The sequence below is a fragment of the Zosterops lateralis genome (assembly GCF_965231275.1).
Source record: "Zosterops lateralis genome assembly, chromosome: 2".
In the NCBI taxonomy this organism is placed as follows: Eukaryota; Metazoa; Chordata; class Aves; order Passeriformes; family Zosteropidae; genus Zosterops; species Zosterops lateralis.
The window spans coordinates 112,532,702-112,604,790 of NC_139763.1; the positions used below are offsets into that span (position 1 = coordinate 112,532,702).

The following is a 72,089-nucleotide window of genomic DNA, read 5'->3' on the forward strand; positions in this document are numbered from 1 at the left end:
AGAACTCCACATGAAAATAGATATTTATTAATTCATGCTGAAGCCAGAGTAAAATGTGCAACAGAAATTCATAACTACTCAGAGAAACGGCACAGCATAACTACATATAAGAACTCTAGTAGATTGAACAGCACACAGATCACATGGCAGTCCTCTGCATACAGGAAAATGTCATTTAAGAGAGGAAAGACACACCCAATTTCTACATATTAAACTAAAGACTAACTAAAAAGAAATTATACATCTGGTGCTCTGAGTTTTCCACAATGGTACACGAGTTATTAATGTTAGCAAGACTGTCAACAGAATGTTCACTGTAACTGTAAACTACAGCAACAGCCTTGTGAACACCCTGTGCCCATATTCATCATTCTCATTCAATTAGTCATTCAATCATTTCTCTGATGACACTGCCTTGGATGGGAAGATGTAGGTAAACACCTCCTGCTTGCACCAGATTTGAGTTGCAGTAGAGAGCACCTATTTCACACTGCCCAGCAGGAGACATGAGGCAAGGGAATTAATTCTTATTTTGGTGTACACTTACAGAGGTGTAGCAACCTGAAGCAACCCCCTATGTACTTGCTATATTCAATGTACAAAACAAATGCCAGAGAAACAGTGAAATGTGTACAGGTATGAAGTGCCTGAAATGTAACGAGTAGCATGTAACTCCAAAATTAGTTTTCATCATTAATTTCTATACCATTAGGAATAAAATATGGGTGGTTTTCCATGAGTATTTTATTTTGTGAAGTACATTTTATTTAGGTTAAATCTGAAATAAGTAACCCCGTGTCAATAGCTTTAAACATCAGGGCATACCTTTGGCTAGAAGGATAATTACTTCCCTGGATTTACAGCTGGTACCCAGCCTATTCTTGACCCAAGATTTTAAACAATAAAGTTAGAGCCTATTTTTGCAATCCTATAGGCCTATGTTAGGGCCCATCTTGAGTATTACTATTCCTTCTTGACTATAAACTTTTTTATCTATACACAGTGGATGTATTTCCACTTTTCCACTTATCCAAACTTATAAGGAAAAAAAAAAAAAAAAAGAAAGAAAGAAAAAAAAAGAAACTTCCTTCTGAATTGGTTGCACAGAGCTTTAATTTATCAGGTTGGCTTTCCTTTGGTGCAATATGTCTGTACTTAAATGTCATCACACTCATTTGCATTTGTATTACTTCTCCCAAAGCTAATTGCAACTATCTTTCTTGCCTAACTTTTTTCTTACTATTAACTTCAGCTAAATGTAATGCATTATGCTAGTTCCAAATTAATAAAGAAAGCGTGCAATTTCCAATTTACATACTGCACTCTACTACCTTTTATGAGCTGAACTGCTTGGTATATTGTGATCCATAATTTGAAATAACTGGCATTTCGATGCATTAAATTGTAGATAAAAGAGGATGAACGAGCAAAACTCCGTCTGCCAGCATGCTGCTTGCTCCTCCCTTAGCTTTGGCATCAGGATTCCGAGGGATGCCCAGGACGAGCCCGGCTGGGAGCCCAGCGCAGCTCTGCACCAGGTGTTACCCCGCTGCCCTCGGGCTCGGCACCCCCGGAGCCCACCGACTCCTCCCGCTTTCCCACCTCCAGCCCCGGCCAAACTCGGGGAAGTTCCCTAGCGGGAGGCACCTGCCCAGGGATCGCCGCTCCCGGGGGATCCGCCGGAGGAGGAGGAGGAGGAGGAGGAGGAAGAGGATGCTCCGCCGCGCCCACTCCGCCCCCGGGGTGAGCCCCGGCCCGGCTCGGGCTGTGCTGGGGATAAACCCCAGCATTCCACCACCATCCCCTTTCTTTAATCTGTACCCTCCTGCCCTCTCCCTTCTTACCTGGGCGGCGGGAGCCCCGAAACGCGGTGCCGGGAGGTGCGGGAGGCGCCCGAAGTTTGCCGGGGGAGGGCGGGGGCAGATCCCGCAGGAATGGGAGCCCCCGGGATGCACACCCCCGGCGGAGCGCGCTCACTTGCCCTGCTAAAGGGGGTTAAAAAAAAAAAAAAAAAAAAAAAAAAAAAAGGGGGAGCGGATGGAGAGCGAGAAGAAGGCCCCCGTTCCTACGGGCTCCTGCAGCCGAAGGGAGGAGTTAGTTTAATTAGAGGCCGCGCTCCCGGGAAACGTGCCCGAGTGGGCGCACGGGCGGGCGAGGAGCGAAAGTTGCGGCGCTCCGGGAGCTCCAGCACCGCGGACAGCGGCAACCAGCCCGGCCCCGGGAGCAAAACCCCGCCTGCTCGGACCCGCGATGGAACCGGGCAAGCTGTCAAGCTGCTCCAATCGTTAATTTTTATCACCCTTTGAAGATGGCATGCTATCCCTCCTGGGAATATGCCAAGTGGTTTCTTCCAGCACTCTCTGAAAATAGAGATCAGGTCATGAATGCCTGAAGCATCACTGATAGCCTCCCCAATACGCTGAAATTATGCTTTACTGCATGCATTCTGACAGATTGGTGATCCACTACCACAGGCTCGTAAATATTATTTACCTTATTCTGCAGCTGGAGACATTGGGACAAAGAGGTTAAGAAATTGCTGAGGTTTCATACATAGAGACAGGTACCTGTAGAATTCCACATCTACATGTACTTAACCTGTGGGATGATTTTCCTCTTCATATCATTTCTTTCCCTCCTCCTTGCTTCGTGTGTTTAATGATGGAATCAAGAGAATCACAGAATGGTTTGGGTTGGAAGGGACCTTAAAGATCATCCAGTTCCTGCCCCCTGCCATGGGCAGAGATACCTTCCTGTAGATCAGGTTGCTCAGAGCTCATCCAACCTGGCCTTGGACACTTCCAGGGATGGGGAGACCACAGATTCTCTGGGCAGCTTTAAATGTAGTGCCTTAGTAACACTACCAGCTACAGCCTGGTTGTCAACAATTTAAGTGTCCCTAGAACTTCCCCAAGCACAGAAATATGACTTGAGGTCCTCCAAAAAAAAGGGTATTCTGAATGTTTTACCCCAAAATAAAGCAGCACAGTTTTGTGAGGAACAACCAATGATGAGCATGAGAATAGAACCAGACCTTTTATCTACACAGAGATGACCATAAAGCGAGTCATGTAAGAATTCACATTTTAGGCACTCTCAAGCAGAAAGAGGAGTATTCATCTTTTGTAGATCTCAGCAAACAAAAATTTCCAGAAATTAAATTCTTATTATCTCCAGAATACATGAAATATTAAGTAAACATTCCAGGACAACAAAAAAGCTGTGTCTCAGTATCATCAAAAAAAACACAGCTAAGTTATCTGGGGGGGAAAGAAAAAATATTTTACATTGAGAAAGGAAATTTTCATTTCCAACAATTCATAAAAAGTGTAAACAAAAAGAACCCACTACTTGCTGTTTGTTGGAAATAGTTTAGTGATTGAAAAAGAACTAAGGGAGACTTGCGGAAAGTGCAGTGATCAACAAAGAGGTAGGCGAGGTTATCTTAGAAACAATATCCATGACCCTTCAGTTCATCAACATTTATATTATCTACTTATATGCATTCTTTTTCTAAATAGCTGCATGGCATGAGAATATAAATTACAGCTGTGGAAATGGCAGAGAGTATGGAAGGCTGGGCAGAGGGAAGTAATTAAAGTAATTAAATAATTATTTAATACACATGCATTATATTTTGAATTATACGTGCAATTCCTGACAGCCTTCCCAAGATGTTTACTGTTTAATGTACATTTTAAAATGTCTCCTTTTTCTACTGAGCTTTCTTTTGCTAGCTAAGAAAAAATTTACATATGTGTATGTACATACAGACACACACATATGACAAAACCTAGTGCCAGGCATTTACAACATTTCGCAAAATGGAGCAAAACTAGAGCAAAGGCAGACTTTGAAATCTCAGGATCTGAAATGCAGACAATAATACAAGCTTAGAAAAAGGGTTTTAGAGCAGCAACACATCTAAAATTACATGGTGCAAGTTTCCCCAACAAGAGCCTGAAAGCAGGTGTGCCAATTAGGCCCCTCACAGATCGAACAGCAGAGACACAGGCTCTTCAGGGGGAGTGTCTTGGAGCAAATCCAGTACTGATCCATGACTATGGATATGGCTGTGTCAAAATTCAGCCTGCTATGGCTTCACCCTCAGAAGTCACCTTGCTGTACAGATGGCCTGAGGGATGAAGCATGGAAGAAGAGAGCTAAAATGCTGGTGGCAGAAGTCATGAACTGGGTGGGACCAGGTGCACAGAGCAATGACATGTCCTGCGGTGGCAGAGTAGACTTGCTTTGCTGCCCTGGGCTAGACACTTGTTCCCAGTCAGGAAGCTCATTTAGGGTAGTGTCCAGTTTGCTATGCTCATTTTACAGGCCAATCAAAACTATCCTCATGTTTAACACCTAGCAGAGCATTTTACTGCTCTGACATGGCACAAGTTCTTGGCATCCGTGGTCTCGGTGCAGTTTCCACCAGACAAAAATTTTCCTCAGACAGTGAAAAATCAAAATTAAGCAAGGGCCAGGCAGTTATGATCAGAAATTATCAAGGATTGAATAATGATCAGCTTGGAATGGAATTCAAATTACAAGATGCATGTACATATTCTTAAGAAAAGACATCTTCAGCCTCCTCCACTTTTGCTATAGAGCAGACAGGGTCTTCTTCTGTCAGTATGGGACAGTAACAGCAAAAATCTGCCTTCACTGAAGAGCTGATAGTCTATTAAGGTAAAAGTCTTGAGAAGAGTAATGTACTTACTGTGTGGGCAACATAAGTTTTATGTGTTCTTAATTATTCATCTCTTTGCTGCTAAGTGCTTTGATTTAAAAATGATGTGATATGTACATGCAGTGTTGATACTCAGATAACTTAATTGTTTTGGTATATAACAAGGCATATGATGTAATGTCAATAGACTGCACCTTGTGTGCATTACAGAGCTCTTCCATGTGGATGCTTATACTCTAGTGACAAAGCTAATGATTCCTAATACGTGCATGAGGTAACAAAGAGACTGCTGTGATAGACACTTAATAAACAGTTAAACAGATTGGAGGGAGACCCAAGAAAAAAGCCTCAAAATCTTGGCTTTGAACTGGTTTTGGGATGATATAAGCAGATGCAACAGATTTGGATATGAAGAATAGGAAAACCCTGCGGGAGAAAGATACTGAGCTACTGCAGATATTTGTTCATAATGACAAACTAAGCAAATTTACAGTTTACAATATTCTGAGGAGTAATTCAGGCTCAAAAATATTAGTTACTATAGGGTACAATGAATTTTCTTCTCCAGGTGTGTCAGTAAAGAAGTGCAAAGTATCTAATTAAATGTAAACACCCAAGTGGGTATTCACTCCTTTCAACTGATGACATCTATGAATTACTGCCTAGGACAAACTCACAGTTGACTATACAGAAAATCTACATTTCTAACAATGTCACCTAAGCAGCAATAGGTTGATGGCTTTCATTTTTTTATTTTTTTTCCATAACCATTTGTGCTAAAGGAAAATAGAAGTGGAAATCCACAAAAGAGAGAGAAAAGAAAAAATCTAGGCAATTTCTATCATTATGGTTCTGCCACTTGGGAGTAGTAGAATTTATTGCTCAGGTTTAGATGGGATAGGGATCAACAGGTCACTGTTCAGAGCAAAGAGGAAATGTTCACCTTTATGCAATATTTTTGAGCTATGTGGTCTTTTTAAACACATAAAAATGTCTATAAAATGTACTGTGAGGGTGGTGAGGCCCTGGCACAGGTTGCCCAGAGAAGTTGTGGCTGCCTCATCCCTGGAAGTGTTCAAGGCCAGGCTGGATGGAGCTCTGAGTACCCTGGTCTAATGGAAAATGTCCCCACCCATGGAAGGAGGTTGGATTAAGATGATCTTTACAATCCCTTCCAACCCAAAGCACTCAGCCATTCTATGATTCAATGCAAGAGCATCTATATAAGAGTCATCCTAGTTCTGATGTAAAGTGGATCTTTCTGTAAAGTGGATCAGCTTGTGGGGTTTTTCTTGGTTTGGGTGTTGTTGGTGGTGGTTTAGTTTATTGTTTGGGGCAAATTTTTTTGTGATTGGGATTTTGAAGATACTAATATTACTGATAGGTAGCAAAAAAAAAAAAGAGGAGGAAATCACCTCCTGTAATTGAGACAGGAAGATCAATTAGAGCAACAATCTTTCTTCTCTAGCTCTGTGAATATTTGTTCCAATTAAATTAGTTAGTATTTTGGCAGTGATTTCAGCAGAATCATGATTTTATTGAACAACTTTATGAGGTATGAATGTGTCAACAAAATGAGAGGAGGATGGAGAATAGGCTGTGAATGTAACATCTCTAATTAAACCTATAATGAAATATAATCAAATAACTACCATCACTATGGTGATTCACATTTTCTTTTTAGAACATCTACTAATGCTTTTCTTTCCCCCAGTCAGTCTCAACTTAAAAGTCATTCTACTTGCTCAAAGGTGTTTCCCAATTTGAAGGATATCAGAAAATCAGAAACACAGAAAACAGATGTGACAAATGAGAGCAAACCCATCACTGTGATATCAGACACGAGTAAAAAACAAAGTATTGGATTATCAGGCTAAACTGAGGTCATTCACCTTTTTCTAATTGCTCATCTTAAAAACTAAGATTTGATCTGAATTGTGTCAAAAATAGTTATACTGCTGTAACAGTCCTGCATAATTACAAGTATAATCATGCTTTCAAGTGAAAATTAGTCTCCTGTAGTGTAGAAGGTTAAGCACTTTGATTACTTCCTATCTAGAATCTGACTCAGAATCTCAGTTTCATAATGCCAGACCAATTTCTAATTGATTTTATATCACCATTGATTATTACAGCTAGGTAAGACTTCATCCAATTGAGTTATAGAGGAGGGGAGGGGGGAAAAAATCTATCACAAAGATACAGAAGCATCCATTAAAGATGCATTTAGAACAAATGGACAATGCACTTTTTTTTTTTTTTTTTTAAGTTGTAATTGTATTCAAGGGAATGACATTTAGCAGCCACCCACTGTAGGTTATTGAAATATTCTGTGACCTTGGCTCCACTTCCAAATGGAAAGCAAAACCAAAAATGAAACTGCAGGGAATAGAGAAAGATTTTAGTCTCAGTTACATTGTTTTGAAAATGTTCAATAGTATGATAATGATCTTAATTAGTCTCAGAGATACCAATTTTGGAATCAGTGCTCAGCCAAAAACCACATGTTGAATAAGCTCACAATCTGTAAGTGCACAGAGTTCAAATACATAAGTGAATCTGTAAATATTTACTAGAGTAGCCCAACTATTTTGGTGAGAGAAGGGGTTGTTTTCCCCAAATAGTTCTACCAGTAGTGTTGTATAAGCCCAACACACACAGAGAGCACATTATAGGTTAGTTCATTACTTTGTAGGATTAAACCACGGTGAACAGCTGCAGTCACACTGGATGGGCATTTTCCACCCTCCTATAGCCTGACAATTAAAGCAGAAAGCATATGTTTAGCAGTAATGTTCTTTTTTATTATTGTCGCTACTTTTTGGAATGCAAAATCAGCGTCAAAAATATTTTTTTTTATTATTTTATTTCAGAAGAGACAGGAAAGAGTAGAAGTTGAAGGTCATCCCCTCGAGTGCCAGTCTCTTTAAGAGTTATTTATTACAGCTTGAGTCTGTTCACTGAATATAGCTGTTAAGTAAAGGAGTAGGGAGGAGAGAGAGAACAGAAGCTCTTTGCCTGACAGCAGTTGTTAGAGCAGCACTCCTGATTATTGTAATGGGTTCACTTGCCAAATGCCTTTCATACCAAAAGCAAGGCTGTTAAACGTGAAGTTGAGATTGGTGGATGGTTTGTTTTTCCCAATGAAAAAGTAGTCTGCCCATCAACCCCCCATGGATGAGCATTAAAAACATTTTGATGTTTGTGGGAGTCTTATTTCCAGGGAGACATCACAGCATCTACCTGTCTTTTGTGGCTTCTGAACATTTTGTTCATAACAATGATTCAGTACATAGGAGTCCTTTTAGACTTTACTAATAACTAAGGTTTAGTTTTATCTCTTTTGATCACTGGCATTCATAAATAAGGTCTATTTCTCACTTTCTACACCCTGGAAACAATTAGAGTGACTGAACTGAAAGCCTTTGCTCATCTTGTCATCTCTTTAGCAGCAAAATTCCTTTTGGAAAAAAAATCAAAGATCAGTGTTTGTATGCTTGTATTTTATCAGACAGTAACCTGCCCCTCAAAACTACAGTTACTAAATTATTTGGATTTTTTAAAATGAACAAGCAGATAAAACTCCCACACTTCAAACCCTTCCTCTCCTGACTGAGAGGCAAAAAGAAAAAAAAAAAAAAAAAAAAAAAACACAACAAAAAAAAAAAAAAAACCCAAAAAAACTTTGGGCGGCAAAGAAGCAAGCAAAGCTTTGGCTCCTTTGGAAGGAACTCCTCTCCCATGCCTTCATCAGGGCACAGGTTGGGTGGCAGAACAGTGCTGGAGCAAATGCCAGAGGGAGGGAGACAACTCCAGGGCTTCCCCCAGCCTGGGAGGTCTGGTGCTGGGAAAACACATTGCAAGGAACATATGGATAGGTGGGGAAAAATCATAGCTGAGAAGAGTGATGATTGCTCCTATGAAAATTCCAATTGAGGCAAATACTATACTCTTCCTGTCATGGAAGTGGAGTGATTTTAGACATCACAGGAGAACTGAAAACATGAAGATGTATAAAGAAAAAGGAAGGAATTCATGCTCTTGCTGATGCTTTCCAGTAGCAGGACTCAATGAAGGCAATTACTCCCTGAGTGTGTGGTAACCCAATTGGAACAGGAAATGAAACAGGAAAAAAATAAATCACCTCAGTGACTGGGATTCTGACTCATAATTTTAATATAAAAACAACAAATTTTAAAAAATCTGCTTTTCAACTCTTTATTTTATAAGGGGCATTTTGAAACCTCAGCAATGTTGCTAGGACCAAATTCACACACACAAGGATATAAGGACAACCAGAAGGCTCGATAAGGGGAGTCAAAATAGACTTCCTTTCTTTTTTTAAAAGTTTTGTTTCAGACTATTACTGTTACTAGTATTACTGCTTACACTTCCAAATAGGTCAAACTGTGTTTCCAAGAGAAGGAGTGTTCTTTGGCTCTTGTGCTAGGCTTGGATAATTGAATTTCTTCCTTTGGTGCAAAGCAAATCAAAGTACCTGTGTACTGACTAATTTCTTTCAATCACAGGAAAGAAAAAGTTTTGTATATCCCATAGATGTTTTCTTAAAAATAAAAATAATTTTGTTTGCTATGTACGAAGGGAACAATTCCAATTGCATTTTAGAGTACATATGAGTATAGTGAGTATACAGATGAGTACCTCTGCATTGCTTGAGTTTTATGGGAAAATAAAAATTGTAATTATTGCTCCCAGCTTACCTAACTTATTAAAGAACCGATTTATGAGGCATTTCTGCTGGCTTTTAAACCACCAAAACACCTGCAACTCACTTGAGTCCCTACAGATCTTCAATTGTCTTTGCTGACACATTATGCACAGATTTTAAGTATGATATTCCATTACTGATTCCTCAAGCCACCAGCCTGCTTACTGAATTTAAAAGAAGTAGGAATAGGAATTTTAAAGGACAATTAAGAGGAGGAAGAGAACTCTGTGTGGAAATCACTCCCAAAATTGAAACAAGATTTTTCAATTATTTTTCTAAAGCACTTTTAGACAAGGCAACAAAGAGAATGTGCTACTATATTCAAAGAAACCTCAATTCCTTTTACTACTGTTCTGTAATGGATGTACTCAAAAATCATTAATATATGTCTGAAAGATAAGGAGTTGGAAATACAGCACCACAGTTATTGGTTGTGCTTTATTACAAAGTCAAAGGATTGCTCCAGGTTTTCTTACCATACATATTGAAAAAAAAAAAAAAAAAAAAAAAGCTGCAAAAAGGATTAATTCTGAAAAATAGCATACAAAAGTAGAAAAATAAATCATTAGCAACAGGAATCTAGGGAATAGATTTAAAAAAATATAACAGGGGCTGGAACGGTTACTTATAAATGACAGATGAAAAGGATAAATCAATAGAAAACTCTGAAGAAGATATCACAGGAATAAATGAATATATTCTCCAGAAAAATGAATGGTTTGTATATGGCAGACAAAACCAAGGGAACCAGTCATCATGAAACAGAGAAAGGCCATCACATCCCATAACATTTTGGAATGACTTTGGTAGGAAGAAACTGGCTGCTGAGAAGTTACATCTCACTTAATTAGGCAGGAATTTGTGCAGATTTGAAGGCCTTTTCCTGATCCTTGTTGTGGTTTATCACCAGTCAGTGTCCCTGGAGCTGCCAGCTACATTAACTACACCTTATCACCCACAAACCCTTTGTAAGTTGAAATCATGTCTTCCCCTAAAGGGGAAGGCAATTGCTTCAAGGCCATTCAGTGATAAATACTATAATTCCCATATTTGTTGACTACCTTTTTACTGCTTGAAGTGCATCAGTGAAAATAGCATGTTGAGACAAAAATGGGCAGAGAGCCACCGAGTCACACACTCTGATTTGGAAATGACAATTCAACATCGTTCCTAATATGCAGCTTCCCAGGAAGTTTTATGAATATATCTCCTTCGAATTCCAAAGGGAATTTCTACTGCCAAGTGTGAATATACTGGTTAGCAACTTAACTGGCTTAAGGAGGCCAGTTTATTTGCTCTTCTTAGATTTGACTAAGCAATGGAACTTTCCTTCCATAGCACAGGAGAAATCTCCCTAAGAACAAGTGATCATGATTTTTCAGAGTTTTCCTATTTTTGTTCCTATTCCTGATTACATTTGTGTTTTATAGGACATATAACTAATATGGAAGAGAAGATGCCGTGTGTTGGTAATAAAGTTTAAATAGATTCATCTAATTGGATTTATTGCAATAGATCTTGTTTAGTTTCTTAAGACCCTCTTCTATATATACTTTTTAGTTCATGTTTAAAGAAGACAACCATATGTATAGCAACACATTTTCTGAAAGTTTCCCTTTGCAGCACATTAAAGGACCCTAAAATGTGTGTAAAAAATCCCTTTAATGGCTTTGGTTTTGGTGCTGTGGTGTCTTGACTCTTGTCTTGATGTTAAAGAACAAAGGCAGCATGTTCTTCTTGCCTTGAGGTGGCCCAGTGTCAGGACAGCAGTGACTGGACTTCCAGACAGGCCACCTAAAAAAGGATGTCCTGAGCTGCATTTTGTCCCACAGCACATGTTCTTTGTCTCAATGTAAGGTATATAAACTAGACAGACAGAAATGTAAACAACTAACTGAGCATTCCCCGGGTACTGATGATGAATCTAGAAATTCTTAGTCTGGAATAAATTGCTCTCCAGCAGTCCTTACCTGGGAGAAGCCTTTCAGGGACTGTTAGAATGCACTGTAATTTGAGCAATTTAAATTAGACTGGACAGGGAAGCCTCCAGAAGGATAAATGAGAGTTCAGGCACCTTGAGAAGCACCTCAGGATCACATACTTGGTAATATTTGTAATTCCTGAAATCTTAAATGGCTTTTTGGAAATGCCAATGTGGCTGATGAATGTTTTACCTGCATGATCATTGTATTTTCCTCTTCCTGAATCCTCCCTTGCTTTGCTGGCCTCCTTTATCCTGCATCTGGCTGTTTTATCCTTGGAAAGAGCAGAATTGGAAGTTCACATTTTGCTCTGAAGGAAGGGCAGAACTCAACATTTTGTGAAAAATTCAGAAAATGAAGCAGAAAATTTTTGCCCATCCTCTGCTCTTAACTTGATGCTCACCTGCTAACCCTACCCTGCAGGCACTTATGTTTAAACCAGTTGGTACCTCACAATCCACTCGGCATATTTTTGAGAGGTTTGAGCTTATTCCATTCTCCTCCCATTAGGAAATGGTTCTGAACAAGCAAGGAGAGGAACCACAGGAATCTCAGACTTTAACCCTTACTTCTTGTGAGCATATACTTACAAAAGATTGAAGTCAGATTAATTTTTACGGAAACCTTGTGAAAATACATGCAGATTTCCAGTATGACAAGGAAAAATATAAATGCTACTTTCTCAGTTCTTTGATCCCTTCTTTATGCTGCTCTCACAGCTTTTTTTTTTTTTTTAATCCTTTGACATTCGTTCATACCTACATAATCTATCTATAGCTGGTATTCAGCTGTATTGCATAAGCCTACAATATTGCCTCTCCTTGTTTCAAAAAGAATTCTGTACTACTGCCTCAGGCAATCTCTCTAAACTTCCCTTTCACATCACAGTGCCTGAGAAAGCATTTTTCTCTCCTTTTCCCAACAACTTCTCAGCTGTACCCTTGACATATTTTAATCAGGGTTTCTCTCTGACCAAAGGACAGAAACCTCTCTCTTCCAATTAGTTAATGGTTTCCTCCTTTCTGCTGCTGCTGTTGTTGTTTCCATCTCACTCCCTGTCCTCCTTGACCTCACAGCAGCTGGAACTCTGAAATTAGATGAGACAAGTTCATACAACTCTCTCAGCTGCACAGAGGCTGCTGGAGTTGTTTCATTATTTGTGTCTAAAAATGTCACCAAATTATTTTTTTTTATACAAATTGAAGCAATTGCAGGTGTATATTGGTGGACATGACTATTTCAAATGAATGTAGGAAAAAAGCAGAAGTTGGAGGCAGGTGAACCTTCTATTGTAGTACACATATAAGACATATAAGCTTTCCCAAAGATTATATTCAAAGCACTTCTCATCCAACACTGCCCTAGACACAGCCTTACAAAAGGAGAACTACTAATGATAATATATTCCACTGATAAGGAATGGTTTATTATTTAAAATGCTGTACTGGTATTATGACTGGTAAAGAACTAATCTTTCAGTTTGAAGTATGCTGTATTTGTACTGCAAGGCTCATGGTAATATTAAAATCAAAGTATAAGGGAAAAGGATCTTACATAGACAGATAAACCTCTATTTTTCTAATTCCTGCCTCTTGTGAAGCAACATTAACTCAAGTTGACTCAAGTATGCTCTCTAATTCTCAGTGCTTATATTTTACAAAATGTTTAATGAGATATGGGCCTTATTAGCAAGTACTCACAAAGGGCCCTTTTCTGCAGGTCATTTGCCACTTTTGAAAAAGTGAAGGCCATGCAAAGAAAACATCACCTGAAATCTACAGCTAGCAAGAGAAACAGAAAAGAAAGCCGTTGGTTGAAAATGCAACTGAATGTGGTGGAACAAATTAATTTCTGTTCAGCCAGAACCTGGAACTACATAGAGTGGGTATGGCAGTGTCTATGCCACACACCACAGATTTGCAGAATGCTTTGGGTTGCTAAATGCTTAAAGAGCATTTAGTTCCGAATGGGACACCTTCCATTCCACCTTCCTCTGAACAACCTTCCAGATCAGGTTGTTCAGAGCCCCATCAAACCTGGCCCTGAACACTTCCAAGGATGGGACATCCACAACTTCTCTGGGCAATTTGTTCCAGGGCCTCGCCACCCTCATGTGCACATTAATCATTGATCTATTAATTTGAAAAAGAAAAATCAAGCCAGCAGAGGAAGAGGTAGCTATCATCTCTATTATTGCATCTATTTTTTTAATACAAGATGGAAAGAGGGAACCTGTTGCTATTCTTTATAGAGGAAATATGATGGTGTGCTAAAGCTTCTGTTGCTTTTCCTAAGGAGCAGTGCCATTTAAGTTTTACACTTCTAGTAACAGTTCCTTTTTCACCTTGATGCCTCTCTGCTGCTAAAGTAGGGCAGGATCGAAGAGAGATGTTTGTTAAACAACTTCCCTAACACCCTCATACTCAGTTTCAGTTCCTCTGACTGTGACATTTCAGTTTCATTTATACAAAGGGTCAAATACAGGCTGCCTGAGCTCTTTCTAAACACTCAGGAAACATCCCACCATCCACACCTCCTCTTTTTTCCCTTACATTTTGCCAAACAATGAGGAACCCGCACCTTAAATTGGGCAACTGAGCTCTGAAGGGTGCATATGGTTGAATACAGGAAAAGTAGTCAGATGTTTCAATTCAAAGAGCCTAACTGGTAGGCTAATTAACCTTTCTGAATCCTAATGAATAATTAGAGACTTTATTTCTATGATGTCAGTACTTTCATTATTACAGTAATGTAAAAGAATTTCCATTATTTTACCAATGCAACAAGATGCTCTGTGAATGTTAAGGATTTCATCAGTAAAGCAGCCGCAACAGATACATGTTACTGTGCAAGAAGGTGTATTTCAAAGCTGTTGAGTTACAGTGAAAGTTAAGAAGAAAAAACCCCAGAAAACCCAAACCAGACAAATGGAAAAAAAAACAACCCAAGTAATAATAGAAGAAGCTGCCATAGAGCATAGAATTCCTGATAGCTAATCTGCCCTTCAAGAAACAGCAACTGAGCTGGAAAAAATGGAGAAAACAGAAGGATTCTGTCCCATTGTAAGTTCTGTCACTCTCCCATGAAAGACATGAAAGATACTTATCGAAAAGGTAAAATTCCAGAAGTTTGTTTCAGTGTAAGCAAAGAGGTACAGAATTGATCCTGCTAATTGGTTTAATCATCCATTGCAATGAAGCTAGGAGAAATCTATCCACTCTGTGGGCTGCAGGACCAAACCATTAGTGTCAGGTCAAGGCTACCATGCATATCAAATGTTACTTGATAGAGTCCATAAACATCAATGTTATTTCATCACAAAAATGAATAATTGAATACATAAAGAGACCTCAACCAAGATTCAACTTCATGAAAAATAACTGCAAGGACATAACTTTGAGAGTATGTGTAGACAAACCACCCTTCCTCAGAAGTATCTATGTTTAGTAAATATAACATCATTTGGATTTATATTGCTCTCCTGAGGTACATGATTATGGCTGCAACAGAAAATCAGTATTCCATTCATTACAAATGTATTGCTGCTTGTTTAGGACCCTCCCTCCACTGCCACCTTACTGGTAATACGATGTATTTCACAGCATTTTGCTGAGTTCAGTGCATTTCAATACTTCCTTTAAGTGTTTTGCACTTTCTTTTCAATTCTCTCTTTGCAGTGCATCAAACTTTGTTTATTGTATTTCAAATACTGGGGCAGATAAATAGTGTCTTCCAAGATATACTTTCAATAGAGGATTGAAAGTGCCTGCTTGAAATTCCCTTTGAATAAATTGTTCTTTATAAAAAAAAAAGCTTTTTGGCAAGCCATTAATTATCACACAATTATTTGTGCCAGACAGTCATAAGAAGAGGATGTAGCACACACATTTTGTGATTAAATTGCAAAAAAGATACTGACCACCTTTCCCGGGGAAGAATTTGTGGCATAATCCTAAATAAATAACCTACAAGTCCTATAAAAAGGATTCTAGGCACATTTTCCTGGACATATACCCTACTGTAAGTTTGGCTGTTTCCTTTAAACAAAGAACCTCTACCCTTAGAGGCAGGATAAGTCATGTTTTTAACAGCTTGTACCTGTTTGAATGACCAATTCCCAGGAGAAATTGTGTGGAATCTACTGCTCCATTTGGATCCTTACAAATCTATGGGATCTGATGAGATTCATCCAAGAATCCTCAAAGAGCTGGCTAAGTAAAATCTCTGTTGATGATTTTAGAGTGGTCTTGAAAAACCAGAGGTCCCAGCTGACTGGAAGCTGATGAAGATTGTCCTGGTTTTCAAAAAGGGGGACTTTGGAAACTACAGGCTGTCAGTCTCACCCCAGTGCCTGGTAAAGTTATGGAGGAGATTATTCTGAGAGGTTTGAAAAACACCTGAAAGACAACACAGCCACTGGTCACAGCCAGCAGAGCTTCATGAGGGGAAAGTCCTGCTTATCAAACCTAGTTTCCTTTTGTGGCAAGGTAACACCCCCAGCTGATCAAGGGAAGACAGTTGATGTGATCTGTCTGGATTTCAGTAAAGATTTGATTCAGCCTCTCCCAGGATCCTTCTGGATAAAATGTCCATCCCACAGCTGGATGAACACCACATGGGATGGGTGAGTGACTGGCTCACAGGTCAGGCACAAAGGGTTACAGTGACTGAGGGCACACCAGACTGGTGACCTGTCACTAGTGTGGTTCCACAGGGCTCCATCCTCAGCCCTGTGCTCTTCAACATCTTCATAAACAATCTCTGCAGTTAAATCCTAAAAATATTAAGAGAGCTGTTGAAACTCTTGTCCAGAAGCCTCTTCAAGATGCTGTTCAATAGGTCATCTTCACTTCAATATTTGACAATTAAAATTCTGTCTGATTCATACACTTGAGGAATAAAACATCAGGAACTGGGCTTTGAACTTCTCTTATTCATACAGGACTCAATTAGGGATAAATAATGTTGAGTTTCTCCTACACAAGGGACATCAAAAACTCACCACAGATACTAATTTTTGCTTTTCACCCTGACTGTGTTTTTTTGCTGTACTTGGTTTGACTGAGATGGAGATAACTTTCTTCGGAGCAACCTGTATGTGGTGCTATGTTTTGGATTTGTGATGAAAGCAGTGTTGATAACACATCAGTATTTGGAATATTGCTGGGCAGTGCTTCCACAGAGTCAAGCCTTTCCTTTTTTGGATTTGTTTTCCCTGCAGGAAAAAAAATGGATAAGAAGAAGAGTGAGGGGGACACAGCTGGGACAGCTGACCCAAATTGGCTGAAGGGAGATTCTATGAACCAAAATATTATGGGATATAGAAAGAAAGGGCTGGGTGGTTTAAGGGGGTGGAGAGAGAGCAGGGAGAGTGAGCTTTCAAGGTGGCTGGTGCTCAAAGATTTTTGGGCATCACTTTGCTGGCAGCAGGCAGCTCATGGCTACTTTTCCTCAGCTTTGGTTTGTTTGTTTCCCCTGCCTCTCTCCCTCACCTATCTAACTGTCTCCATGTTGACACATGAGCTTTCTCATCACATGAAGAGGGAGTGAACAGCAGTGTGGCTGCTCAGTGGCCGGCTGGGATCAGCCCACCTTCAAAGTTATTCCATGTGTTTTGTCTTTTCCTGTCCTTTCTTGCCAACAACCTGTTTCCCAGTCTTGATCAAGGTCCTCGCTGAGGGACAGAACTGAAGGACACCATATGGAGAGCAATTCCCTCCTCTCTTAAGCTGTCTCATACTACACAGTCCAAATAAGTGAAATGTGCTACACAGAACACCGAGCTTCTAATGAAGCTGAACATTTTGCAGCTGGCAGTTTATGATGTAAACTGATCCTAGCGTCACCTTTTTAGTAAGGAGTTTTAAAACCAAGAGAATTGTTTCCGTGAGAAAGGCTGCCACACACTGCTCAATTCACACAATTAATTCCTCTTACATAAACTGATATTTTTAGTGCAGAAACCCATACCTGAATCCTTCTTCCAGTGTCTATCTGTTACACAATCCGAACAGTAATTGTACTGTAACTTTAATCTAGTTAATTTGGATATTTGAAACAACCCAATCATGGAAGGACAGATTTAACCTTTTGTATTAACTCACCTGGAACCTCATAGGAGGTGCTCAGCCTGGTAAACATGTATCTGTGCTCAGCATAGCCAGACAAACTCACCAAAAAGTGGCTGGGTTAAGGGAAATTTCACTTTTGAAATCTCAGTACAGCCATGACCTTTTTAGATGAGATGACTCTGTATATATGGACTTTCATAATATGAAATTATACAATTTATTCTACATGTTTGCTCTGTTTGCAAGAATATTTTTTTTTCCAGATCAAAAGCCAAGAGAGACTATTTGCCTTATTCACTTGCCTGTGAAGTTTCATTAAATTCCTGGAGGAATTATTAAGATATTTGGAGAAAGAATAGGATCATTGAAAATATTTCAGGAAAGACAGGTCTGTAACCACTTATTGGCACAACATGTTCTAAAAGGTCATTGATTATTACCAACCATGTCTATTAAAATCCAATTTTATGTGACATTTTAAGAAGTGCATTGGGCAATAAATTGTTGGATTGAAAGTGTTTTTCCAAATAAGAGAAGGTAGCCACAAGGGTAGATATACATTGCAGACCAGTAATATTGCAATGAACCAAAGTACACTATCAATCTCCTGAATTAAAGCTCCTGAATTAAAGCAGGGAGGCTGATCTATTTTATTTGCTGAAATAGAGAGAATTGTCACAGAAAAACTCCAGTGTGGCTTGATAACTATTACCATGACCAATGCTGAAGGACAAGGCAGTTCTTGAGATGCCCATGACAAAGTTGATATTTAACTTATTTCAGATGGGCCTGAAAAAAAAAGAAGGCTGAAGTTTCTCAGGATTTTTCCCCCACCACCCATCCTGGAACAGAGTCTCAAGTCTGGTGCTGCTGGCAACCTGCTGCTCACACATATTAGAATAGGGAGTTTTACAGGAATGCATTACTCAAACAGTCCTCCTGCAATTTTAAGCATACCTCTCTGGTATGCTTTTGCTTTCCTTCAGCTACACAACAGAAATAATATGGACTCAGAGAATTTTTTTATTTACAAATCTGCTGATTTTCAGGAGCAACAAAGCTCATGAAACCAGGTGTTGTATGATGTTGAACTCTCCAATGTGTAAAAACTACATCTGAATTCTGGGAAAAGTCTTCCTGTGAGTGGGGCACTGGTAACTTTCTCCCTCATGGGTTCTCTGGTACCTAGTAAGGACTGAATCCACCCCACAGCCTTTCTTTCCCTCAGGGGGAGTTAATAGTATCTGTTCTCAGCACCTGCTGTCAGAAAATGCAAAATCTACTAAGACCACAGTATCTGCATTAACAGAAGACTTAGATTTTTCAAAAGAATGGCTGGATGGAAAAGCAGCCTGATATCACAACCTATATCCTAGGAAACCCAAGTTTCCTACTACCTGCAGGAAAGAAACATTTTTGTTACATTATTGTTTAAACCTGATTTGGGCAAGTTTCATCTCTTTGCAATTTAACTGTTAGAATGCTACTAAGATTAAATAATAGCTATTCCACATTTGACTACTATAGCAACTGTAGGAATGAGAGAGTGAAAAAGCAAACAATTCCAGCAAATCACATCCCACTAATGGCAACATAAATCTGCAGCTACCCAGTGGACCTCAATGAATCTACTTTACATTTATGCTGCTGTAGCCAATCATGAAATTCATCCCAGTGATTTATTCCATAGACAGGAGAGATCTAGGTTGGACTCAGTTCTACACTTAGCAAATGTTCCTCAGTTGAAAAAATCCTGGTAATTAGTGATAGAACTCATGTTAAAGGAGTGTTTCCAGAGAAAAAAAACTTTTAAATGTGTCAGGGATGGAGATACTACAAAAGGCCAGATATATGCATCCACCTGTGATTTAAAGCGTACATGTTTCAGGTATGAAATAGTTCTTAGGAGTCACATTTAGGGAATAGATCGGTAGAGGTGATTGTTCCTCACATTTTAACAAAGGCTTCAACATTGTGTTGCAGTTTTCCTGTGTCTGCAATCAATTTCATACACCAAAACAAAAGTTATACCTAAGAAACAGAGTTGAAGAAGGAAATAGAATAAATCCAAACCAAAAATCTGCTGGTCACCTTACTTTCTGATCTGGAGCTGCAAACAGTAGCTTAAAAAAACTTAAAACAGTTTTATCTTAATTACACAGGTATTAGGGGCATAAAGAAGGTGTAGCCAGACTCTTCTCAGGAATATCCAGTGACACAAGAAGTAGCAATAAGCAGCACGAATTGCAATAAAAAATATTCCAGTCAAACATAAAGGGACTGCTCCTAACTATGAATGTTTAAGATTCCTATTAACTTGTTGCAAATAACTCACCTACTCTTGACATAAAGCAGTCTTTTAACTTCAACAGAAGACCTTAAATTTTTCTGTACCTCACAGTTCAACAGCCTGGGGGTTGTTTGGGGATCAAGATCATCTACAGTGAATCCTCCACTTCTTCCCGAAGAAATGTCTTTTAATTTATTGAATGTGGTTTATTATCTGAAAAAGAATATCTGAATTAATAGGAATTTTGGACATTGTCTTCTCTCACAAAAATTGAAAGGAATTTCCTGCCTCTTCCAAAACTGGTCTGACCTGACACTTATTTTAAAATAACAATAATAATAATAATAATAATAATAATAAGTATTTCCACTGATTTCAATCATAGCCTTTGAGAAGGATACCATGTCAGAAACCATAAAAGAACTAAAAAAAAAATCAGGACAAGGTAAATTAGATGTTTTCCCCCTCAACTGACTACACTCTACCCTTTTCAGTAGTTGCACAATAGATGCCCTGTAACAAAGTTCAGAAGGAATTCACGTACCCATCTGGATAAAATATAAAATTCATTAACACCTTATATTATAGATGAAAATTGCAAATTTAAAACCTTTCTTCTTGTGACAAACTGAAGTCTTTTTTTTGTCAGCAGTGTGAATTGATGTTTCCCATCTTTTACTTGAAGTGTTTGGTGGGAAAGGTACAATTTGCACTTCAAAGACTCACTCCAGATTAGTCCTGTGCTTTGCAGCTGCAGGAAAGTCTTGCAATTGTATCATTAGAGTCAAGACATTCCCATATATTTAAGGTAACAGGCTTATATTTATTTAATTCCATAGGAAGCGTTAGACTGCATATTGTTCTGAGAAGCATTTCTACGTATTTGGATCTCTGGTCTATTTATTTAATCATATAAATGATATGCTGGGTCCCCATTGCAGTACAAAGCCTTGTGTGTGCATGAAACAATTTACCAAATAAGCCTAAAACAAGAGGCAAAATTCAAGCCAGCTCCATGGCCCAAAGCAATCCTCTCAAAACTATTCCTTCTGCCTTAGGCCATTATTTGATTGTACAATTAGCTTTTTAATCCATGTGGTCCCAGACTGAACCCTGACGACTTTACTCATTAACTATCCCTGATGGGGAATGTCCATCACAAAGATTTTGTGTGAGAGGTCACCAGGGCACCCATCATATCCTTCAAGCACCAGAAAATATTCCTGCTAGACATGTTTAGAGAATCGGCTCTGTAATAGCATGGAGGCTCTGAAATGTTTGTTCTTCCAATTTGTATCCCTCATGAAGAATATTTCTTCACTAAAAGATTTGGGAAATGTAAGTTCCATAAAGTGCTATTCCAGCAGGTAGCTGACATGGCCCTACTCTGGGTGCTGTATCTCCCCAGAGCCAGCAGCCAGATGATCCACACCCTATGGCATTCTGCTCCTGGCAGCAGAGCCCCAGTGCTTCATGGCAGGACACACACTGTCCCTACCAGCTGTGGGCACATGGAGCTGCCCATCTCCTATTTACTGCTGCCTCCTCCTACATGGGAATATATCAAAAACCATAGAACTCAAGACACTGATGCCTAAGAATGGGGCTGAATAGATCCTCTGGAAATTATCAAACCCTTGGGGGTACTATTTGCACTGAGTCTGTGACATTACAGTTCATGGGAACTGTATCAAATCCAGTGGCAAAAACTGTGCCAGACACGCTGGGGGCAGTGGCCATGGTGCCTCCCCAATCAGCCACCTCCTCAGCAAGGTCCAAGAGGCCAGGAGAGGTGTCAGGGGAGGTGGCTGGGTTCAGGGAAGGTGACTGAGGCCAGGGGAGATGACTGGGGCCAGGAGAGGTGGCTGGGGTCAGCCACAGTCCAGCCATTCCCAGGCACTGCCCCAGGAAGAGCCATCCTGGATGGCCAGCAGACGTGTAGGGTTTTATTAGGCTTTTAAAGCTTTCATTCTGTGCTGTCCATGACAGCCTAACACCATCACCCTCCCCAAAACAGCAGTCAGGTCACAGAGACAGGGATGAACTGCAAAGCTCTTCCAGCAGCTCAGCAGGGCTGGTTGGAGTCCAGCCACTCCTCCAGGGTGGAATGGCCACAGCTTGATCTTCCCATTACCAGTGCTGATTAACTTCCTCCTTGTGAAAACTGCAGCTACACCAGCAGCCCACAGAACTAGCTCCAAGCTACTATCCTGATTAGTTCCTCAGTACAATGTAAAATGAAGTTAAATCCACACTCTAGTGATGGTCAGGAGTTCTCAAGGTTAAGTTTGTTTCAAGCAATTCATCTGTGTAAACAGTGTGTCCATTCACAATAAAAGGCTGATCACAAAAACAGAGGAATCTTGTAAGGTAAAGGTCTTAATTTACCATCAACTCTAGCACAGCTCAGTCTAACCTGGAAATACAGAACTTGCAGTAATAATAATAATAATAACAATAATAACAATAAAAAGCAAAAAACTTACCTGTCAAAAATCTCTAGTACTAAAACACTGTCAGCTAAAACTGATAGTTAAACTAAAAGAAATGCTATGGAAAATTCCTCAATAGCAAAAAAAGCTTTATTTCACAAGGCATTCCATCCTCTATACTTTTGCATTGCTACATAGCAAGTTCTTCACAAGCCTTAGTGTACTTATAACGTTTCTAGCAGGTAGAGGAATACAATTATTTTTCATTTTACAGATGGAGAGCTGAGACAGGGACATAATTTTTTGGCTGACAAAGGGTGGACAAGGAAGGAACAGATTCTATACAGATTCCTTCTGCAGGATTTGCCAGAGAACTGTTCTGGGGAGCAGCCAGAAGAAATGGCTAAAAACTCTTAGTTACTTACAGTTTCTTTGGCCAAACTGTCCTAAGACATCAATGAAAAGTTGGCTCCAGCACTAGGGAGAATCAGAATATGTCCACTGCTGCTTTTTTTCTAGACTTTCTTAAATGGCTTGAATTCTTTCATTCTTCCAGGCACATACTACTTCACTCCAGAGGGAGTGAGAATTTTTTTGTCTACAGAAGAAAATAATACAAAAAAAGATTACATAAACAAAGTATTGCTGACTTTTCCACTGCCTTTTCCTGCAGCACTTTCTATGGAAGTGTGTTCTCCACTGACTTATACAGTCACATTTATAGTATCTGCATAGATAATATTTCTCCTACTCGCCCAAATTCTAAACTCTTCTTTGGTCCTTCTGTATTCTGTCATCCAGTCTCCTTGTCTGTAGATTAAAATATTTTATTTCTCAGAAGTCTTTCTATCCACTAGATAAAGGAAAAATGTATCTATTTAATGAATTTACCACATTACTGCTGATAGGAACTTACTTAGTTAAGCTGTTCATGTTCATGAAACAGCATTGCTTATGAATCTTTGATACAAGTGAATGCAATCATTGCTGCACTGATAAATTTAGCACTTCAACTTAAAAAAACCCTGATTATAATGATCGGTGTCTTGGAGTTTGTTTTATAATTTCTGATCCTTTTGTTTTAACACTATGTATGGCTCTAACAAGATAAAATGAATGCCCACTTTAAATAGAAAACCATATTTTCTTCTTTCTCCTCTTTCAGAAACTAAAACTCCTCCAAATGGATGACAGATAATTGAATAATGAAAATTATTTTTAACTGAAAAACCCAAACCCTCCTGCAGAGCCATTCAATCTGGGAAGTCTGAGAGATAAGAGGAGCAGTTATGCAGCATTCAGATAAGGTCCTTCCCAGTGCTTTGCAATCAGACAAAATTCCTACTTGTTTTAATAGAAGTTTGAAGGAGACTAAAATACTTTGATATTGAAAGCTTTTATGTATGAAAAGCAGGGACATGAGAATGGAGGGTATTTATTTAACAAGAAAAGAACCTCATCAGGAACCCAACTGGAATGGATAAAAATTTAGGGACAAGTAGATATACTGTGACCTCTGTGAACTGTAATGGTCTGAGTTGGGAAAATGTCATGACACCATAACTTACATAGATTACTTTAATAGACAACCCAACTGGTCACTGATACCTGCACAATGAGCAACACTGAACAGAAAAATTCCAATCTCATATCTGAATGATGATATTTCCTGATATATATTGTGACAGTTTATCTGCTAAAAAAAAGTGTTTATAGTAAACAAATATTTATCTACTTATATTGGCTTCAATAAGAACTGCTATAGATCTGGGTTTTTTAAATTGGAATTTTCTTATGGTAATTTTTTAAATTTGATCCATAAAATACTAAAATGTCTTAGTAGACTGAAAAAAAAATCATATTTTGTTTCCCCTCTGGGTTTATGTTCTTTTTATGTTCCTTTCCTATCATTACATGACATCTGAGCAGCAATAACTCCTACTGACATGTCATAATAATTGAAATGTTCTGTTAGTCATGCTCTCTTTCCAAAAGCAATACAAACAGTTGAATATTATCTTCAGATCTGAAGACAATAAGATTTATTATAATATAAGGAAAATATGCCTCCAATGTCTGCTGTAATGAAAACACTGCCACTGGCACACACTCAGCTCCTATGTATTGATTCACCAAAGTCCTGCTATTTGCCATCTTGATTTCAAAGAAAACCTAAAATGAAGACTAAAGGAGTGGTTTAAAACATGTTTCTTTCTTGCAGTAAAAGCAGACTATTCTCATATTCACTTTTTTTTTTACATTTTCCCTGAGTTATCTCATACAATTGGCTGGAAGTCAGTGCAGTGAGACGTATTTCTGTAACTTGCTGGGTTACACATGTTAGAGAGGTGTCTTTTAGCTTATTTTACCGCACAGGTTTTTCCATTGTTGAGTTCACCCTTTTGACAGTGTGCTGGCAGGAATTAGGAAGCAATAGATCACGAGGGTAGAGAGAAAATAAAAAAAAAAAAATTAAAAAAAAAAAAAAAAAAAAAAAAAAAAAAAAAAAAAAAAAAAAAAAAAAAAAAAAAGTGGAGAAGAGGTGTTTCAGAGCAGCTTCTCAATTCAAGACAAGCAGCCAGACTAGAAAGCTTAAATGCTGAAGAGACTGATGTGCAGAAAGCCTGACTGAACAGGTGAGATGGAAAACTGCTCCAACCACAGCAAGGATTTCTCAAATCTCAGAAGATTTGCAGATCATTCAGCAGCTGTAGTAGACTCAGAACTAGCTGGTTTTGGGGAAAATAACCAGAGCTACAGCAGCCAGGGACTCCATTGAGCTAGATTGACTGTGTATGAGAGGATTCTACAAACTGTATCTGGGAATTTGGCTCTGAAAAAACTCTTTCCTGCTTTTGTTGCTATTATTTTCAAGCTTGTCTGCTCCCTGGTTCAAACCATAGTTTGAGCATCGCTTAGACAGGAGTTTCAGCTTCTTTCATTTTTGATTACTCAAAAAAATTAGGTGAGACAAGATCCAAATTAAGCAGATTGATGCAGGCTCAAGACCATTTCTTGAGGAAAAAAAAAAAATGTAACCCTACATGCTTCTGAATAAGCACACATCCATAAATCTTCAAAACACTCAGGATGGAATACTTCACAATGGAAGCATACAAAGTAGGTAATTACTGACTGGCTTGCTCACTCTTAATGCCATTCTGCAATTTTTATTTCACTTTGCCAAAAATGCCTGGCAGGAGAATATGGAATAAGAATGAGAAAGAAAACAAAGTGCCACCCTCAACAAGTTAGTAAGACATTAAGGGTAGTTTTAATGATCTTTTCTGGAATGACTGCAGTGTCAAAGCATACTGAAAGAAATTTTTGAAGAGCTGTGGAATAGGCACATAATAGACTCTCAAATCCCTAAATTTTGGAGCATGCAAGCATATAATTAGGAGAGTGCTACATAATAAACACCAAGTAGGCCAGAATAATCGTAAGGGAAATAAAAAAATGAATGCTAAAGCGGGGAACCAAAAGCTATCTGCAAACTGAAAAAGACCATGAGTTGACAACAGTCTGTGTATGACTGCATACCTGAAAATATATTTATTACCAAACTGGGCAGAGAGTGGGAAAGGATGTCATAAAAACAACATCCTTGTTACAAACTTCTCCAACTGGGATGAAACTAGTGTATAGGCACTACGTGATAAAGTGTTTCACAAAAGACACTAAAAAGTAAAAATAAAATAAAGTAATAATAGCAAAAAGAAAATAGAGAAGGATCACTTATAATCTATTGTTTAAAATAAGAAGTTTAGGCCTGCTCACAGCCAAGACTGAACCTAAATACTTTAACATCAACCTGATGCAATAACAAGAAAAGGTTTATTTTGCCTATTGAGATTCACTGAGTCTTCTTACTGTGACTCACCTGACCATCGGCATCCATACTATGGACAGCACCAGCCTGCATCAATAATAGTTACAACACCCTTTCTCTAACCAGTATCAATCCACCTGCTTCACATTCCTCTCCACTAACATTTTAAGTTCTTAATTACTCTGCCTAAAACAACTACAACTATAGAAGTGTCTCATTTTCCCAAAGATGGAGTGGTCTCATTCCCTTTGCCTGGTAAATAAAAGTCTCATTCTCACAAGGACTTAAAACTACCTTCACAAGGAATTTACTACATCAGTAGTAAAAATCACATCAGTTGGGATCTGTCCTGTAGAAGTACCCAGGCAGCTGTATTTAGTGCTGCACTTGTCATAGGAAACAAAACTTTAACCATGTGAGTGTTTAAAGCTTTAAACATGTGAGTTTACATGCTGGCTGTTCACAGGGAAATAGAAATCCTTCTATTCCATCCAGCATCACTGTTGCAACCTGATATCCAGCCTCTGGGTGCCAGTGAGTGCAGGGCACCAATGAAATGGCAAATTCCTCTCTCCACAAAGTGATGGCATCAGGATGGGAGAAAACAGGGTAAAAGAGAAGGACAAGATGCAAAGGCTATAGTTTAATTAGGCTACAGCTTTATTAAATCTGGGATCATTTCTCAGCAGTAAATTGTTCCACCAACCCATTTGGGAGGATGCTCATCAGCCTGCTGACGTGGTGGCAATCTTTCAGTCCCTCCTTGGCTAAAAATCAAAGGAGAGCTGATCACTGTTATTTGTTACCCTGTGAACTCACAGAAAATAGGTATTTTAATACCTTTCATCTTCTTCCTGACAGCCTATTCCCCACCTGGCTTATCAGATAACAAGACCTTGTGGTTTTTCTTCTACGTGGATACAGTTGGGGTAAAATCAGAGCAGAAAAAAACCCAAAGAGCAGAAACTTGAAGCAGCCCAGTCTCCTAATAAGAGAAAATAATTTTTTCCCCCTTGTTCAGTGTCAATCTGCTGCAGAGTGCAGAAATTCTCAGTATGAATTTTCAAACACAAAAACAGCAAGGTGGGTGCTGGTAACTTTTGCCATGTCTCAGGTGAAAGGATAAGAGGAAACTGCCTCAGGTTGCACCAGGGGAGATTAGATACATTTAAAAAAAAAAAAAAAACCCAAAAAAACCCCAAAAAAAAGTATGACTGAAAGAATGGTTTAGCATTGGAATAATTACCCAGGAAGATGGTGGAATCACTGTCTCTGGAAGTGTTCAAGAGGCATCTGGATGTGACACTTGCAGATACCATTTTGAGGTTTATTGTCGTGCTGGGTTGATGGTTGGACTAGATGGTATTGAAGGTCTCTGGATCCTCCTAAATATTTACCTGTGTATTGTTTAAATCTAGATGACAAATTAAATGTTAGAGTCCTGTATTTTTTACAGGATATGTTATTTCTATAAAATATGTTATTTCTATAAAATGAAAAGTCAGAACAAAAAATAAAACACTACAGTCAACAATATTGATCAGTATAAATTATGCCTGACTCATTTTGAATTACTTCTATAACCCAATATTCTCATCTTGCTAGTGGAAATAAATTAATTAGAACACAAGGAGCCATTGTACAAAGGTTAAAAACAGGCATGCATGCATTCATCTGCAGAAAATGAAAAAGTTTAGGTTAATTAAACGTCTGAAGAAAGGAGTCTTATTAATTAGCAAGTTCACAGCATTCTTCATAGCTGTATTTTAGAGATGCCAAACTGCAATATATTAACACTGTAGGCAGAATCTGCCTCTCCATCCTGAAAATCATTTCAAGCTTCTTTTATTCAATGCTGGATCTTTTTTCTAGTGATTTGTATGCCTGAAATCACTATCTCCTTCAAAGTCTTGCATGAGACTGAAACCAAGTGCAATGTTAATGTCCCTGTAAATAATGAGATAAAACTACTGCAAGAGCTCTAGTAATATTTATTTTTTAGAATAGATTGCATTTTCAAAGTTTCATTAACATTGTACCTCATTTCCCCTTTGTTGGCTTTATATTTGATGTTCATGTTATCACTTTTTTTTGGTGGGGGGTAGGTTGGGAGGGGGCTCATCCAAGCTCATTGCCCATCAGGAGGAATGTTTTCAGCATTCTGCTGAATGCTTCAAGACCTAACAAATGAAAAAGAAGTATAGTTAGTACCTTGCAACTTAACAAATGAGGACCAGAGAATGCATGGAGTGAGGAGCATTGGCACTAGCTATGAGCCTGCTTCAGTCCTTTAACTGCAACCTAAAAGACATTCAGGGACAGATATTTTAGTGCTTCATTTTTTACTCTTCTCAGCCTTTGTGCTTTGAAGAGTGTTAACAATGTTAACTGGGATTGTTTTTGTGCAATAGATGTTTCTATTTTTTAAACACCAAGGTTACTCTCTCACTGGGCATCACCTTTAGGAACCAAGCAGTAAAATAGGGCTTGTGGTCTTGTGAGGTTTTTTTGTTGGGAGGAAAAGTTGCTGCTGGAGGGAGGTGCAGGAATGGGTGAGTTGCCAGACTCACAGGCAGTTCCAGACACTTCTTGTTCTGTGCTTGAGTGGGCAGGGGAAGGAGGAGCTCACTGTTGAGCCAAGTTTGGGTGGCATGGCTCCCAGAAAAAAGTGTACCAGCGTGGAGAGATGCACTTTTTCAGCTGACAGACAGCTCAGGATCCAGCTCTGACTTTAAAACCCACTCATCTAAACTAGAATGAGCCCCATCTGGCTCAGCCTGGGATGGAACTATGTCTATCCACAAAGTCCTTCCAGTTTTTAGCAATTCAAAGTTCTTTTCCCAGGTAGAACTGCACCCAGAAATCTCCCCCTTTTTACCCTGGACAGGTTCCAGACTTTGTTTTTGTTGTCATTTTGACTGTCTCCTTCTGAAAGACTTCCTTGGTTTTCCTTTATTTTTCTCACTTTACACAGCTGATCAGGTTGACGATTTGTGTTATTTTTCAGCTCTGTTCTTTAGGACTTGTCACCCTTGTCCTTCTGGTAGTTATAATGTCCTTCCTCAAAGCTGCAAGCTTTCTAGCTATCCAAATAAAGATGACACACAGTTTAGCTGAAGCAATTGAAACACGAGGTCTTTGACATCAACCAGAGTACACTGAGGTGGATGGAGCAGTAATGACTTTTGCAGGAAAGGCAGATGGATTTACCTGGATATAAATCAGCATAAGCCCTACACTTGATAGAGCTAAACATTCACCATTATATATTACATTATATTTTTACTATATTTATTTTAAAAATGGTTCTAATTTAAGATTTTTTAAAGTAATCTTTCCACAATAAGGACACATGATTTCAAAGTGGATGATTTTGCTGACCAGAACCAACTTTCTCCTCTCTTTGTCCAGAAAGAAAGGATTAAAAAATAAGAAAGTAAAAAAATAAATAAATCCAGCTATTGACAATTAAAGGACGGTGTAAGAAGCCTAATGACAAGCCAGGAATAACTTCTATGAGGGGAGAAATTTTCATTGTGTTGCACTGGGGTTGTGTGACCAGGCATGACCTTGCAGGAAGCCCAGACTGGAGCAGGCTCCTGACAGGATCAGTGGTACTGTGAAGAGAGGAGTCCACGCTGGAGCAGGACCTGTGACCCTGTGGAGGACCCACTCTGGAGCTGTTTGTGAAGAACTGCAGCCTGTGGGAGAATTTCAGCTGGAGGAGTTGATGTAGGATTGATTGTCTCCCATGGGAGAGACCCCACGTGGGATCAGGGGAAGGGTGTGAGGAGTCCTCTCCCTGGAGAGGAGGGAGCAGCAGAGACAACCTGTGATGAGCTGACAGAGCCCCTGTTCTCCTTCCTCCTGTACCACTGCAGGGAAGGAGGTAGAGGATTCATGAGTGAACTTAAACCTGGGAAGAAAGCAGAGATGGGAGGAAGGATTTTAAGATTTTGTTCCCTCTCTGATTACCCTGCTCTGATTTAACTGGCAATAAATTCATCTCATTTCCCCAGAGCGAGTCTGTTTTACCTGTGACAGTAACTGCTGAATGATGCCTCCTTGATCCACAAGCCTTTTGCTGTATTTTCTCTCCTTGTGTCCAGCTGAGGAGGGCAGTGACCCAGCAGCTTTGGTGGGCACCTGCACCCAGCTGGGGTCAGCCCGCCACACATACACACACAGAGACAAGGATAAAAGGCTGTTGCCTCCAACCAGGCTCAGAAGGAAACATCAGAACTAACAGATAGAGTCACACTGCTCCTGGAACATGTCCAATTTATATGTGTCTCTTCAATAATGTGCACCTACCAGGAACCCATGTGTTTTGCTAGTCAAAACATTGGGAAATATCCAAAATTCAGCTATCTTGAAGTACAGGAATATGCTGTATGTTTGTTTCTTAACTGGAACAATGGCATAAAATGCATATTATACACAAACTAAATATTTTATGATGTTTTTAAGTACTAAAATAATCTTTGATGTCTGAGCAAAAAGCACTTTAGCACTTGAAACTGCAATTAGATAGGCTTCTATTAAAGTGCTTAACTTTTATCTTAACCAATCACTTAAATCACTGGAGTTTAACTTCTTTGTTGACTCAAGATCTAAAAACTTCATTAACTGAGGTTCAGCTCTCACTCAGCCAAGTGTCTGGACTCAGATTCTCAGAGTAGATATTTGGCCTGGCCTGGCCTTCCATTCAGAGTTCCTGCTCCATAGTCCAGCCCTGCCAGGAACCAATTTACTCACAAAGCGACACAGCCGCAAGATTACTCCTTCCACTCAGGAACAAGAAATTAAACAAACAAACAAAAACAACCAAAACCAACCAAAAAACCCCACAAAACCAAAACAAACAAAACCCCCCAGCCTTCCCAAAAAAAGCCAAAGCAAAACCAAAACAACAAAACCCGAAACAAAACCCAAAACACACTAAACCAAAAAACCAAGCAACAACAACAAAACTCCACCAAAAAAACCCAAACCCAAAACCAAACCAACCAACCAACCAACCAACCAGAAAATCCCCCAAAACCCCAAAGAACAACAAAAAACCCCAAAACCCTCCACAAAAAAAAAAAAAAAAAAAAAAAAAAAAAAAAAAAAAAAAAAGCCCCACCCCCGCAAAACCAAAAAACCCCAAATCTTTATAATCTCTTTATCAGTTCACAAATGATGTTCATTCAAATTCTGGCAGTTACTCCACTGCAGTGACAAATTCACTGGAATTGTTACAGACTAGTTGTAGCTGGAGCCTACTGACAGCAATGAGTTCTGTAGGAAACCAGTGCAGTCTGCCAATTGTTTATGACATAAATTTCATTATTTGAAACAGTCTTCATGAACTACGTATTGTATTTGAATAAATACTGAGACAGATTGATATGATTAAGAATACATTAATAAAGCATCATTCATTTAATTTTCTAGTTCTTTGTTCACTCTTAATCTAAAGATTGGCTTACTTCTCTGCAGTATTTAAGCAAGCATCTTTTGTCCTTAATACCCCAAGTATTCAAAGTTCATTTCTCTTTAACTAAAAATAAAACTAAAAAGAAGGATGATTTCATTTCCCTTTGTTGACTCATCTTACAATCATTTCTAACTCTATTGTCTGAACATAAGAAGAAAAGAGATATTTGTACAAAGCCAGGCCTATGTCCTTTGAAGATGGCACAAAAGAGAAACATTCTTCTTGTGATCAAGTTTCGTGCATGTTCCAGTTTCTTTAACAAGGTTAACCCCACAGTGGCATGCATAACTCTAGTGAAAGGAATAATTTCAGATGTTTTCTCTATGTTGTTTATAGTTGGTGGGAAAAGCCTGCCCTCTTCTGACAACTTTTCAATTTCTTTGAAAATCTTTGCACATTTTTCTAATCTCTATTTATGGTTTCTCCTTTGTTTCCCTGTACATTGTATCAGTAGGACCATGATTCCTACTACTTGTGTTTATATTCAGAATGATATAACAGAAATGAAAAGGCTAAATACACCATACAATTAATGTGTAAACTGCACATATTTGATTAATATGATAAAAATCACCCCCTCTTCATACTCAGTCAAGCAGAAAGCAAGTGGGCGTATTTTGAGCTGTGGTAGAAATTTTAACTGCCACACTCCCACTTTTTAAACAGGTGTCATCTTCCCATTTTTCAGACACACTCATTGTAAGGATCTTTTTATCCACAGCCCCTTGGCAGTATCTGCTTAAGCCTTTTAGTCTGAATCCTGACTTACCACATCAGACTCCCCATTGAAGACCTCTCTCAGAAATAGGCAGAGTGGGCTGCTTTCAAATGAAATGAAATAGAAAGTTGTTTTCCAGGAGCACACCTAATGCACTCTGACCAGTGTTGGGGAGTCAGCTCTCACATTCCTACAGTACAAAGAAAGATGCAAGGGCTGAGAATAAAATTGGATTTTGATGGCACAGTGCAGAGCCTCCTTGGCAGCTGCAGCAAATCCAGAGCTTTGTGGCACCAGCCATATAGGTGCTTCTTACCTTGAAAGAAAGGACAGACAGTTCACTTGAAGCTGACAACTGAACACAGAATTTTAACCATTCAGTATTAAAATTATATTAACAGCCCCTGTTAATATAAGGAGTATTAAGGTCTGTCACCCAGGAGTTCCCTTCCCACCAAGAATTCCAGTTTCTGGGCTATCCTGTGGTTTCTCTGTCCCAACAAGCTCATAAGAAACCCTGGAAATTTCAAAGTGGAAAAAGAAGTTGAGGTACCAGCTGAGTGCTGTCAGTGGCAGCTGTCAAATGCAGAAGGTGACTGCGGATTTACCCTATTTCAGTACCTGTTTAGGACCCCATGTCTGAATCCTTCCTTCCTGACTAATATCAGCTCTGCTGTATTGACCCACCAGTTTCCATCCAGACATTAATGCCTCATGTAATTATTAATTACCCTGAAATACTCCTTGAGAAGTAACCTATAACTCTATTTACAAAACTTGCATGAAAAGAGTAGATGTTTTTACAGTGCTTTCCTCTTCTTAAAAAGATACCAAACCTCCTTTCAGCATCTTCTTATTAAATTGCTTTCCACTTAGCTGCATATAAACCTAGCCCTTAATTCCACCATCATATATCTGCACTTCACCTTATACAAATAAGCAATTCCAATGCGTAATCAATCCTTATCTGAGGCAGAGAGCATAAACCACAGCCTTAACTCTATATAGCATCACTGAAATCAATGAAACCATCCCAAATTAAGCTAGCAAATGGTCTTGTCCTACATATCTTTGCTCTAGACCATTTCAGCCTATTGTGAACTAAGATGGTGATGCAGCAAACATCTCCTGTCTTTTACCCAGTCTTTCATCCAAGTAAGATCCTGCTTTCTCCAGTGACTCCTAACACTTAAAGAGTTTCTTGACACATCCTTCCTGTCATGCCATTCCAAAAGTATAGTTAAAAGAAAAGATTAATTTATCAGATACTAAACAGGTCCTATACACACACAGGAAAAACAAGTTTGTATAAGATTTTAAACCTTCCACTTAACAATTTAATCTCCCTGCGACTACAGACCAAATATAAATACTACATTAAATTTCCCAAGCTTGTTGCATCTGATGGAACCAACTTAGAGCTCATTACTGCAAGTACACACTGAGATCCCTTTGGCATCATTACAATACAGTGGTTAATTACAGAGCCTACATTTACTCGTGGGATATATCTTTCTTCCCATATACACAGGTTCTCCCTTACTGTTTAACAAACTAGATACAAGCACATAAAAAAAAAAAAAAAAAAAAAAAAAAAAAAAAAAAAAAAAAAAAAAAAAGGCAAATTTATCATCACAAATTGGTAAGTGTTTCCATTTTACAGGTGAGAAAATCAAAGCACAGTGGCATCACCAGGCAGCCCAACAGAGCTCATTGCCAAACACTAAACCAGGAGAAAACTAGAACATTTACGGCAGTCATATAAGGCAAACACTTTATTCCAAGCCAAACTGGTCTGAAATTACCTAATTCACCACTTGAGATTTTCTCAAAGGAAGTTGATTTGGTGTTTTCAGCTCTTTCTGAATTTCCCCAATGACACCTTTTTTGTATTAAAATGAAAAACATCAGTGGGTGTTTTGCACTCTGAACACAAATGCACAAATGAGTCCAGCCTCTCTTCAGGCTCTGATGCAGAAATTTGCTCCACTGAGCCACCACCACCCCACTTGCTTCAGAGCAGGGAACTCCCTGGAAGATTTTCATTTTCTGCCTGGCTGTGGCATCCTCTGCTGAGTCTGAGAGAGCTGACACAATTAGTACAAAGTAGCATGTGGCAGCCAGCCACAGAAAGCTCTGCATTTCTGAACAATTACAGCCCATTTTGTTGGTGCTGGGAGTCACAAATGCTCAGCCACTTGAGAACTGCAATTATATGCTGGAAATGCACTGCCTGGAACAGTCCCTCTTACGAAACAGAAATTACCAGCTAAAATTGGAAATTGGGAAAAGAAAGTTTCTTTGTCTCACGGTGTTTAATGGAACCTCCAGAGTTATCAACCCTGTTGCTTCTTTCCTTTTTACCGAAAGCTCATGAAAATCAAGGCAAAAAATCATTCTTCCTGGCCCATGTATTTTATAGGGATGTTTGTATTGTGTGAAAATATAATTCCTTTTATAAAATATTATCCTTCCCTTATCATAGCACTGAGCAACACTTTGTCATGTCTGTATGCCTTCCTTTGTCAGCAGGGAAAACAGAAAAAATTTAGGAAGGTATCTCAGTCTGATATATTTCTATGCCTGAATATCTACATCTCACACTGAAATATTTGAGTTCCAGACATTTGAAATCTAGCTCAGGTCTCTGTGCTTGTTTAAAGGGATATAAATAGCAGCTATTTGGAGGCAAGGTGAGGGAAGAAAGGAGACTCAGAGACCTGTTAAGATCAGACTAGGGTAGATGAGAGAAAGGCTGGAGAAAAACCTGCAGAATGAAATAAGGAGAGTAACAGCAGTTTCGAAAAAACAGAAGAGAAATTTTTAAAATCCACTCCTTCATACATAAGCATAGAAGCAGACAAAAATGTCTTCTCCTGTGTATCTCCTTATGACTCCCTGAAAAGAAAGGAACAAAGATTTACATAGTAAAATGCTAAAGCTTAGGACTTGACCATAGCTGTGGTAATTACCTATGGTAATGGAATGACTATTTCTCTAGAATTAATTGGATTTTTTAAAAGAGAAAGTCCATAATCATGTCTGTCCACAAGTCTGTATATTCGTGGTTTGTCCAGACAAGTAAAAGCATGTGCAATGGCTGGTTCAGAGCTTTTTCAGGACTAACCAGAATGCTGGAGCTGTTTCCAGCAGTGAAAACATACCTGCCTGTCTTAGGTCACTATATTCTAGCTTCCTTACAACCCAGCTTCTGACTGGCAACAAAACATAGAATTCACAGCTTTTGGACATCCCACTCCACTGACATTCAAATGGAATTGGTTAAAAGGTTCAACCAAGCATTGCCGTCAAGTGTAGGGACAGAGGGGGCATAGGAAAGAAAGGACATGGATAACGTGCATAGGATGGATTTGCATGAGAAACCAGCATGAAACACATAAAACAGCCTTACAGAACAAAAATGCACCCATCTATTCTCCAAACAGTTTCATCAGGAAAGGCAGATTGGGACAAGAAAACATTTTTTTCTGAATTGGAGGAGGTAATCTTTTTATACAATTTATTCTCTCTCACATCCCAATAGGTAGAAAGCTCTCATCAATCTCAACCCGTGCAGCAGCTCTTATTCCAAGAGGCCCAAACAGAAATAAAATGAAAAAACATTTATTTCACTTCTAAATTTTTCTCCTCAGAATAGACATTAGGTTATGTACCTGAAACAACAGTACCCTTTTCACAGTGTTTATAAAAATAAAAAAAATCTGAATGCAATAGCATTAATCTATGATGAGCATAAAGACAACAGATTTAAACTGGAAAATTTACAAATGTGCTCACAAATATTATTGTTCCACTTCTTATACTGAGACGTTATATAAAGAGAAAATGTGAATTTATTTATCCAATGAACACAGCACAGCAAAACTGTTGTGTATTAGATCTGTAGATCACAGGCACAGTATATTAAATTCACTTAGTAGATAGATCATTATGTTTCCATGTAAAAGCCATTACAAATAATAAATATTTAAATATACATATGACAAATAGCGTGCCAGGATTATGCAGATAATTCATATTTAATTCAGTAGTTGCTTCATTGCTAACAAATAGTAATGAACAGACCACTGCATGTTCTCCAACATGATACATTTACTTTACTCAAATCATTTTCCAAGCACATACATGTCTGAACTTTTCAATTAATTTCAGCCTAAGGCACTCAGAGCAAGTAATGCATATTATCAGGTGGACTCTTGAAAAATAAATCTAGCTTATCTTATTTCCTTTCTCATTGCAGCCTTTATCCTGAGGAAGCATCAAAATGTCAATGCTCAGAGAGAAATTAGGTTAGTAGTAGCTCTTTTTTCATGTCCCCCTCTCAGAGCAAGGGATAGGTTTGAAGGTCAGTTCAATGCTCTCCATCAGTACAAAATCATATCTGCACAGCTGTAGCCTACAAAAGCAGAAAAAAAAATCACAACAGAAAAAGTTAACTTTAACTTTTAACTTTTTGGAAAACTTAACTTTTGGAAAACTTAACTTTAACTTTTTGGAAAAATAATCCAGTAATTAAGCCTCCAGTATTTACCAGCTCTCAGAGACAGTACTCAGGACAAGAAGTGTCTCCTTGTCTAAGTTTATACACTAGTTCATGCATTCTTAGAGTAGCTTTGACAGACTTAAAAACAACCAAACATCAGCTGGATGGTGCAAAGAAGGGTATCAGGGTATCACACTGGTCTGAAGTACAAAGATGCAGCATTTCATCCATTACACCTATCAATCTGCATTCAAATCACCTCTTTAGCAGCATGGCCCAAAATTTGCACAATTCTTGTTAACATAGGGCCTGAATAATTTATTTTGCATTCTCTAGGTGGAAAAATTTCTCTGCTTTTATTTTACATAAGAAAGGAAAGAATCACATCATAATATTTTCTCTTTCACTTGCCATGACTGCATGTGAAAGAAATTTTAATGCAAGAGAGCAATTTGGCTTCTGAAGACCTAGAAAACTCACAGCTGACTAGTACTACATGAACACATGAAGAGGTCACAAAGGGAGCCACATACACATGAAAAATGGGCTTTTTGAGGTCAGCATAAGTGGTCTGATTTTTAGGGCAGAAGCAGGACACAGTCCTGGTCTTCATGCACTGTTGTAATGTATGGGGAGATCTGGTTAGAACAGGCAAATGATGGACACACCCTCTGATAGCACCTCCATAGCATACAAGCTACGAGACTTATTTTATTTAAAATTATCTTCTTTACTGCTCTGAACTCACAGATGTGGCTATACCACACAATTCACTTCAGCCTGGGATGTGGAATACAGTGAAACAGCAAAAGGAGAGAACAGCACACCAGGCATTTCTATTGACTCCCATTGTTATGAGATTTCCAAACAGTTAAAGGTCCACCTATCTGTATGTGAAAGGACTGTCAGATTTCTACTTAAGAATGGCACCTTTTAAGGTCTCCACAAAGTTATGACAGTAATTGTATGACTAAAAAGATCAAGACAAATTCTAGTGTTCTCTACAATCCAAAGCATAGAATTTCATCACCAATTTGTTTTGATTTGAATTCAATGTTTCATCATGATAGTATTTTTGTAGTATTATTTATGTCTAACCACAGGGGGCACAATACCCAGCGAAACCATAATGCTGAATTCTAAAAATAAAAGCTTATGTTTTCCAACATATTTTATCTCATTTGAAGTGCAATCCATCTCAGTTTGTGATTGCTGAGTAACAGGAGTACATCACAGGAGAGTAGCCCTGAGCATGGAGCAGGTTCACCAAGGAGTAGAACACAAAAAATGTTTTTTGTTAGGTGAGGTTTTCTTAACCCCTCAACCCAAATGGCTCCTCGGCTGTCTACTAAAAAGTATGGGCACTCCACACTTGTTCAGAAGAGGTATTTGCAAGGTCTTCTTTATATTATCTCTGTTCTTGTTGTGGTGAAAAAAACCCCAGATGTGCCTGGGCTAGGTATCTTTGAGACATTCACCTTCCTTTTTAACTGAGTTTGAATTCCCTGACAGGTTCACAAGCTTTTTGAGTAACTGACACCTGGACATGCACAAGTTAGCAAAGCTTTCTGGTTTTATGGGTGGGCAGAAATTATTTATCTCAGGGATCAACAGTACGAAAATTATGTGTACCTTTCAGCACTCTCATATTCATACACCACCTGTGTGAATAGTGGACCAGCACAGCAGACAATTGTCTGTGATAGTCCCCAAACTTCCACAGTTTGCAATTAACCCAGACCTGTGGAGACTGAGACTCTCATTGTCTTTTATCCCTGCATCTGTCCCCTGGTTTTTATCTACTACTTTGTTGTGAATAATTTAAATTTTTTAAATGTAGTTTCTAGTTGATGATCCTGTATTCAAGTAATTGTTGTAATTATATGTAAATAAGGTAAATATAGGTCGCTATAATTATAATGAGCAATTAGGTAATTATACCAACCAACAGTGTGGTAACACCTGCATTTAAATTACCTGCACATGCTGATTCAATGCAGTATTCTTCACTGTTCTCTGAAAGTATCTAACATGCCTCTACAGCTAGAGTGTGATGAGGCTCCACATGAAGGGCTTTAGTGGATCCTATATTAAAGCACATCAAGTGCATCTTACTTTTAAGCTAACAAGAGTCAGACTAACAGGAATGAAAACTCAAACCCTGTAAGGGCTATTCACTGAAAATCTTTCTTGTTTCCTTGCTAGATCATTATCTAAGAAATTTCAAAGTGCTGACAGGCTTACACAAAATATATCTTCTAATTTATCACCACTGGGTTGAGAAAAAAATTGGAAAATGATTCCAAACTTTTCACCCTCTCTCACCAAAGGCTTTCAAATGAAATTGTGCCATTTTCACCTGAGAGCTTCAGACTTATGATTTTCAACAAGTTAATAAAGTCAAATGTATGTGCATTCTGGGGTACTATTTTGATTACTGAGTGTTTTGTTTCTTCCTAAGTCTCTCCCATCCATCTCCTCCTCTTTCTCAGTAAGTCTAAAATAGTACATTAATTTAATACGATTTCATGATTTTTACAAAGTATCATACCCAATTCCTACTAGGCTAATATCATACACCATATAAGAAATCCTCAAATGTTACATCTCAAGTTAATAAAATATATTGGCTTAAGACTTACTAAGTATTGTAATACTATTCTCACTCATTTGAAATTACTTATTTGATAAGCATTTTTAGGTTTTTATTTTAAATTCTCACTTTCTTGAGTCTGCCATTAATAAGAAACAAATTAACAAGTCTCAAATAAAGTACTCTTGCTACTCCTGGATATTTCTTACCCATTCCATGTAATATGTTCCTTTCACAAGATGCAAATGCAAAATTTAATTGCTAGTGTTACCGTACAAGTAAATTTGGAGATTTAAAAAATGAACATATGGTAATATTGCTGAAATATTTTAAACCAGAATTAATGAAAGATTAGTAATTACACTCAATTACAAAAAAACCAAAGCAAAACAAAAACAAAACCAAAAAACCCAGATTATTTAATTTTAACTGTAAGCAGACACAAACTGTGTTCTGAACTTAGAACTTTTTAACTTCCAAAAAACCTCTTCCAGTCACACATGTTTTTGAAAGTGCTCCATTTCACACTTGAGTGTGAAAAGCTGTGTACAGACAAATGAGGAAATCATAAAAGTACTTGATAAAATTTATCTTATGGAGGAGAAACTGACCATGCAGGTATAAGTCAGGCTGGTCCTTGAAAGCAAGTGACACACAGCACGAGTGACACCTCCATGTACTAAATGTTAATGTACACAGCAGCTCTTCCACATGACAAATTTGATTACCAGGAGGATGGAAGAATATTCATACACTTAGGAATATGCAATTAAAAAAAAAAAAAAAAAAAAAAAAAAAGCAGGGAAATACAGGTTACTGAGAAAACATCCTGAGCATCTTAGTTGATACCCAGCTATGATGCATGACAAACACTCACCTTTTTGGATTATTGAGAGATTTCAGCTTCATCTGAAGAATCCTAAGCTTGTGTTTCGGGCCTATTAAATTCTTTGTAGAAAAGGTCAAGGAAATTTTTGCAATTTTTTCGATGTCTTGGTGAAATCCAGTCAGTATTTTGACTCTTTTATATTGCTGAAATGTTGAAGCTTCACTAAAGAAAAAATATTTAGTCAGGCTTCTGTTAGCTGAGTAATATTCACTATTGCTAAGCATTGTTATAAAACTTGGAAGTCTTGTGAGATATATCTGAATGTACTTGGAGCATTCAGAACGAGGACAGCTAGGACAGGATTCAAACCAGCAACAATCCCAGGTACTGGGATCCTTTCCCAACTGGGAAAGGATCATTTCAGTGTGAGGCCATTGCCCCTGACACTGAGCCACATCCAGCAAACAGTGCCATGGCCAAGTCTTAACAAACTCAGGGTACTTTTTCAACTCACAAGCTAACAAGTTAAGAGGTTTAGAAAACCCAGATAATTATTCCTATAAAGTGATTTTAAAAAGATTTAAAGACAAAGAACAACATACCTATTCATCTGTGACTCTACTGTGTTTCCAGCATAGTCTATTAATTTAACTGTAATGAAACCTCTCCTGATGCTTTTATTCCAGGTAGTAATGTCCAGTAAATAGTTATACACTGCAGGAAGAAACAGGAAATCATTAGAGTTAAAGAATGACTTCAAGAGGAAACAGCTGGTGTTACCACACTGTTAAATGCATTCACTGGTGGATGATAGGAATAGTGACTCTTTATTTTTACAATACCAGTTCAAAGGAGAATAAAAAGCTGACCTGCTGCTGTCCTGCCTTGTGCCCTTAGAAACCCTGACCTGGCCTTCTGTAGCCATCACAAGTATTGCAACCACACACCTTTACTGCTTCCAGTCAGGACACCAAGTAAAACTTTATTTTTTGGCATATTATCATTCTCTCCTAAAAGACCAGGCCTCTTATGAGGCTTGTCTTGCTCAAGTTTACAATTTCCTTTCTTTTTAATACCTCTTGTTCATTTCTGTTTCCTCAGGCTTCTGAATATCTAATAATTAAGACTTTAATTAATAAATACACTGCTTTTTGGGCTGGTTTGTTTTGCTTCCTGGCTTTGCATATATTTCTTCTTGATTTTGCGTGTTTTCCTCTAACTTTATACTGTTATTACAATATTTCTTATTCTGCTCCACGTGTCTTCCTCGTTTCCCCTTTTTTCTACCACCACCAGAGAGGGCCAGGAGAGAACAGCAGTAACAGGTTTGGAGCTGAAAAACACTGGGAAGAGGAGTTTTTTATTTAATTTTAGGTTTAAAAAAAATATGTAAAATCCATCATTTCTTTCAGCTCTCCTCAATCCTTTGGAAGACACGATGATGTCAGCAAGCATGACTAGGACCATGTGTCCCTGGTCACAAAACTTGTTACGATGATGGACAAAAATTAATGGGAAAAGCTAATTTCGCATGAATTCCCTGTAAGAATAACTAATTAGAAGTGTGTGTTGTACTTGCTCAGGGTGCTAAAGTTTTTTAATACAACAGAAATTGGATGAGAATCTAGGATGGGCCTACATGGGTAGGTAGCTATCTGAACTCTTGCAGCTGAAGCCCATGTCATGAGAGCTCATTGCCACAGAGTATGACCCTGAAGTAGCCAGCTGAATTTTCCCTTCAATATTTTACTCCTGGGGACACATGGAGTAGCTTTAGTTGACTGTAGGGTGATCTTGTCCTCAGGTGGAACATAGAGATGTCTCTTTTTTTGTCCCCCACCCAGGGCTGCCTCACTTCCCTTCCCTGCTCTCTGAAAATGGTAGCATCAATCCCATTTAAGCAGTTCCATCAATCCAAGTTTTGCCCTCCGTCTTGATTCTCTTTTTTGGGCTTCCTTCTTCCTCTTGGCAGTCCATCCCATTACATTTAAAGTTACATTTCTTTCCCAGTTCACACAGTACTACTCTTTCTTCTGCCACCATCATTTTTCTTCTTCCTCCAGGTCTGTGAACTGACCCTTAGTTCATGGTTTCTTACATCATTTTACACAGTGGCTAACACTAGCTTGCTGCTTTTAACATGTTTTCACTCCAGATCAGCTAAAAAATAGCAGTCATAAATTTTATGAAGAGGTTATATGTATGTATTTAGTCACTCACTGCAGAAGGGGTCTTTGTCTGAGGTATCAAAGTAAGCTCTTTTTGGTGAACGATATGGTATCAACATCTTTTTCCATCTATCAGCATGATAACCTGAAATCCAAAGTTTAAATATTTCATTTCAGACATTTAGCAAAATCATGATACACACATACTTTCACAAAAGAATCTCACAAAGTGACAAATTTGCCTTTAATTTTCTTAAATATCCTCTAAGAAATAAAATTGACTAGAAAAAGGAAGAAATCCTCTGAGTATAACAGACTGTAGTAATCAAGTATTTAACTCCTCTAATATTACATTAGTATCACTTAAATTGCATAATGTAATAGTTACCTCTTTAGTCTAGAGACTAACTCCAAAAAGTAGTGCTTACAAAATCGTGCAGAGGTAATAAAAACAAAGACGTAGCCCACATGTTTGCAGAGAGCACTTACAGAATAGCTCTCCTTTCTTTCTTTTAAATCACTAAATATTTTTAAATTGTTTTGTAGATACTGTTTGCAGATACTGTTTAATAAAATACTCTGCCATCTCCCTAAGCTCATGGAATTAACATAGAAAGAAATTCATGCAATTCCATGATTATTGTCTTTAGGGCTTGATAACAGTGCTGGTTTCTAGAATGGATGATCCTGCTCTCTCCCTGTTAGTCTCTCTACATAGACTGGACAAGGAGGGCTAATTCCAGGCTGCAGAGCTGCCACTGCAAAGCAGGAAGCAGGAAAGATGGATGCAGAAGGATGCTGCTTCTCCACTGGTGCTGCCCTGATTTTTCAGCCTTTTGACGTTTTCATTCTTAGACTAGAGCTTTTTCACAAATTGTAAGAAAAACAAAGAGTGATACATTCCTTCCAGGGGGAAGGACAAATTGATGGATTGCTGGTTTGATCAGTGAGGTCGGAGAGGTGTCAACCTCGTCCCCCTAGTCCCTGGTCAAAATCCAAACTCTATTTAAACCTTGAATCCAAAAATAAAGCTCTTTCTTTTCTTCTCAACTTGACAAGTGAGTGTAGTTCATTCATGTCCTTTAGCGACACACTGGAGAAATATTCCTCCACATCTACCTTAGGCATTCTGTGCAAGTGCACCAGGCATGGCTAATAACCATGCTGGGGAAGTCCTGGAGTCTTTCTGTCCCACTATAAAAGCTCGTTATGGTTGGGATTTTTTATAAAATAGCACACAGGTCTATCTATCTTTTTCTATCTATCTATCTATCTATCTATCTATCTATCTATCTATCTATCTATCTTTTTCTTCTAACCTGATCCAACTAATGTAGCATGCACATTCCAGCCTAAAGGGTGCAAAAAAAAGAAAATATGCAAATTTAAATTTAACTTCTAATTATGTATTTTTAAAAATTCATTCTTAAGAAAACCCTGCCAATGAGGAAATGCTCAACTATTTTCAATCAGTGCCCAGATCCTCCCAAAAAAAGCAACAAACTCCCCAAACAATTAAAATCCCCTGCAAATAAAAGCTTGATTCCAAAGGAAGAGCGAAAGAAACCATGAAGTTGCTTTAAACATTATTACTCTTAAATAAAAACCACAGGTCCTCTAGGGATCATAAGACACTCTTAAAGCCTGAAGTGATGAACTAAAAGCACAAGCAGTTTCTCTCTAGAAAGGGGAAACACTGAATCCATTCCAGACTGGAAAGTATAAAGACCAAAGAGTAGGAACATTCAGCACCTGTGCCTAACAGAGATAACCATAAAGCAGACAAACCCATGAACTTTAAACTAATTTAACTTCCCAGGAAATCTCACCCAGTCCAGAACAGATGTCACAACACTTACCCAGTACTGGGCAGGACATTGGCTGGAAAGCATCACAATCAACACATTTTCCTCTCTTGTAATCCAAATAAGAGCCACAAGGATATGTTATTATGTCACACTTGCTTTTCAAAGATGATAAGAAGAGGAAGACAGCTCTCTGATGGTCACATTTAAAATACTGAACTCCTTCAGGGAAGAAAAAAAATTAAATTAATACCTAATAATTTTTATTAATGAAAAAAAAAAAAGAGGTTGAATAAGTAGAATCATAGAATGATTTAAGGAAGAGACTTTAAATATCATCTTGTTCCAATCCCTCTGCCTTGGGCAGGGACACCTTCCACTACACCAGGTTGCTCAGAGCTCTATCCAACCTGGCCTTGAACACTTTCAGGGCTCATCCTGTGGTACATCCACAACTTCTTGATGAAACTTGTCACTCTCTGACAGTGACAGATGTTTTTGGCCAAAAAGAGTTTACCACGAGGAACACTTCAGAGATTCTTCTCTCTAGTTTTCTGAGATAATAAATTCCTTCCTTTCCTGACAAAACAAACTTTGGGAATTGCAGAGATGACGATCATGCTGGCTTAAGGGATTCTCCCACAGTCACAGATACACAAGTGAAATCCTTATACCTTTGCAGCAGCTCTAACTGCTGGCAGCACTGTGCAGATTAGTAATGGGAAACACTGACAGAAACACACATATCCAAAAGACTAAACAAAAATAATTGCCAGCAACGTTACCTAACACTCATGGAAGTTGAAATAATCAAAATTCTGAACCAAAAGATCATTTCATAAAACTCTTTTTGTCCTAGAGCCTAAAAGATATGTCCAACACCAAAACCCAGTTCATCATTGCCAGCCAGGAGGAACCTAAAACACAGTAGAGACATGGAAGCCTTGCCCTCTATGATATAGATCCTGCCCAAACCACTGGGACACAAACACCTTCCCCCATACCTGGACCCATATAACCATGGGAAAAAATAATGATCAGTATATTCAGGTAGTATATATAGTACAACAACATAATTCCATCATGCCAATATTAATGATATGATGGGATATGTATGTTATAGCAAGACTATTTTCAAATATCTTATTTTTCTTTTGTTGCATAGGGATAAAAATAAAGAATACAGTCTCAGGTTCCATATTACTGACTAAGTTGCAGACTCAATTTAACTTATTTGATTTGATCTCAAACTTTTCTTCTTATTAAATAAAAAGATTTTTGTTTACCACTGAAAAAAGTTTTTGGACAACCAGGCTGATCCATTCCTCCATTTGGATAGAAATCAATGGTTCCTAAAGGCTTCTTGTAACCTAGTGCTAAAGTAAAAACATCATGAATGAAAAAAAAACCCCAGAAACAGAATTATGAAGGCAATTATTTATCAACACATTCACTGCAAAAATCATGGAGATCTTAAAGAAAATGTTTGCAATTATACCATTCTTTTTGTACTGTAAATTAGGGTCATAGCATGAGGTAAAATTCAAGGATTTTTTCTTTTTAAGAAAAATATGTAAAATGTTGTACACAAATGTATACAAAATTGTGTAAAATTCCTGCTGCTGCAAAAGGGAAAAAACAGAAACAGCTGTAACTGAGATATCATTTACATAAATAAATTTATGAAATTCATTTTCTCTCCAGAAACCAAAATTCTTTCCCAGTGCAATTTTCATTAGAGTAAAATCTTCCATTATTTGCAGGACCTTGGATTCTAAAGTACACTAATATTAGCAGTAAATCAAAGTAGGAAAATCTGTATCTGTCCTATAAAAGTAAGCAAAATTCCATGAGTAAGAGTTAATTCAATCTGACCTACTTTTTACCACACCTTCATTTATATAATGAGAACATTGCAAAAACTGGCATTTTGCAGCATATAAATTTGTATAGGAAAATGCTTAAATTTTAATATTGTTAAAGAAACTGATATGAAACTATGCAAATAATGGGACAATAGTGTTATTAAAGGTTTACTTATGGTTTTGAGGAAAAAATGAAACCAGACATTAAAGCATAGATGAAGCAGACTTTACAATGTTCTTCTTTTTAACCTTACAGTAACATGATTTGATATTTTAAGCAGTGTCTCTCTGGTGTACTAAGTTGATACAGCAGAGCCTGACTGTCTCAGGAGGGATTAATTCAGTGCTAACCATGTGCTTACAACTTCTGTGTTCATACCGACTTGCACAGCAGAAGAACATTCCACTATTTGAATGTTACTGAAATGGCTGATCCCTCCTCCTTTGCTCTCCTGCCTTTCCTCAAGCTGAAATGGGCAAGTCAAGGCTATGTTATTACCATCAGTGTCTGAATGGATCACATCCACAAACTGTGCATCAGTAGGATCCAGTCTGTTCTCTGGTGGCTCTCCAGTGAATGAAGGGCCTGCTGCATCCAGACCTGAATAAAAACAACATTTGCATCATAACCTCTACAGATATAGAAAAGAGCAACATCTGAGCATTATTCACCAATGATTCTTCATGTTCTTGGTATAAAGATTAAAAAAACTCCGTATTTTTTTTCTCTTCAACTTGCTAAGAAAAGCAAAGATTCCTACCCCAAGACTGATCAACCCATATCTATGAATTTCTCTCTTTCCATAACTTTCCATCTCCCATTTATTCAGATCAATAAGCCAACAGCATCAGGGATCAAATCAGGAGAATTTGTTTTGTCCTTCTCCCCAGAAAATACTGTACCTATTATACACTTCATAAAACCAAAATGCACAATATAACTGCTCTCACCTCCAGAACACAACTAGTCAGACACTCAGGTAGCATATCATTTAACTTAAGTGGCATTTAGATGTGGCACTCAATTTTCATTTGAGAGACTAGAAGGTAACCAGGTTGGAAAATTTAATCTGCGATTTATGTCCTGAAGGCAGACTTGCCCAATTTCCTGAACTGCTATCAGGGCTATATTTTTCCTAATGTATGTCATTAAATATTCAATTCTCATTTATTGATGTCTCAGTGTTCTGACAACAATACAAGGTACAATAGAACATGTGCACTGGGATTAAAAGCCATACCTGTAATTCTGCCAAATTTGCCATTATACTTCTGACCAAGAAAACCAGCTACATGAGCACCAAGACTAACGCCAATCATGTGCATAGAGTCAAGAGAAGCTCCACCCACCTATCAGGGGAAAAAAAACACCAAAGCCAGTCACACACAGAATTAACAGAACAGAAATCAGTAAGCTGATTTAGTTTTCACTTTTCATCAGTAGTTTTAGTTATATTTCTAACTTTCTAGCTCTACAAAAAGAAAAAAAAAAAGATATTATGAAGTTCCTTTCAGTTTGCAATTCTGTATTAGTTAAAGTGTAGAAATGATGAAATTCCTTCTCCCACCCCTTGCAGGACTCACACTGTCACTGTTTGATCTGTAAACAGCAATTAACTTGGAGACTCTTCTTATAGTCTATTTAATGGACTTCTATTTAATTATTTTTTATTCCATAACAATAAATATACTGGCACAACTGCAAATTGCTAGCACTGTATTCAGTCCCAGAGGACATATTCTGATAGCCTTTCTCTCCTTTCACCTCAGCATTTCTCAAAATGTTGGATGTTTTTCTAAAATTCCACGTTAATATTTTTTTACTGCACAGCATTCAAAATTTCTGAGAATGGCTGAGAAATAAGTGGTGAGGAAAGACAAAAATTTAAGTGACAAATCAGACAATGGCATAAATAACATCATGACATGTTTTGTTCATTTGATCAAGCAATAAATCTAAAGCCCAGTTAAGACCACTGGCATCAACTGTTGTTACACCAAGTGCCTCTAGAGACAAGAACTTTATACCATTTTGGAATTAATATTTATATGTTTGCCAGTGGTTTAATTCCCATTTAAAACTATTATTTATAGTAGATAATTAGTAAAAAGAGTAGTGCAATGCCTTTGCAAAATGTTTCCACTGCATACTATTTGAACACCTCTCCCTTCACTTCCCCACTGCTGAATCCACTCTTTCCAGAACTGAAACTTCCAGCTGGTTCAAGAAACCAGATGCACATTCAGGCACATTTTAGTGAATTGGAAATAAGAACTCGGGCGAAGTTAAATATATGCAATAATAACTGCATGTAAAGTTAGTACTACCTCTATAAAGAAATGTGATTTGATGCTGTTCACTGGACTTCTCTATAGATATATTTTAAATATCCATTCCCACTCAAAGCATGCTCTTTACACTTATTCAGAACAGATGCAACGCTCTGCCTTACCAGCATCTGGTCAACATATTTCTTCAGTATTTCTGCAACTTTTCTGCAGTTTTCCACAGCAGCTTTGTAATTCCAAGTGGTAGCACCACGATTCCAATCAACTATAATGAGATTAATATCCTCTGAAGACAGTAAAAGCTTCTTCATGTCGCCCAGCCATGCTGGAGGAGATCCCGTTGGCCTGAAGCCATGAATGACAAAGACAATTTTCTTGGTTTTATTCAGGTACTCAGATGCAGACACGTTGTGTTCAACGAGTTTCTCAGCACAATCATGATTTCCCCTTGTGTATAGGAGTAGCTGAACATGGAGCTCTGTTCCAGACAAAGCATTGCCTATGTTAAGGTCTGTAAATTCGGGACATTTTTGTTCCTCATCTGAAAAAGATGAAAATTTTAAGACAGTCATTTGATGAGCTGGGCTATCTGAAATACCACCCCTTCATTTTTCTTTCTATATCTTTTTTTTTTTGCTGAAAGTGGAGAACTTCCATTTCCTTTACTCTCGACCTTTGGAAAGAGATGTCAAAACCTGCACTGAACAAGGAGCCACAGTTTAAGTAATGACTCTGCAGATACCACTATGCTCCTCTGAACCCTTCAAATGTGAAATTATCCTAATTTTCCCTGAACCATGTCTTTTCTCCTTATAACTACTAATTAGTAGTCAGTGTTGATAAGATTCTTAATTTCTCCATCAAAGGCAGGTTCTCAGAATTTTTTCACAAGAACCGTGTGCTATATAAACAGGAAGGTTGTGGTTGTTTCTTCCTCTTTGGGCCAGGGTGGCAGTGCTGCCAACCCTTAGGCCTTATTTGTTTGATCTGGCAGCAAGAAATAGATGCCTGACAAAACAGAAATAATCCAGAACCCTTTCCTAGCTTTGGATCACCGTAACGGCACCATTACCAAGAAACAAAGGTGGAAGAAACAAACAATTTTGCTCTGAATTTGAAAAAATAATAATTAAGGTCAGTGTACATAATGGCTCAAGACAAACAGTAGGATTTAACATTTCTGTCTGTACTTGGACAGTTAGGGTGTACCAGGTTAGGCAGGTCAACAGTTATCAACATACAAAGTTCACACTTTAAAGATATCTTTTGGCTGCTGAGGTCACATTTTGTGGATAAAGCACTTCAGGACTCTGGGTAGAATACCAACACCTGTCACAGTTCTTCTGCTATGGCCTCTTCACCTTTGCTATGACATTAGTTGATTTTTTGGCCAAGGTTTTTGGCCCATCTCTTGACTTCTAGTGGGTTACATTACTTTACACAAGACTTTTGTCTCTCTGGTGCTTGATGGCACCTTTCTCAGCTCTTCTGACATTAAAATCTTTGCAAAGCAAGTCACTTTCAAGAAACCAAAAGTGAGAAAAGGAATAATGTCTTCTTAGTTCCTTAAAAATAATATAAAAAGATAACCTGAATTTCTCAGATTTTTTTGAGTCATAAGAGAAGCAGCTCCAGCCCCTCTCCTCTTCCCAGGGAACAGCTCACAGGCAGGACCAAACCCACCCCACTTGAGATGGACAGTAAGCCTGCACCCCTTCTTAAAACTGCAAAAGGCAAGCATGGGTGGCTTACAAGGTATCTGAAGTATGTATTCAATACTATAGGTCTAAGCAAAGCTAAACAATGTTAATTACAACATTCAAGATGCAGTAAAGATTCAGTAAAGGCACTAAAGACACTAATTCACTAATTTAGGGAACTAGACCAATTACCTCTAATGCCAAACCATGTATCTACCAGGACTAGATTGGTCATCTCTGGGCTGGACATCACAAAAAAATAATGCATATAGTCCAAACATGAGCAGGCTTGAAGTCACACAGTATTAAAAATAACCTGAAACTCAGTGCTGCAAATCAGCCAGACAAAAGTTTCATGCCCATCATCATGTTATGACAGTAACCACAATTATTACATGGTGAAAAAGACAGAATTATATTTCAAAATACCATTGTTTTTCCCATTTAAATACATAATATTATAAGTAACTTTTACTAAGATTAATAGACAGGTTATTAACTAACAAATGATACAGGAAGGCAACTAATTTCATTGCTTGGGCTTATCCAAGAAGTTCTGAAATTGAGAAGTTTTCAGCTGAAATGGAATTGAATTGAATAAAAATAGTAATCAAGAATCTAGTAAAATGTCATACATGTGACATGATCCTGAGATGTTAACAGTATGTCACATTTGATTTCTGGTTTTCACATATTTATATATTATGATAAAAATAGAATATAAATTACATCACACTAATTTAATTTACAAAGTGAAAACAAAAACCAGTCACTTGATTATAGTTTCAAAGGTACAACATGAAAACCTCATTTTGCCTGATGTGGTCTTTAAATCCAAGTTTAATCATCGATCATTAAAATTCACTCCTTCGTACCTAAAATATAAAAGATTCATGCTAAGATATTGCTCTGTATCCCTTTAAATATTTTAATTTTTTTTTAATCCTTTGATTGGTAGGAATAAAAATTACTTCTTCTAATACCAGTGGAATGACAGTGAGATAAACCAGACAGAGTCTGTTCTATGGGAGTGAGAAATCTATCAGAAGGAAATTATTTTAACTGCCAAACCTATTTACTAGCTGGCAAATGTCGAAGGGAAGCAACTCGTTTACTCTTGGCTGTGAAATGACAGATGTTATTCTTTCAAAAGTAAATAGAGAATAAAACCAGAATGATGATGTCTTTACTGTGGAATTAGATAAGTTCTGCAAATAGGTGTATGAGTTTATTACATTGAATTGTTTAGCGAGGAGTCATTGGGGGAAGTTTTTCAAACTCCTGTTTCTCACTGAATACTGGAAGCAATACCCAGATGCCCTTTCTGCAGCACTCTTGTTGGAGTACTCACTCTTTTCTATACAATAAAAACATACATGTAGCCACTGGGTGTTACACATGCAGTTTAATCAAGTAAATGTATAATTTCAACTTTCCTGTGCAAGTTTGTGAGCATTTCAATTATCTTGTGCAGTCAAAAAGAGGAAAATCTTAAGTGCACAGTCTTTTTTTGAACTAAATTTTGCTATTTAAAAATGCAACTTGAAAATCTTAAGCAACCATCAAATCAGCAGCAACCAGGAAACTCACATGAGTATATTATGACTGTTTCATGATTACGTCTACTTTGTTCAAAGTGCACATACCTCAGCAGCAGGTCTCTGGGCAAAGTACAGCCAGAGATAAAGTATCAGGCTGGGCTCTGTTTACTTTAAAATGAAAACTTATGTCTCAGTTTCAAAGTTATTGAATTCTTTTTACTAATCATCTGCTCCATTCGGCATAATTCATAAGGTTTTATCTTAATCTTTTGGTCAATTTAAATGAAGGAATATTATTTTTTTTAATATTTGATTAAAGCGAAGATTCTGCATCACAAGTAAGTGGATGGTTCTTACCTGATTTCACCCAGTATATCAAACAGATGAAGAAAACAAATTTCAGCATGTGGAAGTGATGGAGAACAAGTGCTGTGTAGTAGCCACAGAAAAGTGGCAAATTGAGTGTTATGCTAGGTTTCTAACACAACTGAGCGCTAGATTTCTAACTGACACCAATGAAGTGAGTGAGTAGGAAGCAGAATGTAAAGCTGTAGTCAAGCTTCTGCAATTTATGACTCCTCCTGTTGAGTGACTTCAGTAGATAGGGTGGTTTCTGGGCTTTGAGGGTTGGGACTGATTTTTAATCTATTTCCCTCTCTGTCTATCAGCAGATTTACAGTAAGCAAGTGATGTCATATGTTGCTGACTACTGCATGTGTGGAGTTTAGGAGGGAGGGGAACTAGTGGTTCATGCCACTAAAGACCCGCAGTGTGGCGGGTTTTAAGTGTTTCACTGAACTGCAGTTAGGGACACTGAGATGGGCAAAAGGAGCTTAGGACAAAAAAATCATTCTGCTGACAGAAGGATCTTCCTGTAAGAACTTGAAAATAGTTCTGAGAACTGCGAATCCAGGGATCACTTTTCCATAAAATTATCATCTGAGCTTTTCCAAGGACTCTTATCTAAATTCTGAGAGGGTCTGCAAAAGCCTCTCTGGCAGAGAGATGGAGCTTAGAATCACACAAACCTCACTCAGATACCTATTTGCTCTGTGTTTTTAAACCTCATTCCCTCTATATCCCAGCTGCAAAACAAAGAAAAAAATATTTATTTTTATGAAGTTCATTTATTTACAAATCACTTCAATGAGTAAATACAGGAGTGCAGACCACAGGTTTTTAAAGTTTGTGCTGAGGCTAAGAGGCAGATAAGCCCTGCATTATTCGTGTGTGAAGCTCAGTTTGCCTATATCTGTGTCCCAATTATTTCCAGTGCAGGAGAAAGAAAACCATACCATAACCACACCAATAGGATGCAAATGCACCATATGATTTTTTTTTTCATAGTGTATCCTTTAAAGGGCTTCTAAACACAAGGTCTAGGTTTCCTTTGTTTCCTTTCACTACAGCTAAGAGTATGTGTGTGTGTTTATGTGCTTCATTACTTAATTTTGAGTGAACAGTGTCTTCAGCTTTATGAATCTGAGCAGCTTATCAAAGCTGTACTGCAGAAGATTTTACAGCAGACAGCCTTCAGGAGGTTTTTCACTTTGAATGCAGTCACAAGGAGAAAATGATGCAGTATGTCTGATGGTATGAAAATCAACTGAGTTCAACAAAACGACCTTTAATTAATTTTTTGCTTCCACTTCCCAAATCTGTCACTTTTTTTGGAGTAAAGTTCACTGTGGCAGGCCTTGAATTCCTTTGAACTTCCCTGTCATTTCAAATCTTTGACACTTTGCCCAGCCACTACTATAAAAGCCTGATGTCACCTTTACTGACATCATGTATTGCTTAGAACAAGTAATGACAGAGTGCCATTACTTAGTAGGGAAGTAAAAAAATTAAAAAGTGGGGAGCTACTTTTTAATCTGGATTATTGTTACAAAAAAAACCTGAGTGCACCCAAGAAACCTCCTCAGCACTCTGCACTCTGTATACAGCACCCATTCACATACAAGTTAAAGCATGGAGAGATCAATACCACTAAAACCAAATTGCTAACAGCTCCTGTAAAACATTTATTGGGCTTATCCAAGAGCCAATCACCTGATCCTAGAAGAAAATCTTACATTTTTACTTTTACATGTACCTAATGCCACTAGCTGTGAATAAATTGCTAACATCTGTTCTTTTACACGGAAACAGGGAAAAGAGAGGACATTTTAAGTTCCGCTTGAATGAAAACTGAAATAAGTCCAGCTCACAGTAGTGTTGATATAACCCCCCATTAAATGGTTTCAAAGCCCTCTGAAAGCAGTGTTGGGAAAGGACTCCCATACCAAACCAATGCCCAGAAAGTTTTGTGGTATTAATCAGGATGTTGAACTGGGGTGAACTCATGTCTCTGTCACCAGACAAGGGAACTGTGCTCACCAACACCGGCACTTGGGCTTCTGAGAAATTCAGAAATCTCAACTCCTGTTACTGGCAGTACTGTAGGTTCTACTGACAACTCATTGTCAGGTAAACCCTTCATGGTGACTCCGAATTTCACATACACTCACACAAACTCCAGAGTTTTCCAATCCCACTTTGCTGCATTGCTGTTATGCCCACTCATGCCTCATGTATTTCCCACAAGGATGCACTCTGCACACTGAAATTCAGAGTTACCTGCTTCAAAATGCTTTATGCAAACCAGTGGAGGATGCTGGCACTGCCTCTTCACAACTTTGACTGTCCTTCACAGTGCTCAGGACTGTCAGAATACCACCTGCTGAATATACCCTAATAATTTTAGGGGACCCCACAGACTGTCAGCTACTAAAAAATTCTCAAGACTGGCCAAGTATTCAAGCTGAAAAAAATATTAAAAATTCATTTTACTACAGTACCAGATTGCTATGGTTTATCAATAAAAGAATGGCACCATTGCAATAGAATTTATCCCCAGTTTTTGATAAAACAGTATCTAAAAACGTTACTGTGTGGTTTTTCAAGATTAAGATCAAATGGTTACACAAGCCATATATGCTGATCTGTGGTAATATGCAAATGGTATTTCCCCTTCTGATTTTCTCTCTACCCCCAGGGATTCCACAGTGTTGGGAAATCCCATTCTCAGAACAACTCTCATTTCTCTTATGCCTCAAGCCACTTCTACAGAAAAATTCTTCTCTAACCTCTAAGCTTAAGAGCACTGCTTCCTTCCAGGTAAGAGGAAATTCCACCAGGCTTTTGCAATGCAGTATGTTTAGCTATGAAAATAAGCTGTCTAAAGACTGCAAAAAAAAAAAAAAACCAAAAAAAACCAAAAAAAACCAAAAAAACAAACAAACAAAAAAAACAAAACACCACAAACCTGACTTGTTGGAAGAAATTTAAGACTTCCTGTCTTCTACACTGCAATTCCTGTAAACTGATAATCCCTTCCTAAATAGGCCTGACAAGTTGGTAACTAATCCTCCGTTAGAAAATATAGGCACTGAGGCAATGCACACCATTTCTGCTTTGAAAAATAAATTCTTTAATGATTATTTTTCACATTGTTGTCATCAGGGTGACTTCTGAAAATTTGTTCCTTTGTAAAATAACGCTTTAAAAATATACTTGGAATGCTGACTATGTGTACACAATTGAAACCTGTTTGTAGCTGTGGATTATAACTCCAGCTATAAAGATAGCAATCATACTCCAATAATTCTTATTGAAAAGTGAACAGCAGCCAATATTGTATAGGTGTATTTTGTCAGTATCTATCACAAGGCTTTCCCATGCTGATGAGGGCAGCATTTGGGAAGTGCAGTTTCTTAGCCCGATTTCCACATAATTAAGTGGTTTCCCAGTAGTTACCCACTGTGCACTTGCAGTTTCACCCAGAGGAGAAGGAAACACCCTGTGGCATGCACAGCTCCTCCCAGGGCCTTGTTCCTGTGCCATGCATGCTTTCACTGCCAGGCTTGTTAACAGCAATCTTTTCCTACTGTCAGCAGGGGAAACCCAGGAAAGAAAAACTAAATTAAGTGCCTTAAAACACTGAAGTGTCGTGTGACCACCCCAGCTGAACCTGTGCCCATTGTGCCACTCTTTGCTCTGTCCCCAGCCCTATCTCATCTAGCACACCCACAGAGCACTCACTCCCCTCAAACATCACTCTTTTCTGACCTATTTCTTCTCAAAACTATACTAGATGCTGGAATAAAGTAGATCAGCTCTATTTTCAATCATTCTGTGTTATTTTAGTTTGTCAGTCTTTTAACTTTTTAAGCCATAATGCATGCAAAATTAGTTTTCATAACTTTCACAGTGTTAAAAACTCGAATTTCTATTGCTCTAGACGTACCATTTCTTAGCATGATAGCACATGGTAAAGAATCCATCAGGTCAACAATTTCCTTACCAGCAGACGCCTCCACCAGTGCCTTCAAGTTTATAGTTTTGTCCTTACCAGAATCAAGGTGCAAGTGAGATTGCATAGAGCTCTCCTGAACTCTCCCTGCATTGGCAGCTAAAGGTAGGTTTGCTAAAATCAGAAAAGGGTAACCAACACCTTGAAGACTGTCTGGTTTTAATGATGGCAGAATCTGGCACAGCAAAGGGAATTCTCCTGCAATGCTTCATTTACAGGATCAGAGTTTTCTGACCAATAAAACAAAAAAGAAAAAAACTTAGATTGGGGAAATTATTTTATAGCACAGCTATTTCCATTTCCCAAACTCATCATTCATTATTCCCAGTCTGAAAACTGGAATTTGTAATATTAAGAGTCTTTTTCCCTTTACAAACCTGGGATACTGAGAATTGGGCTACTAATTCATGGACACTATTTGAGACAACACTTAAAACCACAGGTATTTCAGATTTAGTAGCAGTTAAAAAAAACAAACAAAAACAACAACAACAAAAAACAAAAACAAAAACAAAAACAAAACAAAACAAAACAAACCACCTCTGAATAGCTGAAAGTAGAAATTCTTTATGTACATGCAGAGAAAAAAATAGATTTGGAGTGGAAACTTTTTTGACAAGTATGAGTCTAACAGTACTTGAAGTAGATGAAACATTGATTCTCCAAAAGAAAGAAATAAATTCAAATGCCCAACCACTTTAAAGTTCAAAACGATCTGCAAAGTTAACAATGGCACACTTAGAAAATTGATAACAAAAAAGGTCCTTTCTATACAATTGCCATGGGAAAGGATTTATCTCACTTTTCCTTTCAGAGGACAACAGCATCCATGGCTGGAGAAAACGTGCAGAACCTCAGGAGTGGTTTCAGGACTTTCCAGGTCAGATCAATTTGATAAGCAAAGATGTTAAAAATCTGCAGTCAGTGTCCAGACTGGCTACTAAATCAGCAACAACACCAAAAAAAAAAAAAAAAAAATAAAATCCCAACCTTCCAGCAAATCTCACTCAGGCTGAAGTTTCAATGATTTCTCTGGACTGTAGCTGGGAACTGAATAGTGTTAATTTGGTAGCATGCACTTGATGAGAGCAGTAAGCAGAAATTTTCAGGCTGGCAGCAGCTCTGAGCAGTGCTGCACACTCTGTGTTCTCCAGCTGGGAATCAGTTCCAGCCCACAAACCAAAAACCTGTGCTCAAGCCCCAAGCTGGTGTCCTTCACCTTTCAGATGCATTTTGTGCCTTACACCATGCTCCGCGTTCTCAGGCTGTGAAGCTCAAGAGGAGCTGTTGGCCTCTGGCTGCCCTGGCTGGTGGCAGCAGCATTTTTATCAGCATTCTTATCATGCCTCAGTAGGACCCCACTGCTCATGCAGAGTTTGTGTGCTTGCAGCTTGCAGTGGTTTGGAATCAACAGCAGCAGATTTGAAACCCAGGAGCCAACAGCCCTGCAGGTCACAGTTGCCCCCAGCTCTGCAGAGCTCAGTGCTGCTCCAAACCTGCCCCCAAGGGCTCACCAAACTCCAAGCACATCTCCAGATGTGCAGAAATGTCTCTACACATCTGTCAGTTTTCAGACCAGAGCTCAGGGTTGGGATGAGGATGAGGATGAGGATGAGGATGAGAAAGAGAAAGAGAAAGAGAAAGAGAAAGAGAAAGAGAAAGAGAAAGAATAATATTGCCTATAATGCTCAGTAATCTAAGAGAGACATACCATGTAGCTGAGTTGAAAGGCTAAATTAGCTCTCCCACGTTTATTTCATTAAAAGGCTGCAGGAGCATCTCAGCTGCAGCAGCAACAGGTGGGCTGCTGGGCAGGTTTTGCATGGGCAGGTTTTGGTAGCAGGGGTGGTTTCTATGAGAAGCTGCCCAAAGCTCCCTCCATGCTCAGCACAGCCAATCCCTGGTGGCTCCAAAGATGGGAGTGCTGCTGGCCAAGGCTGTAATGGCCCAGCTGCAATGGTGGGAATGCTTCTGTGATAAGAGATCTAAGAAGAAAAAAGTTGCTGCACAGATGGAATTGTGGCCAGAGAAGAGCAGGATGAGAACAGGCAAGAGGAACAGCTCTGCAGACACCCAGGACAGTGCACAAGGAGGGACTGGAGGAGCTGTGGTCTAGCTGCCAACTGGTCCAAAGTTGTGGATGATTTTAGAGGAATTTTCCAATTTCAATTATTCTTTATTGCCTGATTTTAGCTATTTAGTGAACTGAACATAAAATACAATGAAAGAGAAGGCAGTTTTGAATCTTAAAAATGTCATTTCTTCTAAATTTAAAGCATAGACCAGGCCTACACTAAAGTATAGGATGTCAAAGAAAGACAAGCAGGTCTATGAAAAGCTGTATCTGCACACAAATATAGTACAGGTTATGTGGAAAGACAAAAGTAAATCAAATAAAAGCCATTTAAAAATCAACTGCCATTGCAGTTCTTCTGGGGAGGGGGTGGATGAGAAGGAGGAAGAGAATTGAAATGTGAACCACTTCTAAATCCCTCCTTGTGGCCTGGAGTTCACTGCTCCAGTTGTTGTGGGTGTGTGGCGTTGATTTTCCCAGCCCAGAGGCCATTCTGGATGAAGCAGAGCTGCTCTCTGACACACTCAGGGCTGGCAATTGTGAGCAGCCTTTGGAAATGTTGCATCCAGGTGGCTGCAGCTTTGCAAACCCCCTGCTGCAAGGCTGAGCCCTTATGCCTCTGCTCTGGGCAGACTTTTGGATTTAGCTTATCAATAGAATTATCAGTGGAGTTTTTTGTGTCCAGGGGCTTGTTTAAATTGTGTCTGATAAAAATAAAATAATAATAAAATCTAAAAAAAAAAAAAAAAAAGAAGAAAAAAAAGAAAAAAAAAGAATTTACATTTATGAACCTGAAAAACAAAATTAATAAGTGGGAGCTTAACAGTTCCCACAGAGCCCTGTGAAGGTTCTGTGGACAAGGTGAGAAATCCAGAGTCCACAACTACAAGCCTAAAGATCAATAAATTTAAGTGTACTGTAAGCACCTGATGAATCATGCCCTCAGAGTATAAAAGCTTTCTGTTGACATGTTTTCCCTTCAGCTCCAAAAATTAAAATCTCTGTATCTCAGTTTCTGTAATGTGCTCTTCTCAGAAGTACATTTCCCAAAAAGAGAATTAAGACAGGCAAGCATTTCAGGTATTCTTCTTCAATAAACTTTCCTGAAAAACTGTATTTTTTCTGTCACTGACTGACTATAAAGCAACCCCGGACTTATTGTGGCCAGCAAGCCTCAAGGATAAGTACATATTAAACTGTGAAATGTGAAAGGGAAATGGAAAAGGTACAATAAATACTCATCCAAAACATATCAGAAGGGCCTGGCCACCATACCAGGGCTACTGTGTGACAGATTGTGGTCTTCAGGGAGTGTGCTGGTAAATGGTCTCTGTACAGAGATATAAAGCACAGCTGGAAGCAGGACAATAAGCAGGCTGTAGTATGCGGATTTTTTTTTTTTTTTTTTTTTTTTTTACATTGTAATTGGCGAAAAAGAGAAATCTGACACTTTTTGGTTTGTTAAAATTTCTGTTTCCTCAAAGAGCTGGAATGTGTCTCTCTGGCTTGTTACCTATATCTTGCTACAGTGCACAACATTTTAATTCTGTGGTCCCTTTGCCAACACTTCAACTCTTATGTATTTCAGGTTTTGTACCTTGGAAAAGCTGATGCTCAGCATCCTCACATCCACTAGATGCCACTCAATAGTCATAATTTCCAGCACACTCTCACACACAAACAAAAAAAGGCAACAAATATTTGTTTTCTTCAGACTCAAAGATATGTTCTTTAAAAAAACCCAACTTTAGTCACTGTTTAAAGTTAATATGTGGTGTCTGAAAGGTTTTCATCATCACTTCAAAACTTAAAACTTTCACACGATTCCATTAGAAGCCCTGGTTGTCACCTGGAAGTTACATATTCCTTTAATAGAGTTCTTTCAAAGAAAAAAAAAATAATTTGAAGGGTGATAGATCTGATGTTAATGGATAATTGTGCCTCTGGACCATGACCACACTGTTCAAAATTTTGATCTCCATAATGCCAAATGAAATTTATCCTCAATGATATTTTCTAGCTTTCATGCTCCTGCCCTGTGAGGTTTTGCCTTTAGGAGTTGTTTGGAATCCACAGCCCCAAAACACCCAGGATGGATGGAGTTTCTCTTACTCTGCCTGCAGTGGTGGGTTTCTACCTGGACATTCTCTGGCTCCCAGTTCCAGGCATTTGTTCTTGGATGCTTCCACAACTGTAATCACATCACAGTACAGCTGCCTTTGCTTCAGAAATTAAACAAAGAACAATTTTCTCTGGCCCTCACATGATTTCCATGTATTTTTCCATACTGCCTCAAGCTTCCTGGAGACGGATGAGGGGAGGACCAGGTGGGGCCCAGAAGAATCCACTGGATGTGGCTGTCCAGAGGAGGCACTAAGGGAAAGTCGGGAAGGATCCCAGCAACTCTCACCGCTGAGTGCATGGCAGGATGCCTGGGGTGGGCAACAAAGGAAAGCTGGAAAAGGGTCTTGACTATCAGGATGCTGATCCCAAAATCTCTCCGACGGCACCTTTGGGAGAACGTTGAGGCGGTTTGCGCGTTCTCCCAGAGGTAGTTTAGGATGTGGAAGCCCAGAGGGGGCAATAAGGTGCTGCTTTAGGAAAGGATTGGTCCAGGGGGAGTGGAGAGAAATACTGTTAAGGCAAACAGCAGCGGGGGATAAGGTAAGATAAGGAAAGAGCAGTGAGGACTGGGAACTTCTCTGCCTTATCCTCAAATTCTGCACTCTAATACAGGATCAGCTGCCAGTCTTTTGTAATACCGGCTCCCAGGAGAGGGAAAACAGGGAGATGTTGTCCCTCCACCCCCAGCCCTCAGCTGGCCCTTTAGGAGGCAGGCTGCAGGATATGGATTTGTCTGCTGCTGTTCAGGACTTCAAGGCGTTTCTCTGGAGTGAGGAGAGCCAGGCCAGGTGGGAGAGCTCCCAGGCAGTGGGAGCAGGGGCTGCACAGGTGGCAGAGTGGGCCCTGCCAAGAATTGGTTAGAAAAACATCTCAGTACATAAAAAGGTATGAGAGAGAAGGAAAAGGTTCGAGCAAGGATAATGACACCGTTTTTACAACCCCTGACAGGAAAAGGTGGAAGGAGCCCCAGGACCAAAGGGACGGGGGTGGGCACCGAGACAGCAAATGGGAAGGAATCAATGTGCCATTTGTAAAAAATGACAAACGCTTGAAGTGTTGCAATAAGTGTAGTTAAGCAATTTCCAACAATCTTGATATGAATGGTAGCCTATTCTTGGGTTAAAAAATAAGCGCATCTGTGGAAACAAGATCTGTTCCAGAAGCCATAAAGGAAGAATGTAAACAACCTGAGTCTTAGCAGGGACCCACAAATCCCCTTCTGACCAAAAAATGCAGTAAGAAAACTACCAGGCAACAGGTGCCGCACACGAGCTCTGTGAACACTGTGTAAAAGAAGCCATGCAAATATAGAATGGCCTTTTCCAGCATGAAGAAAACCGGAGTCTCGGCTGACTTGTTACAGCATCCGCTGAGCCGAGGCGACGGCAAAGTGGCTGGGACCGGGAGACGGAACACACAAAGCCACGAAACAATAGCCCGCAGCGAAAGGAAATTCAAGCGGCGAATCCGCAAGGCAGCGAAAGGCTCCGGCTGCGGCTCCGGAACACACCGAGACAGCGGAGCCGAGCGGGGAGAGCCCGGGGCCGCGGAATAAAGCACAGAGACAAACAAACACAGAGACAAACGGAGCTCCTGCGGGGAGGGAGCACGGACCGGAACATGGATCGGGCCGGGGGCGGGGGGAGACATCGGAAGTGCCGCGCTGCGGAACATAAAGATCCGCGCCGCGCAGTGTGAATTTATGCGCCGCGCCGTATGAATACACGCGCCGCGCAGTATAAAAATCCGCGCCGAGCAAGGTACACGCCGCGGAAGGACCCCAACAAGGAGCCCAGATACGGAACATGTGTGCATGCGCCTCTGCAAAATGGTTCCGGCGGGACACAGTGTCCCCGGGCAGTAATGCGAGGCAGCCGGCTCCCACTGCACGGGAATCCGCGGTGGCCGCGGTGGCGAGCAGGGGCCGCGGCCGCGGCCGCTCCGCGGAGGGTGAGGTTTTTATCCTCCAGAAACCCCCGAGCCCCGGTCTGTTCACCGCTTCATACGGAACGCGCGAGTTCTGCAGACGGCGGTAGCCGGAGCACATTTCCTGCAGCACAGCTCCTTCCCGGGGCTGACGGCTCCAGTGCCGCTCCCTGCCGGAGCTGACGGTTCCAATGGTGTTGCCGCCCGGGGCTGACGGCTCCAATGCCATTCCTTCCCGGAGCTGACGGCTCCAATACCGTTCCTTCCCGGTCTCGCTTTCCAACGGGCCCGGCGGCTCTGCCGGGCCCGGCCCCTCATCGGCGGCCTCTCTTGGCGGGGCTCCGGAACGGGAGGTGGGCGCCACAAGCGCTTTATGCCTTTTTAACCATTCCTGGATTTGTTTTCGCTGTTGCCCCCCCTTCCGTTTTGCTACACGAGGCCTTAAGAGGCGTTTTTGTGCCGCTTTTCCCCCGTCCGCGTTCCCCCCGCGGGTGTTGGGGCAGGCGGGGATGAGCAGCCCGGGGAGGCCCCGCTGGGCTCCCGCCGCCCCGGGGCACTGCGGAGTTCGGGATCTCATCCCTGCGGATCCCTGTGAGCACAACACGGCGGCCTTTGTTGTTCCCTTTCCCCGCAGTAGCTCCGAGGTCTTTCTCTTTCCCCTCCCTCTCCTTTTTCCCTGCGGGCAGCTCAGTCCCCCGCTCCAGTGCGGAGTGCTTTCTGACTACCTCTGTTTAATAAAGCTTTATTTTTTGGGGGTTTTTTGTATGCTTTGAAAACGTCTCTAATATAATTAACTCTCCGCCCGCCTCCGGGGGCTTTGGGTAGCTCAGTCCTTAGAGGCTTTGGAGGGAAATATACCAGGAACAAGACGAAAGATATCAGAAGAGGCTCTTTCCCGGGACCTTTGTCCCAGGCGTTTATTCTTCAAGGAATCCAGGGGGGAAAGAGAACGAACAAGGAAAAGCGCGAGTTTATACGATTTTCTTCACAGGAAGGGATGGCTGGATCCCAGCCAATTAGGGAGAGAAAGGAAGGAAGGGTTAAACTATATGGTAGGAGGTTCCAGGGGTCCCGGGGAGGAAAAACCATTCCCCCGGAGAATTAAAACACGTCTCGATATTGGGTTTTTTAAGTCAATTTTGTTTTCTGACTGAATTCTAGTTTTTTACAGTTTGACGGTTGTTGGGGAGATGGAAAGCAGTAAATGCAGTGTCTTATTAGCTGTCAAAGATTTCCACATAGTCCGATTTCTTTAACAAGAATAGTTAGCAAATTTGCCTGGTGAAACGACAGAAAATACAATCGTGAGAAGCTGCTCAGCTGTCCAGCAGTCTGCCAAATCGCACGTTGTTATATTTTTTTTTTCAGTAACCCTGCACTCTAAAAAGTCTTACTAAATTTCTGTTCCTGTGAAATCTGCAGTTGCCATGGGGTTTTCTCATAACTAAATTGCTTTTAAGTTTAATATGCTTCTTGTGACTTTCATCCCCCCCAGTACACCATCCTGCTGTTATTTCTCTTACGGATTGTTCACTTTTTCATTTTCTTTTTGTGTTTATAACAGTAGAATAAGATACATCTTGTCATATCTGTAACTTTTAAAGGTCCTAATCTGCAGTTATGTTTAGTTAAGGTCCAATAATATAATGGTCTGTTACCTTCTCTTAAGTTGAGCAAGGCCAAGTTCTATTAAGTTAATTTTGTAAATTTCATGTCTGCCAAGTTTCAGTATTACTAAGCTCAGACAGTGTTTTATTCCAGTTTTATCTAGATCACAGTTGTATTCAGTATTAATAATGATTAACTTAATCTTAAGTGTACCTTCTGTTTTACTGAGGTAATAATTGACCTACATTTTATTAATAGAAAGTTCTTTTAGGGCAGAGTTCTATTGAGTTCATTTTGTTAAGCTTTATTGCTTTATTTATTTATTGCTTTATTTATTTAAACATTCAATTTTACCAGGTTTGAGTGTTATTCAATCTGAGCTATTAAAGCTTTTAGCAGTTAAGTTGCTCAGTGTTTTCTTTTGTTTCATTTTACTGCTATAGCTACATGAATGTTTGGAATATATTATCTCAGCTTTTTCAGATAGTTACAACTGATCCGTTGTTAGGTGAAAAGGTTACAGACGACCTTACCCCTGTAAGTCACAGCCGTGTTATGAGCATGATAAAAGAATGGGTTAGCTAATCAGGGGAAGATCCTGGGGGGAAAGTCTGAGGTGAAGGAAATAACTGAGTGAAAACTCTTTCCTAGCAGTGAAGCAGCTGTTAATTGCATTCATCAGTCCAGTGAACCTTAGGGAAAATTAAATGAACTCCTGACCAATGGCTCTTGGAAGAATTTCTTTCTTCCATTCTCATTCACTGTGCCTGTTCCAGGTGCCTGGGCTGAAATTGCACATTTGGTGCAGGCTCTGAATCTTTAATCTGGGCACTCCTTTTTTGACCTGCATCATATTTCACCACTTCTCTGCAGGATTTGTGATAAGAGAAATGCAATCCAGCACTGAGGCATCAGCCACCCACAAGTCCTTGGGTCTCACCTGAGAAGGTCTCAGCAGCCACCTGGGGCTGAGCTAAAGGAAGCAGAAGTCATCTCCATTTTCTGCTGTTTGCCTGGAGGACCCGACCTCTCCCTGTGCTGATTAGATGATGGCTCCCACCTCTTTCCAGTCCTAGGGGAGTGATGGAGTGCAATCCTAATTAGCCAAGTATTTCTGCTTTGGACACCTAGCAAAGGTGGCTGTCCAAATTTCAGCACCCAGCTTAGGCTGCTGACACTGAGCTGGGATACTTTTCTTCACAGTACCATCTAGTGCTGCTTATGCAACCCACAATTCTCTTTGCCCTTGCCTTCTCTCACGGAAATACACGAAACCACACAAATTTTAAAATAAACACAGAATTAAAAAAAAAAAGAAAACAAAAAACCAAATACCACCATCTTGAATAATGAGAGAAAAAATCACTCCACTAGAAATTCAGGGACATACACTCTAGAAACAATGCTGGTGGAGTTGTTACAAGAACCTCAACAAAGCAGGAAGCTAAACTAAACTAAATATAAAATGAAATAAAGTGCTGCTTCTTTAACTATGTCTTTTGTCTGGGCTAAGAAACTGTATGGTTAAGTGTAGGTTTGCCTAGATAGACTCCCTTGGCTTTTATATGCCTTGCCCACTTTTTCTAACCTCAGAAACCTTTTCTAACCTCTAACCCTTTGCTTAACATTGCTAAAACATGTTTAACTTCACTAAATAACAAACGCCAAAGATAAAGATTGTCTTTACAACAACCTCCATCAATTATAATGTGAGTCCTTGCAAGAAATTTCACTCCCTGATGATCATTGCTACAAGAGACAAAGATCCCACAACATCTCCCCAAGATCTGATTTGTCCTTTGCTGTGGCAAAAGGAAATGAAACCCAAAAAACCCAAAGCAAATAACAAAAAACCACAAACCTCCCCGCCCCCCGGCCACAAAAAAAAAAAAAAAAAAAAAAAAAAAAAAAAAGAGAGTCAAAATAAAAATAGAAAGGAAAATATTAAAAAAAAAAACAAAAGGGAAGGGGTTCTTGGTTTAGCCCTGAATGGTGTTTCCTTTCAGACACAAAGTAAAGAGAAGGTACTATATACAATAAGAAATAAATCAGGGGTAGAAAATTCTGTTTCCCAACTTTCTACTTCAAAAATATTTCAGATAAGGAGACTTCAGTACTAAATGCAGAAAGATGATGTTGAACAGGTGTCCTGGGTTGCAGTGTAGGATGTACACAAAGTATTTATTCTATCACCATCTTCACGAACTGTTGAAACCAGGTGGGCTAGTGTTTTCCCAAGGCCCCTGCCTCTTCTGCTAATGGCCTTTGGGGTGTCTTCTGCTAATGGCCCATTAACGCCTGGCCCATGAGTCACAGGTAACTCCCTCCAGGGGTTATCTCTGTTAATGGGCCATCAAGGACCCACTTCACACTTCTCATGCTATTGTGAGATGCTCTGCCCAGGGGGAGGAGCCAAGCATTCTCACCTGGATATAAACTGGTATGTGGGACAGTGCAAGTGGCACTTACCCACTGGATTCCCAGAGGAGCAGAGCTCCCAGACCTTTCTACAGGATCACTGCTTCAGGAAGAGCACCTCATCTGGACTGCTTCCACCATCCTGCTCAGGTTGTATTCTGACTCTGTCAGTGATCCTTTGTGTTATTGCATTTATTTTATTTTATTTTTACCTTTTTATCTTTCTTCTTATTAAATTATATCTCTGACTTGGAGCCTCTCATTCGTTTTGCTTTCAAACCACAACAACAGGGAAGATATTAAGAAATTATTAAAGACAAGACAAATGAGAAAAGTATTTTTAAAAAAATATGTAGAAATTCTTATCCCTGTAAGATAATGAGGTAATGTTTTATAAATTTGGCAGTTCTAAGGAAGAAGATCCAAATTTTAAGTTAAACTTCTTGTCCATTTTGATGAATGTTTGTGCAGAGAAATAGGCTGCCAGGTTAGGGCTGGTCAACAATCAGGCATGAGATCATGTAATACCAAGTGAGACCTATTTGAAGCCATTGGTTTGAGCTGAGGAGTTCTGGACAAAAGGGAAAGGAAATGGAAAGGATTCCCACTGAACCAGGCATGAGCTGTACAGCTTCTGAGAGAACTGGGCTGGGAGCTGTGAAACTGAATTCACTGTGTCCTATAGTTCTCTATAATATCTATATCATTTTTCATTTAGAATATGTAGCATGGAAAGTTACAGTCTCTATCATAAAACTCTCTGCTTCAGGTTAGAACTGTTAGAAGAACAGGAGCTGGTAAAACAACACTCACAAATTGCTTATTTAGTTCTAGAGGGATGTGAAGGCAAAATAATTATTGATGGATCTGACATATCAACTATTGGGCTCTGTTATAAATGCACATTATAAAGTTGGCTTTTTGCAAATATTAGAATGAATACTATATGTATATTTTTACCGTATTATGTTTTATTAGTAGCATTTAGAAAAGTGATGAATGTATTTTCTGATTGTGACATAGTGTAAATAGTAAAAAGATTAGGGGTTTTTTTTCTTCTTTGTAACATCTAAACTGACCAAGCCAGAAGGTATGGGGGAGGTTTGTCACCTCGTAACCCTGCATAAGGACTGCTAACTTGCTGTTTTCTTATCCAAATGAAAATAACCAGAAACACCTCAGGAAAAAGATTTATGAGACCCATGTTACCAGATGGAATGGAGCCACTCACAAATGAATCTATCAGATAAAATGATTTGGGATACTTGAAACTGATGAAACTTGAAGAGATCGTTTGAATCATGCACATGTAACACAGCAATCGTTCAAAGTAGAAGTCTGAGGAGATGAAAGTGTGCTGCTGGCTGACTTTATGCCAGCCACCCTTGGCCAAGAAATTTTGCTTTTCTGTCTCCCAATTGTCTATTTTTATTTTTTTATTTAACTTATAAATTTTTCTAAGCGAGTGGAACTTGTTTTTCACAGACTCCACGACCTATGTGGAAATCTTAACATTATTCCACAGGTGAGACATGATTGAGAGATAACTGTTTATTCTTTTTTGACTAACACAGAACATCCAGTTTTTTGGGAGAAATTATAGCCCGAAGATCCACAGGCTGCCAGTGGAATTTTGGCAATTATATGGAAGAAGCTTCAAAACATGGACACCACAAGTGTGACACTAGGTTTTATATGCTGTGTTTAGTTTAACAGACTTAGCTAGAATAGCTAATAATAACACATATGGTGTTTTCAAGTTCCACCTGAGGGCAAAAATATTTTAAAACAGGTCCAGCTATGTTTGAGGCCTTTAGGAAATAAAGTGATGTGTACACAGGTTATGTTTTAAGTGTTTAAATCAATCTGCTGTGGTCTGTCATGTAGAGCTCACTTACTTCAGAAGTGGGCAGGAAACTCAAGATTAGGTCATGTATCATTAGGATTATCTTCATGCTGGTAAACTGATTTATGCTGAAATGCTCCAGTATAAAGTAAAACCTAGGACACAAATTCAATTGTCACCTGAAGTCATTTTGCACATTCCCTGAATGCCATTCATAGAGGCATTTTTGTGAATGGATGGTGTTAACGCCACTTGCAATTAATTTATCTGATGTTTTTCAAAGGGAGGCTTTGTTTCTTTCCTAGCCTTTTAGGAGCTTTAACCTTGGTAATACTTCCTGTGTGTATCTACCCACAGACCATGCATAGAGTTTATGCTAATATTTAAACTAAAACAGATTGGGTCTTTCCAAGAAAGAGATGATTAAAAGAAAATACCTAAAGATTCCTGCAAATCCTTGGCTGCTTGTCCTTTGAGAACTTTATTAGGGGAATGGCAAATTCACCATTTTTTATCATAATTTCTAATTTTGATATAGCTTTTTGATGTAAAGATATTCTCAAAAATGAGAAGACCAAAAGTAATTATGCCACAGGTCTTCAGAACACAATTCATACATATTTGGTTGTAACATTTTTCTTGTTTTAAGCAGCTAATACTCTACAAATCTGGGCATCTGACAGTTGTGAATTACACAGTATTTTCTCAACTGCAGTTGTGAGTGAGTCTGATTTACTGTGGATGGAGTATATTGGATCCACATCCAGACAAACTACTGAGAGGAGCCCAATGGTGCAGTGAACTTACAGGCTGGGTTCAGAGCAGAACTGAAAGGCGAAAAAAAGGGAGACTGAAGCTTGTGAAGAGTAGGTGGAGTCTGCAGTGTTGAACTGCACAGGTCAGGAAAGTGGATGAAGAAAAATCTGGGACAGAACATGGCAAACACCAAAGCTTCAAATACACCTCATACAAACAGCTTTTAATAATCACATTAAAGTACAGATTTGCAAATTAATTTAATGTTGTTCTAGTGCAAGTAACATGAAGTTTAAATGAAGAACAGGCACAAGCTCTGCTACCACTTAAACTGTCCTATTTGGTCACCGAGCTCCCTCAAAGCTGTTACTGTTCTGTTTACATGTAACTTGCTAGTGACTGTTGTTGGCCTCCTGCCTGTTGGGTCACAGCCACTGTGACTGCACCTGGTGTCTGTTCACCATCTCTAGGAGAATTAGTTCAGTCTATAAATTGCTGCAGGTATTTTTGTTGCTGAATATGTAATCTTTCCTACAGGAAATTAGGGATATTTAGCTTAGAGTCATAGCCCTCTAATTTTTCTTAATAGTACTCATGAATGTCATCTCCAGTGCTTCACAAACCTAAGTATAGTAAATATTCATATGTTGTGGCTGTTGCCAGGTGCTGGGCAGGTCTTTAGTCAGCCCCAAAACCAAACCAGAGCACAGAGAAAGCACAAGAAATCTCTTGCCCTTTATATTTCACCTTAATGAAGAACTGAGCTCACAGACATTGCACACAATTTTTATCCTCCCATTCACCAGCTTCAAACTGTTACAATTTCCCTTGCAAAGATCCATTCCCAAGATTATTTGTCTCAGTTCCTTTTGTTAATGTAAGGATTTATGACAGCCTGTTTTAGGATCATGTTGGGATTGTGTATTCACATTCTGCTGCTATTTAGGAGCCCATCTTGTTTTCTGGGACACTGCAGTCAAATCTGGATCCACCTGGAAAACACTCTGATCTTAAACTGTGGGAGGTGCTGGAACTATGTTACTTAGAGGATTTTTGTCCAGCCACTGCCAAAGAAGCTTCTCCATGAGATTTCAGAAGGTGGTGAAAATCTCAGGTACATAACCAAGAAAGTGCTAATGCTGTTATTTTCCAGTACTGTAAAACTATGTGATCCTTCCAGAGAATTTACTTCAGAGAAGGTATCAGGGTAGAAATGACACATCCCCTGTCATTCTTAGTAGAACTATTCTGGTAGTGCAAGTTTCTTTGAGGTGACCAACTGGTCACAGTGGTATAAGTTCTGATGGCCTGTGCTGTAAGGGAAGCCAAGGGAGTAGACTATTTTCAGCTTAAATATATAAGTAAGTGTAAAGAAGGGGGGCGTGGTGTTGCAATTCATGCAGCACCTCACTAGATTTGGGTAGAAAAGTGTTCATTTATTTAAATTTTTAAAAAAATCAAACCAGAACAAAAAACCCAACCAACCAAAAAACCCCCCAACAAATTTGAAACCCACTAAAGTGCAAAGAGCTTATTCTTTTGTTCTATTTCCTTAGGCAAAACAACTCAGTTTTAACTTCAAAACATTAACTAATAGTTATGCAATGAGGGTGACACTTGAAAAAAAGAACTCTAAACTGAGAAGACAAATATTGAAGCTTTCAGCAGCAAAGGGTGCAGTGGAGGCAGAAGCAGCAGGAAATGCTCCTGTTCTGTTTCCATGCAGCCATAGCTTCCCAAAGCAAATGCCTGACCTTTCTCCTCTTAACAGGAATTCCCTGAGAGCTTCCTTGGTATTTGGGGATTGGGTTCCCGTCCTGTCCTGTGCTCCACTCATAGGAAGAGTGGGACAGGCAGGGGAGCAGAGCAGACCTGAAGAAATGAGGCTCATAAGGGGCCAGAACTTATGCTCTGCCCCCACTTCATTCCCCACTGTGCTCAAAAATCCCACAGCACCACCCTCTGAGGAGCTGCTTCCCTCAGTCCTGTTCAGCGCTCTTGCTCTATCACAGGAGAAACTGGAAAGAAATTGAGCAGGAACTCCCACTTTCCCTCACAGGAAGGGACACTTCTGCATTTTAAAACATTTATGGAACACTGTAATTGTTCAGGGTCTGCAGACTTTGTAACAGGACAACACAGATACAGAAACTCTCACAGCTGACACAGCCTCATTTTTTACACTTCAAAGGAATTTGAGGAAGACAGAATTTCCTTGAGAAAGTGAAAGAAGACAGATCCAAGGGGTAGAAATTGCTTTTATTAAAAAACCCTAAAATGTTACTTATAAAATACATTTCATCATCTGCATTGGGAAACAGTTAGGGAACACACAATCGTTGAGGCCTCTTGATGCTTTCAGAATTTCAACTTGCCAAACAAGCCTTTAGCTAGAGAAATTTGTTACACATCTACCACCACAGGAAGTCATAAGGATTACAGAAAGATTTCAGCCTTCAAATATAATTTTTTTTTATAGAGAGACTTTCGGTAAGCAGCCCATGTGCATACCTGGAAATACCCACTTAGTGAAGTGGACTCATCTTTAAAATTAAATTGTTTGTGCCAAAATACAGTATTAAAAGATACAAAATAAATAATTCAGAAAATTTAATAAATAAGGATGCATTGTGATATTCAGTGTACAGTAACTTCTCTACTAAAAAATCCAACCTGTACAGAAATCTGAATAAATACCCTTTTGTGAATTTAGTTTTTACAAGTAAACAACCTGCCCTGCCCTTCCCTTCCAGTTCCCAGATTAATACTGAAAGAGATTTAACTTCCCCAGGGTGAAGGAGAATATAAAAGAAAAAAGTACTTCATTTATTTGCTTTGGGAGTTTTAACAGCTCCTACCTAACTTGTCCCAAAGCCACAAAAGCTTTTAACCGTTTGACTTCACTGTGATGTGGTTCTGTTTCTATACAGGTCTGCTTGTTCTACACAGTGCATTAAAGAAATGAAGACTAAAGTCCTACTGCAACTCCAGTGGATTTTGAGATGAACTCACAGCAGGGCAGAAGGAAAGGCCACAATGACTCTGAAGATGTTAGTACAGATGTTGAACACACACATTTATATCTGCAAAGCAAAGGCCCCCAAACAGCAACTGAGAACTGTACTGCACACTGGCATTCATCCACATTGGCACTGAAGAGGCACTTCTTTCACTGCAGGAGTTTTACTTACTGGAAGTTCCATACAGACTTAGTTGGGGTCACTTTCAAAGAGGCACAAAGGAAAAAAAACAAGAATCCTCAAATGAAAAAAATCACTTTGGTTTTCAACTCAGGAAAATTAAACAGATGTCAGCAGTACTTTGGGAATCCTCTGTCAAGTTAAACAATGCTGATGGAATGGCTGTGTGCAACTATGATTCAATTTAAGAGGTTTTTAATTGGATTACTGCAAAGTTGCATTTAGACAACAGCTATGCAAACAGCTGAATCAGCACAACTGAT

General features: G+C 39.1%; 1 protein-coding gene across 1 annotated transcript; it reads right to left on the reverse strand.

The window, feature by feature from the left end:
- Positions 1 to 35,911: 35,911 nt before the first annotated feature.
- Positions 35,912 to 52,164, reverse strand: LIPI (lipase I). Its single transcript, XM_083855153.1, has 10 exons — positions 51,878 to 52,164; positions 48,444 to 48,820; positions 47,232 to 47,340; positions 46,490 to 46,591; positions 45,412 to 45,501; positions 44,180 to 44,347; positions 42,373 to 42,465; positions 40,755 to 40,866; positions 40,201 to 40,374; positions 35,912 to 36,643 (listed from the first exon to the last, which is right to left on the reverse strand). Exons 1-10 carry the CDS (start codon positions 51,924 to 51,926, stop codon positions 36,556 to 36,558), a joined length of 1,362 nt encoding a protein of 453 aa, XP_083711279.1. The 5' UTR covers positions 51,927 to 52,164; the 3' UTR covers positions 35,912 to 36,555.
- Positions 52,165 to 72,089: the final 19,925 nt, after the last annotated feature.

Excerpts from the sequence above, each read along its gene's own strand:
- LIPI (XM_083855153.1), bottom strand. The coding sequence starts at position 51,926 with ATGCTGAAATTTGTTTTCTTCATCTGTTTGATATACTGGGTGAAATCA. Across the intron at positions 42,466-44,179 it reads AATGTCCTGCCCAGTACTGG|GTTATCATGCTGATAGATGG; the intron begins GTAAGTGTTGTG and ends TTTGGATTTCAG. Across the intron at positions 36,644-40,200 it reads TCTCTCAATAATCCAAAAAG|GCTACAGCTGTGCAGATATG; the intron begins GTGAGTGTTTGT and ends CTGCTTTTGTAG.